This window comes from Peromyscus californicus, unplaced genomic scaffold (genome assembly GCF_007827085.1).
Source record: "Peromyscus californicus insignis strain IS unplaced genomic scaffold, ASM782708v3 Scaffold_14__1_contigs__length_90479793_seg_2, whole genome shotgun sequence".
Classification (NCBI taxonomy): Eukaryota; Metazoa; Chordata; class Mammalia; order Rodentia; family Cricetidae; genus Peromyscus; species Peromyscus californicus.
Window position 1 is genome coordinate 65,184,273 of NW_026294436.1, and position 70,723 is coordinate 65,254,995.

Genomic DNA, 70,723 nt, shown 5'->3' on the forward strand with positions numbered 1-70,723 from the left:
GGTCAGGGCATGGAAGAGTTTATAACTTATGACTACAGCTATACAATTAGCTTAGGTTGTAAATGTTGATTACTTGGGGAAAACCCAAGGCAAGTAAAATTGCTTGTTCTCTTACAGGCAAGTTAAACCAACAGGCTGAGTACACAGTAGGATAGCAGTCTTACGTGATTTGTAAAGTGTATTATTTATTAATTCTGGCTGTGAGGTCCAGCAAAAGTTCCAGTCTCCTAGAAACGTTAAGAGATAGTTTCAGAACATTGTATCACCACATTTTTTGTATTTCTTTAAGGAATGTAGTGTATGTAAGAAATTTAAATTTTATACATATACATATACATATACATATATATATATGAGGGAGTTTTGAGTTTTATACAAATGTACCTACCCAACTAAATGAGCTTAGTAACTCTGATTCAGTTTTTTTCACTTAGCACTGTTTTCGAGACTCATGTATTGATACATGAGCTGTAATTTGTTTGTTCATTTATACTACTATGTTGGGATTCTACTGGGTGAGAACACTGTAATGTATGCATTTATTTTACCTTTTGTGGATATTTATAGTAGTTCCCCTGGGTGCTATTATGAAAATCTACAAACATCTTCATAATCTTCTTGTCTTCCCATTGCTCAGTCACAAGTTTTCCTAGCGCACACCTACAAATGTAATCATACATCAAAGGGAATAACCAACTTTAGATTTATTAGGCAATGGCTGGCCATGCTGTGCCACTATGGAGTTGGCCCTATATGGGGCCACTGCCCTTGCTCATGTATGTTGCAAACCTTTATGGAATTCTTTTTATGCGAACATTGTGCTGAGCATTCATGCTGAAGCATGAATAAGACATGGCCTTTGTCCTCAAAGATTTCACAGGTTAGATGGTTCAGTGGGATCAATGTTCATGCTTCCTCCAAATTTATTTGTTCAATTCTTTTATATTATTGTGCACACACACACACACGTGGATATACACAGAGGTATTGGATCCCCTGGAACTGGAGTTACAGACTGTTAGGAGCCACCTACTCACGTCACTAGGGACTGAACTTGGGGCCTCTGGGAGAGCAACAAGAGCTCTTGACCACTGAGCCGTCTCTCCAGCTCCACTTACTGAGTTCTTAGCTCTGAAGGCGTTTGAGCATGAGGCCTTTGAGAGGTGACTGATGCCCTTACAAAAGAGGTCCCAGGGACTGGAGGGGATGGCTCAGTTAGTGTGCATGTACTGTGCAAGCACAAGGCCCTGAGTTCAGATCCCCGTGTCAAACACAGGGCTCAGCCACATGAGCCTGTAGCCCCATCACTGTTCGGGGCAGAGAAAGCCAGGTGGGGATTGCTGGCTGCCAGCCTAGGTCCAGGCGCAGTGAAAAATGGTGTCTCAAAGGAACAAGGTGGTGAGTGATAAGAGTCGGACACTTGACATCCTCTCTGGACTCTACATACACGCGTGTGCATATACCATGTATATGGGCACACACATACACACATGCAAGTACAATACACACACACCCCACGCTCGCACGCAGAGGCCCTAGAGATTTCCTCATCCCTTCCGCCATGAGAAGTTACAATAAAAAACATTCATTGTTGCCGGGCGGTGGTGGCACATGCCTTTAATCCCAGCACTTGGGAGGCAGAGGCAGGCGGATCTCTGTGAGTTTGAGGCCAGCCTGGTCTCCAAAGCGAGATCCAGGAAAGGCGCAAAGCTACACAGAGAAACCCTGTCTTGAGAAAAAAAAACATTCATTGTGAGGAGCAGATGCCACCTGTCCCAGTACCCTGGTTTTGGACTTCCCAGCTCATAGACTGTGAAAAACAAACTGCTGTTGTTTATAAGCCATCCGGTGGGTCTGTGGGATTTTGTTATAGCAGACAAATGAAAAAGCCAGATACGTGAGGAGATTATCATAACACAGGTTCTAATACATGGTGGAAGAAAACCCACGCACTTTAGACTGGGCTGTGGCAGGTGTCAAGCTCCTGCCTTGGGGTCTTAACTATAGTTAGCCAGTCAGATTTGTTCAAAGGTCCTCATGGGCCAAAATCCCCAAATATTACCCCCTCCTGACCCTGGAGAGGGGGCCTGGTACTCTGGGCACCATATACGGAACAGTCGAGGTGACCAAGCCTGTCTCGAGTGATCCAGCTTCCCAAGTATGAGTAATTTCAGGGCTTGCTGACCACTACATACACCCCATCTTACCCCATCTACCTCCTCACCTAAGGGGTGTAGACTATACCTTTCAGAACACTGACCACAGCTCATGAATGAATCATGTCCTCACAGGGTCGCTGAGGATAGCACAGGCACTCGGCGTTCATCCCAGGCTGCTCTAGCTGTGTGCCTCCCACTCCCACCCCCCACCAGACCTCCACAATCCTTCTCTGTTTTAAAATCCTGGAGATTTCGCTGCATGTAACTGTCTTCCAGGGAACAAGATCTGACTCAATTATTTCTCAATATGTCAAATAAATCATACTGCAATAACATTCAACTGTAATTCAAAAAAAATCAAGTCTTAAAATGTGAAATTACATGTGTTTACTTAATTCTAGTTGAAATTTTCTGCCCTTGGAAATTACATAGAGAGAAGGATGACAGAATTTTGAAGCTATTTTTTTTAAAAGGAAGTGTTATTGAAAAATAAATCACAGCGATTGAAAAGCGCCTGTGTGTGAATACAGTTGAGAAATCTACACCCTGATTAGACTTATGTAACCATTAACAAAGGAACTTGGCTTCATAAACACAAGGGTTCCCAGCTGGGCTGTAATGTAACTTTGGTTTGGTGAAACTATTTCCCTCTTGGATTGGGGCACGGTCTGCATTTTCTTTCCCATCCTCCTGTATGTGTGGCTGTCAAAAAGACAAGAAGGTCTTATTTTTATACGACCCCTGCCAGTGCTGAGCAAATGAGGAGGAAGGTTTTCCAACTAGCTAGGAGGATGTGCGTCTCCCCTAGCTTCGCCATCACGGGAGGGACTGGAGGGGAAGGACTCATGTGACCAGGTAGGTCCCCTCATCCATCAGCCTTCAGATGGGCTGTGGGCCCCGGTTACTTCTTCCTGGGGTGGTTATGCCCACACAACCAAGCTCCACTCTTAACAGAAAATCAGCAGCCAGGACTTCTGCGTAGGCTTGGAAGGGAACATAATTTTCAGAGGCAATTGTGAGTTTCATGATGTTGGCCTTGTGTTTTAAAATAACTAGGTTTATTTGCTCTGTGAGAAATGTGCTCAGTAGATACTGGTCCACGTGGGTAGAGCCCTTGGAACAGGGCTGGGCTCTGCCTGCCCGGGATAAATGGAATTAACTAGCTAACAATGGCACCACACAGTGGTCCCCACTCTTCAGCATGTCTTTGGGGATCTGTCCTGATTTTTCATTCTATGAAAAAAAAAATGTGCACCTTCTTTGTACATAGTTATATATGCATCATTTGTTCATGCAGTAAATTTTCATTGACTATCTATCACATGCCAGGTACTAGGCTAAGGGCTAAGAACACAAGGTAATTCATATATTAAAATATACCTGCATGACTAGCCAGTGAGATGGCTCAGCAAGTTAAGCCAAGTTTGATGATCTTAGTTCAATCCCCAGGACCCACATGACAGAAGGGGTGAACCAACTCCTACAAATTGTCTTCTAACCCCTATGCACACACCATGACATACACACACACACACACACACACACACACACACACACACACACACACAAAATAATAATAATAGAATAATTTTTAGAAAGACAATAAGGCTGTTGGCCTGGGCCATCGCTCAGCAATAAAATTTGTCTAGTACACATGAAGTTCTCGGCCCCGTCCCCAGCACTGCAAGAAAAAACAACAACAACCAACACTTCTTGTCTGACATCAGGAGGACAAAGGAGACGGCAATGTGTGGCGGAGGCTGCTGGGGAACAGCAGGCGTGGCCTCCCACATCACAGGGCCACTCCAATCCAGCAGCCCAAGCTCCGTGGACCATCCTTTTCTTCCTTCATCATAGAGCTTTGTGCCGCTAGTCTCGCCCTTTTAAGAACGCAGACGCCGGGCGGTGGTGGCGCACGCCTTTAATCCCAGCACTCGGGAGGCAGAGCCAGGCGGATCTCTGTGAGTTCGAGGCCAGCCTGGGCTACCAAGTGAGTTCCAGGAAAGGCGCAAAGCTACACAGAGAAACCCTGTCTCGAAAAACCAAAAAAAAAAAAAAAAAAAAAAAAAAGAACGCAGACAACACAAAGCATGGGAAAGAGCATTCAGAAGTAAAGAGCAAACAAGGGAAATAAAAAGACAATAGACATCATTTTAAACCCACAAAACTGGAGGCTGGAGACATGGTTCAGAGGTCAAGGGCTCTTGCTTCTTGTCCAGAGAACCCAGATTTGGTTCCAAGTACCCATACAGAAGCTCACACTATCTATAACTCCAGATTCAGGGGATCTAATGCTCTCTTCCGGCCTCTACAGGAAAGCATATGGTGCACATACATACATGTAGGCAAAGCACTCATACATATAACATAAAAATAAATAAGTCTTTTTAAAACTGTAAAATTTAACTAAATAGCATGGGGAAATTTTTTAATAGCAAAAACGACTACAGGAAATCCACAGAGAAATTTGAAAAGCAAAAAACAAAACAAAAAAAACAAAAAAACAGTGACGTATATAAGATTTTCAGTGTTGCTGGATGCAGTGGTCCACCTGTTGTCCCAGCTACTCATATGGTGAGGCAAAAGAATCATTCAACCAGGAGTTGATGCCAGCATGGGCAACATAGTGAGATTCCGTGGAGAGAGAGAGAGAGAGAGAGAGAGAGAGAGAGAGAGAGAGAGAGAGAGAGAGAAGTATATTAAAAAATAAAAACAGGGGCCTGGAGAGATGAATTAGCAAGTAAGAGCAGAACTGCTCTTACAGAGGACCTAAATTCAGTTCCCAGTACCCACACTGGGCAACTCACAGCCACCTAGAACTCTAATTCCATAGGCTCTGACCCCCTCTTTTAGCCTCTGAGGGCACCTACACATATGTGGTATATAGCCACACAATCACACACACATATACATAAATAAAAATAAATCTAAAAAACTTGGAATTTTTCTTAATAATATTAATAGCTAAGCAGAGTGACATACAGTTATAATCCCAGTACTTGGGAGGTAGGAGGCAGGATTGGGAATTCAAGGACAGTCTTGGCTGCACAGCAAGGTTGAGGTAAGTCTGGAATGCATGAGACTTTATCTCCAAAATACGTGTGTGTATGTGTATACATATGTGTAATTTATAATATATATAATTTAGAAAAAACTTTAAGCTAATTGTCTTGGTTTCCTGCCTCATCACTATGATACGACAATGTGACAGAAGCAAATTATGGAGAAGGGCTTATTTTACTCACTGTTAGTCTATAAGACGAATTTCTAAATGGTCTTATTTATAAATAAAATAAAAAAAAAACCCCAGAGTCAGATATTGGGGTGAATGCTGAAAGATCAAAGAGACAGAACAAGCCACAGCCAACCTCACCTCACCAACTTCTTAGCTGATCCTCTTTCCTTAGACTGGAAGCCTCTGAGTCCTCACCCAAAAGCGTCTCTGCTGAACTGCTGCTAAAAAGCCTAAAAGCTTAAAAGCATCTAGTTCCTGGTCCTCAGCCTCCAGAGTGAGCTACTTCCTGTATATACACACGCTTATATGCCTTTCTGTGCCCTGCAATCTCGCTTCCTCTCTCCACCCAGCTACATCACTTCCTCTTTCTGCCCAGCTCTGTCAATTCCTATCTGTCTGTACAGACCTCCAGACCTTTATGGTTAACTAATGTTGGAATTAAAGGCGTGTGCTACCATGCCTGGCTCTGTTCCCAGTGTGGCCTTGAACTCAACAGAGATTCAGATGGATCTCTGCCTCCCGAATGCTAGGATTAAAGGTGTGTGCTACCATTGCCTGACCTCTATGTTTACTATAGTGGCTGGCTTTTTCCTCTGATCCTCAGATAAGCTTTATTAGGGTACACAGATAAAATGTCACCACCTTAGTCCATCACGGTGGGGAAGTCAAGGCAGTAATGGCTTGCAGCAGCTGTCACATCAAATTCTGCATTTCTGCAGACAGAGCTGATGATGAATAAACCACCACCATCATCCATAACAAATGAACAAATGAAATATTTGCACTGTTCACTGAATATCTCTTTGTAATGGGAAAGTTGCAGCTATTTTGTAGACATTCTGAACACTTCCAAGTAAATGCAATTGTTTGTAAGTTTTAAAAAAACTATTACAAGGGGGAGGTCGTGGAGAGGTAACTCGGTGATTAAAAGCACTGGCTGTTCTTTCAAAGGACCTGGGTTCGATTCCCAGTACCTGCATGGCCGCTCACACTCATCTGTAACTCCAGTTCCAGGAGATACAAAAACTTCTGGCCTCCAAAAGCACATGCACATGCACACACATAAACATTCATACAGGCAGAACCTCCCCTGTAATTCACACATTGTAATTTGTTCTGTGAGACTTTGTTTTTTAAGTCTGGGATCGCCTAGCCTGCCTGGTTTGGAGACATTTGCTGGATAAACGTAGGACTGGATACAAGGCAAGGGGGTGGGGAGTGGGCTACCACCTGGATTAGGTTAGGGAACAGCCATGTGACCTATCTCTCTCTGCCACAGCAGGGTCTCACTGATAACTGGTTAGAAGATCAGAAGCAGCTCACAGAAGGCACCTGGAGCCAATTCATACCTGCTGAATCAGAACGACTCATGGGCAAGCAGGCCACAGCTCACCAACCAGTTTGCTGCCAGGCAGAGAGTTTACCCACACTTTAGGGCAGAGAGGTAAGGGGATCTCTGTGAGTTTGAAGCCAACTTCATCTTCATGGCAAGTCCCAGGCCAGCCAGGGCTATATAATGAGACCCTGCATCACACACATACAATTATTAAAAAAATAAAAAATAAAAAAGACCCAATTATGTTAAAAATCGTAGTGCTACATTAAATAACAAGATCTAACAGCAGCAAGTTTAACGATTACCATAACTTCAACTGGTGATAACCTTAAATATTTTGAGGTCTCTCCGAATGTATGATTTGAAAACATCTGCTGCAATTATTGCCAACAGTCACAGGCACTGTTCATTCTCTTGGAATTTACAGTTGTGCATTTCAGTTTACGAAGAATGAAAAGTTTAGGCTTTGGTTGGTTTTCTGTGCCAGCAGTCTGGAGGCTGCAGACCAGAATGCTCTCACACAGACCTAGAAAAACAAGAGGGAGGGGGTGAAGTGGAAGTAGTTTAGAGAGCAAGGAAGCCTTTCTGGGACAAACCGACAAAAGGGATAGCCCCTGTCGGATTCTTCCGGCCCCGGGCCATTGCTCCTTCCCGGAGGCAGGGAGACAAGCGCGCACAGGCGCAGTCGCGCTGGAACGCAACCCACCCACCCGCCGCCGCCCCCGCCCCGGCCCCCAAGACGCGTGCCGAAGCCCCGCCCCATGAGCAGAGGCCCCGCCCCCACGCGCGGGCCTGGGGGCGGTCCCGCCGCCAGGCATCAGCAATCTATCCCGAGCGGAGGCGGCGCCGCACGCTTGCGGGGAACCGACACGTTAGCTCTCCCGGCGGACCGGCGGCGGCGTCTGGCGGCCGCTGCGGCACGAGCAGAAGGATGGCGGAGGCCTCGGAGAGGCTTTACCGAGTGGAGTACGCTAAGAGCGGGCGCGCCTCTTGCAAGAAATGCAGCGAGAGTATCCCCAAGGACTCACTCCGCATGGCCATCATGGTGCAGGTGCGGCGGGGCCGGGCCGGGGGCGCAGGACGGCGCTGTTAGGGCTCGGGGCCGCCGCGCTCCCGCTGCGGCCCACTGGAACCGGGGGAGAAGGGCGGGAAAGGCCCGCGGCGCTGCTGCCGCGGTCCTTGAGGCCCACCGCGCCGACCCCTTCCGGGTGATTGCGCTGACCCTGCAAGAAAAGCCCGGGAAGTAAGAGCTGCTGGCGGTGCCCCTGGCTTTGTAAAAACAAGGGGCCTCTTCGCTGGGTCCGGATGGTCGCAGAGTTCTTGTTTATTTCACTGCCTTCTCTTGGGGTGGGGGTGGAGGATGTGCTCTCGGTCTTTGAAGCTGCTCTGATTTGGGCCTACCTTGTCCTGGAAGATTGTTTTTTTTCCCCTACATGAATAAAGAGGACTGGCTTGTGAGGGGTTTGGAGTTTGGGGTTTTTTTTTGTTTTTTTTTTTTTTTTAAAGCCTATTTTTGGTTATCCTCAACATCCGTTCACTCTCGGTATTTCTGTTTTAATTATGCAAAGCAGTACCGTTCCTTTACAGTACGTTCGCTTTGGGCCTGATTTCTAGTTGGAAATAACATTTTCTCCAAACTTCCCGAGGTCACCGACTTCTCGGCGCTTTCTGCGGATCTGGGTCTGTTCACCGGCGCTTCCATGATGGTCATGGAAGAGTTGGGATGTGTACTGCGAGGTGGTGGGTTAAAGGGTCCCTAACAGTTCCAGGGGTGTCTGCCTCCTGAGCTTTTCGTTTTCTGATGCCTGTCTTTGCAAGAGTAGTTCTCACGCGCCCTGTTCTACCTCCCCCATACTTTCAGGTTACCCAAGCTCACTGCTAATGGTCAAGGTAATTGATTTCCCTTGCTGTCCAGCTGCTGTAATGTGTTTCAGGAAAGGCCTGATAGCCTTCAAAGGGGTTCGGTCCTTACCGGGGGACGTTCACCCAGTGGGTACCAAAGGACCCCCTTTCTTCTGTTATTTCACATTATGGCAAGAACGAAAGCTAAGAGACCGCCTGGTTCTGCATGCCTGGCACACGGTTCCCATGCATTCTGTATACATTTATTAAGTAGCAGCTAGGTCCCCCAGGCTCTGTGTCAGTGTCTATAATTATCATTGGTGACAAAAATCCCAAGTCCTGCCAGGCACATCTTGGTTGCTTGCATTCATGACTGGACAGGGCACCCACTCTGGGCCCTTTCTGCTTGGTTAAGGGAGTGTGGGGAGAATTGATAAGCCTTACATGTGATGGAACTGGGCGCTAGAAGAGGAGGCACCCAAGATGCCCCAGTCTAGTGTGGGAACTTAAGAGTCTTTATTCACAGAAGTAGGACAGGAAGATGGAGATAGCTAAGAGGGAAGGGCCTAAAATTGGAAGAACAGTCCAGAGCCCTGTTTCCCACTGAGGGCTTTGAACTTTACCCTCTGGGGTGATAAATAGAACTCAAGGCTCTCTGGATTTAAGGGAGAACTGGCATCCACATCCTTGCCAGCTTTTAGATTACTGTAAGCAGAAAAGCGAAGGTGTTGTGGACTTTCATTTTTCGTATCACTTTGTGGTTGGGGATCCCTCAACCTAATTACAGCAGCTATTAGGGGGGTGTTAGTAAAATTTGAAGTAATGGTACTTCCCCCGAAGTAGGTTGGTTGGGTGGTCTGTCCATTGTTTGGTCGGGTTTGAGACAAGGTTTCAAGGCTGATCTTCGAGATCCTCTGGCCTCCATCTCTGGAGTGCTGGGACTTACTTACATACAGGCCTGCCTGCCTTTCAAATGTTTTGTTTGGAGACATGGGCTCACTACGTCTTCCTGCTGGCCTTGAACTCACAGAGATCCTCCTGCCTCTGCCTCCCCCAGTGCTGAGATTAAAGGTGTGTGCCACCACACCCAGCCTTTCAAATAATCAGTTTCCTTCCAGACCTTACATATGTTATTAGGCATTTTAGGGTTTACTGTGTGAACCAGAGAATAGACCTTATTCGAAAGCATGACCCTGCTACCTACCGTTTAGGAAGAGGGGAGGCTGGGGCTGCCATAGATAATTCCACATTCCAGGCCCTCTTCCAGAATGTGAACGAAACTATTATTCAAAGTAAGGGGGACTCTTCCTCAGTTGTAGTTAGGAGTTTAGTTCTGAATTTAATTTTTTTTTCTCCCGAGACAGGGTTTCTCTGTGTAGCTTTGGAGCCTGTCCTGGATCTCGCTCTGTAGACCAGGCTGGCCTCAAACTCACAGAGATCCGCCTGCCTCTGCCTCCCAAGTGTTGGATTAAAGGAATGTGCCACTACCACCCCCACACCCACCGGCTTAATTCTGAATTTAAAGTTGGTCCTGTAGGCTGAGCCTGGGCGGGCCTGCAAAGAGAAACCTTTCTTCTGGTGCTGGAATTTAAATGCCTCCTTCTTTTACATTTGTGTGGGAGAATTGTTCTCTGAGCAGTCACTCTGAGCAGTTTTCAGAGCCCCTGAGGGAGGGAGAAGCCACTTGTCTGGGAAACGGAGGGATGACCCAGGAAGGATTTGAGCATTCTGTGGCGTAGCAAGGCCATCTTCCTGGCTGGCAATGTTCTTGGCTTGCCTTTATAGTTGCAGAGGATTGGGTGAGGCGCTTGCTTGGTCCATGGCTGGTGCTGTGTTCCTGACAGGTCCATGTCCTAGCTTCTGTACCTTGCCTGTTTCCTAGCTCCTAGGTAGAGGCCAGCGCCTTAGGACCTTGGCCCAGGTGTTCTCGGTCCTTGCAGTGGTCAAGAGTTTTTGTTTGTTTTCCTGTGGAGGCCCTCCTATATTAGAGTGAGTGTTGTGGGTTAGCGGAAATACAACGGCCAAGGAAGGCAGAAGCGCCCCGTCCGTCATAGGGTTTCCAGGATCTGAACCCGCTGCCTGGTGTGAGCCGAGCTGGGTCCTCAAATGCCGTTTGTTGTCTGGTTTAGAGGCCATCTTTTGCAGTTCCCCCATCTTTCCTCTGAAGGTTTGAAACTCTCAGTAAGCATCATGCCTGCCCCAGCCATGAAATTGGGGTGGATTCTGACTCCGTGAGTAACATCTCTGAAGGACGCAGGGCCTTGAGGCACCTGAGGAAGTCTGAAGAGCTCTGAGAAGCTTCCAGGAGCTTTGCAGGCTCTGGAACCATTAATTACTGGTGGGTCACCTAGGCAGGACTTGGCCTTAGATTTTTAAATTTTTATTTGCTTATTTAATTTTTATGTGTGTGGGTGTTTTGCCTGCATGTGTATGTGTGTACCATGTGCCTGGTGCCCAAAGAGGCCAGAAGACGACCTCAGATCTCCTGGAACTAAGGTTACATGTGGTGTGAATTACCATGTGGGTGCTAGGAATCGAACCCAGGCCCTCTGAAAAAAGTAGCTTAACCTTGGAGCCATCTCTGCATCCATTGGCCTTACATTTGCATCTGTAAAGGAGGCCACTCATTGGTGTAGTTAATTGGAATGCTTGGCTTGTCATGCTTTTTCCAAATATCACTCTTCTCTACAACGCCATCCTAGAGCGTCAACGTGGTGTGATATTTTTATTTCATTGGCCTTTACCTCTCTCTTCCTTGAAGGCAGTCATCATGGGCCATCTTACTTAGGTCAGAAGGCATTGGTGTCCTGTCCGCCTCCATTCTGTGAGATAGGGTTGCTGTTGGCAGAGGCATGGCTTGTGAAGGAAGAGCACCAGGAAACTGGGGAGCGCCTGTGTCTCCCTCATCACAGGCACTGTCGCCATCTCTAAAACAGGCAGTACCGGGCCCAGAGCATCATGGGGAAGGAAAGCACCTCAAGTGTCACAGTACCTTTACCTCAGGCCCATTGGGTGCCTCTCTGAAGCCAGTGGTCAGCCTAGCCCCAGGCCTGGAGGCCTTCCCCTCAGGCCCTTCTTTGTCCCTCACAGAAGCTGTTCATTGTACTCACATGCAGACCTCGCTGTGCCTGACCCACTTTCTCTGCCTGTTCCTCAGTATTTTTAACTGCAGGGGCACTTAAGAGCCATTTCTGGGCCGCCCAGACCCTTGAGCTCAAGTGCCGCTGCCTGGCTTTTCTAATGGGTGCTGGGGACGCCAGGATACTGAGAAGATGTTCTGTGTTTCTCACGAGGCTGTGCAGCAAGTCAGAAGTGCAGCTCATGCCCTAAAGGAACCTGGGGCCAACATCTCCTCCTGAGACAGTGGGTTTGGGGGTGGCCAGCCATAATTTTTAGCTTTTAGGAAAATACTTAAGAAGTGGAAAGCTGTTTCTCATCCATTTGTAAGTCATTGTGTGACATGAGCAAACACCAGGCAGGCCGCAGGGATGAGAACAGGGCTCCCATGGCTGCCTGGGCTGGGGACAGGGTGGGCATGTGCCTACAGAGATTAACATCTCCCTTCCCTCTCTGCCTTGTGACTTCCAGTCGCCCATGTTCGATGGAAAGGTCCCACACTGGTACCACTTCTCCTGCTTCTGGAAGGTGGGCCACTCCATCCGGCAGCCTGACGTCGAGGTGGACGGCTTCTCTGAGCTGCGATGGGATGACCAGCAGAAGGTCAAGAAGACAGCAGAGGCTGGGGGCGTGGCAGGTGTGTGTGGCAGGGGACAGGAATACAGCCCTGTCTCTGTCTTGCTCGTGTAGGGTTCGAGAGCACACTGCTCGTGCTTCAGCAGCTCCCCATTGGGCCACATGGTCTGTTGCATGAGATTTGGTGTCTGTTTTTCCAGACACTGGAAATGGAGCCTTTAAATTTGTCGTTTTTAATAGGTTTTACATTTTTTATGTGTGTGTGTGTGTGTGTGTGTGTGTGTGTGTGTGTGTGTGTGTGTGTGTGCGCGCACTACAGCATGCACATGGAGGCCAGAGGACAGCTTCGCTATGTTGGGTCTCTCCTTTATTTACATGGGTTCCAGGAATCGAACTCGGGTTGCCAGGCTTGCACGGCATGTGCCCTCACAGCCAAGCCGTCTCAACAGCCTGGCTTTGATTTTTTTGAGCAGTTTTAGGAAACAAGGGAGAAACACAAGAGCAAGGTGCTCCCACGGACCCCTAGGCCCCTCTCCGCTGTCAGTGCATTTATAGCAGTTGATGAAACTTGAGATTAACACATCATTATCTTTTGCTGTTGTGCATTAGATGGGCTTGGATGATGGGTGCCTTACCTCCCACTGTGAGGCAGAATCACTGCCTTCCCAGTCCTGTGCACAGAAGTTACCCAAGGGGAGATTTCTACACCTTTTCTTCCTCATGCTCAGGAAACCTGCTAATTCTTTCCTTAAAAAACGAAAAACAGTTGGGGATTTAGCTCAGTGGTAGAGCGCTTGCCTAGCAAGCACAAGGCCCTGGGATCCTTAGCTCCAAAAAAAAAAAAAAAAAAAAAAAAAAGCTCCTCATCTTCGCCAGGCGGTGGTGGCCCACGCCTTTAATCCCAGCACTCGGGAGGCAGAGGCAGGAGGATCTCTGTGAATTCAAGGCCAGCCTGGTCTACAAAGTGAGTTCCAGGAAAGGTGCAAAGCTACACAGAGAAACCCTGTCTGGGGGGGGGGGGGGGCCTCACAGTCAGCAGTCCTCCTCCCTGGCTTCCCGGGTGCGGGATGACAAGTGTGCACTCACACCGGCATCTATTCTGATTTCTAGCCTCGTAGGTTAGGTGTGCCTGGTTTAGTTTCAGAGAGGAAAGGAAGTAAATGTACTTTCTTCTGCTGCTTCATTCAGTGACGTGTGCTTGGGTCTTTCCTGTTACTGAGCTGTACTCCTTGTTTGAATGCCATACTTTCCTTACCCAGTTCTCTGTTGGGGGCTCTGGGTTGTTGACTGTTTACTCCAGCAGACTTTCTAATATTGACAAGGTTTGAGTGTCCCTTCATCCACAAATCTAAAGTGCTCCAACACTCGAAAATTTGAGCAGCAGCACACCACCGCAGGTGGGAAATTCCGCCCCTGATCCATGACAGTTGGAGTCAGAATTGTAGACAGGCTAGAAATAGTGTGTGCACTTACTTCCCCTCAGGCTGTATGTATGGTGTCTCTGTGAAACAGATGGATTTCATGTGTGGACCTGCAGCCATCCTGTCTCTAGGATGCTTTGTGTATCTGTAGTTATTCCAAAAAAATCTGAATTCCAGAACAGATGCCAAGCCTTTTAGATGGAGAGACTCAGCCTGTAGCTTGTTATGGTTTCTTTTTTCTTTCTTTTTTCTCTTTTTACTTTATTTTTTATTTTATTTTATGTATATGAATGCTTTGCCTGTGTGTATGTATGCCCACCACGTGTGTGCCTGGTTCCCGGGGAAGTCAGAAAAGAACTTTGGATCCCCTGGAGCTAGAGTGTCTGGACAGTTATCAACCACCATGTGTGGATCCTGGGAATTGAACCTGGATCATCTACAAGAGCAACAAATAGTCTGAGCCGTCCGTCTCCCCAGCCCGCTTCTCATGATTTCAATGTCTACTGTGTTCCTGAACAGCTTAATTCTATGTGCAGGTCTCTGGCCAAACACAAGTATTGTGACCCTGCTGTCTCCCAGTCTGTGGCTCACCTTTCCATTTAATTATAATTTTTATTACATTTATTTATCTATTTATTTAATCTGCATTCCGTCACGTGGTGTTACCGCTTCCATCTTGCGCCTCCTGTTTCCTCTCCGTGTCTTGGCATCTCCTGCCTGCCTGGATTCCTCCTCCTCTTCCTTCCTTTCCTCCGGAATCAGCTTTTTATTACACCAGCCACAGCAATAGAGCTTCACACAGTGTACAGATGTCCCACAACCCATGGTGTGTGTGGGCTTAAGTTTTCTTGTGTTAGCTCTAAGGAAGACAGTGTGGGGTTTCCTGTTGTTACAGGGAAAGGCTCTGTATCGGCTGCTTCTCTGTTGCTGTGTGACCAGAGCAACTGAGAGAGGGAAGTGTTTATTCGGGCTTACGGTTCCAGAGGGCTGAGAGTCCATTCTGACAAGGTTGGGCTCTGTGAAATAGTTTATGTATTAAAATTAAATTGTACTCTCTGAAGTATTTTACGTATTTAAATAGCTGCGTGCTTTAATTCTTGCTCTATTTTTTGTTTCTAACATGTGGAAATGGCTTTCATATTTGCATATTGGCCCGATTTCCTATAAATTTTCCAAGTATACTTATTAGTAGCTTTTCTGTAGATTCCTGAGGCTATCCTGTGAATATTACCATCTTCTGACTTATTTGTTGTGTTCACATGTGGGCCAAAGGGTCACATGTGGAGGCCAGAAGACAATTTGTGGGAGTCGGTGTTGTCCTTCCAGCATGAGTCATGGGATACAATGAAAGTTGTCAGGTGTTTGCCCTCAGACGTCTCACCACCTGTTTATTCTTTAGATGGGGGTCTCTTTAGCCCTGGGTGTCCTGGAACTCCTTACATAGACCAGGCGTCCCCTGCCTCCTGAATAAAAGGCATGTGCCACCCCACCCAGCATGAATCTAGGGGCATAGAGATGGCTCAGTGGTTAAGAGCACTGGGAACTCTTCTAGAAGACCTGAGTTTGATTCCCAGAACCTATACGGTGCTCACAGTGTCCATAGCTCTAGTTCCAGAGGATCCAACACCCTCTTCTACAGGCACCAGCTAATGCACCTGGTACACAGATGCACAAGCAAAATCCCCATACACGTAAAGTAAAATAAACTTTAAATCCCGTTTTTGTCTCCCCCAAGCCCTTCGCCATGTGTTCAGTTCTTATATAGGCTTGTGTTTGATCTGTAGTTAAATGTCCTTTTCAGTTCAACACTTAACTTTGAGTCATAAAAGCACATAGCAATGAGAAGTCTGAGTTGGAAATTATAACACAAAGTAACCACAGTTGTTGGCCAGTAGAGATGACCTAGACTGATAGTGCTCACTCAAAACAGTGTCCTTGTGGGAGGAGGAAGACAGACGGGGGCCTCTGGGGGCGGCATTGTGAGGCCGCAGAGTTGAGCAGTGACCTGTGTTTGGTTCTTCAGGCAAAGGCCAGGATGGAAGCGGCGGCAAGGCGGAGAAGACACTGGGTGACTTTGCAGCCGAGTATGCCAAGTCCAACAGGAGTACATGCAAGGGCTGTATGGAGAAGATAGAGAAGGTAGCCCTTGGGGTCCGGCGTCTGCACTTCTGGGGTTCTCCCCTTAGGTGGGGGGTCATTGGCCATCTCGAGAGAAAAGATCATGCAGCCTTTACGTTCTGGCTCAGCACCCATGGGTAGAACTAAGCGGCGACCCTTGCAGAAATGACAATGTTTCTTCTGCTGGGCAGGCCCAGTCCTGTGCTCCTGGGTAGGGGCCCCGGAAGAAAGGTCTTCTTGGAAAGCAGCAGCATAGGTCTCTGCAAAGTCAGCAGGCATGAGGGAGGTCCTGTGTGGTGGGTTTGAGGTGAGGAGGGCTGTGTGGGCCTCCAGCACTCCTGTTTCATCAGAGAAACTTCACAGACCAGCCTCCCTGCCACCAGTTCTTGTCCCTGAAGGCTGGCAGCCGGTCAGGTGGAGTGGCTGGCTGGCTGGTTGTCCTGAGAATGGGATAGAAGGTGTGCCTGTGCTCGCCAGCATTGTCGTCTTTGGTGCCGTGATTCATTTGCACTCGTTGAGGGTTTTCTGTCCTTGGAGTATTGAGAGGTATGAGATAGTTTACCACAGTATCTGTGCGGTAAAAGTGCCAGAGATAGTCTACCTAAAGAGAGAGAGGGGTCTGTGTTGGCTCAAGGTTTCAGATGTTTGGGTCATGGTTCTATGGCCCGGTTTGGGGCCCGTGGTGGCATCACACATGGCAGGAGCATGTGGCAAGGGAGGCCTGTTCAACTAGTGGGTGCAAAAGAGAAAGACCAGGGGCTGGAGAGATGGCTCAGCGGTTAAGAGCACTGGCTGTTCTTCCAGAGGTCCTGAGTTCAATTCCCAGCAACCACATGGTGGCTCACAACCATCTGTAATGAGATCTGGTGCCCTCTTCTGGCCTGCAGGCATACACGAAGGCAGAACATTGTATACATAATTAATAAAAAAAAAGACCAACATCTCAATATCAAGGGCAACCCAAAACTAACCTTCTAGTCGGCTTTTCACCGCCTCCCAAGAGCATCACAAGGGCCTTTGGGAATAGTTCAAGAGCCAAATGTAGCAGACACAAAACTGAGGAAAATGTAATTGCTAAATGTCCTCACCTTTCACCATTAAAAATTGGTGGCAAAAAGTATGGTGCTCTTGCTTCCAAGGGAGCACCAGCCTGCTCTGTGCTCTTATTGCTCTGCCCCAGATGGAGTTTTCTGCATTGTCAGGAGCCCTGTCCACTCTTAGGTGGGAAACTCCTAGGAATGTCAGTCGTAGGAACTGTATGCACCTGGCAGCCTGGCAGGACCCAGCTCTTGCTTATCACTGCAGCTTAACCGGACCCTTAAGTATAGCAACCGCAGAGTCCATGGGAGGGTGAGGATGGCTGAAAAGTCCCGTTGGGAGAAGTTGCCACACTGAAGCCGTCACAGAATAGTGCAGGGCCACTGCTGACCAGCACACAATGTCAGCATCTTAACTCACCCCTGGGGGAAGTATTAGTACTTGTTAACTTGTCTAAGCAGGTGGATAGGTAGTCATCTAAACTGTAAGTGCAAGGTGCCCTTTTAATGCAGTAGGTAGCATGTCAGCCTCATAGAATGTGAGTGCAGGGCCTTTGGGTACCCCACAACCCTTGATGGCATAAGAGCCAAATATTTTCAAGCTACCTGTGCCTTGGTTTGAACTCAAGGCTGTATGCTTGCTGTTCCCTATCCTGCCTAGTCATTCCTTAGATACCACATGGTTTTCCCTACAGGGCCAGGTACGCCTGTCCAAGAAGATGCTGGACCCAGAGAAGCCGCAGCTGGGCATGATCGACCGCTGGTACCATCCAACTTGCTTTGTCAAGAACCGGGAGGAGCTGGGCTTCCGGCCTGAGTATAGTGCCAGCCAGCTCAAGGGCTTTGGCCTGCTCTCTGCGGAGGACAAAGAAGCCCTGAAGAAGCAGCTCCCCGGGGTCAAGAGTGAAGGGTAGGTGGGCTGTGAGTACAGAGCCTGTGGGGTCCATTCCTCTGCTGATGATCAGAAAGCCAGGAGCTGTGGGCCTGTAGTAGCAGGGGACAAAGAGACTGGAACATCTGCTATCTCAGCACCCCCTCTTCACCCAGCAGCTCACCAGGCACTCTGAACCTCTCCCAGCTCCTTTCCTCAGGCCTGTGGAAGCATAGAGTAGACTATGCCACTTTCTCATACAGCCTTCAGATAGTTAAAGACCACCTACGGGACCAGCCAGGTAGTTCCCTTGCATGAGTGACTAGCCAGTTTACCACCCTGTGAAGGTCCTCCTTTGTGTCTTTCACATCACTGCAGTCATGCAGCAGAGATGTTTCTGTGTCTGGATCTCTGGGAGAATCATGGCCATTCATAAATGGATGGACAGTGGGAAGGTCCTGGAATCAGAACTGATGGGCCCACGCATGGAATTAGCATCTAGGTGGCTTGTTAATGAGCATGCCGAGGGTCATAGAGCTGTGTACTGTGCTCATGAACAGTAGCTACACCACTGTCATCACCAAGAAGCTTGCACAATTCCAGATCCTAACACAAGCTTGTCGAGCAGCACCAGTGACTCTGGAACGGGAAACTAGCAAGTCAGGCCAGTGGTTAGGATGTCCTTGACTCTTAGAGCACAGGGTGTGGGATTCTCTGGCTACCATTATGCCTGGAGAACTGGAGTGTGTTGAGCATGGTTAGTGTGCCTGGTCCTCCCCTCAGCCCTGCGCCTAAGTGAGCTGTTGCATCTGTGTTCACCTTAGTCCTGCATGGTGCCTGGTGCTCCTCCCCCAGCACACGGCTTTGGAAGGTACCAGGGTGAACTCGGGCTGCTTGGTGGCCTGGGGAGCAGCCCTGTGTCTCACTCCAGGCTTGATTCTGTTTGGTTTTTTTAAGACAGGGTTTCTCTGTGTAACAGCCCTGGTTGTCCTGGAACTCGCTCTGTAGACCAGGCTGGCCTCGAACTCACAGAGATCCTACCTGCCTCTGCCTCCCAAGTGCTGGGATTAAAGGCGTGCGCCACCACCGCCCGGCTAGGCTGTTCTTGAAGCTGTGTTTGGCTTTTCCACAATTCCCCGTCACTTTGTGTGTAAGCGACATGTGGGGTTTAACATCAGGTGTGACCTGAGCTCTAGTTCTGAACACTAAGGTGAGCTCCAGGCCCCTCATTGGCAGAAGATGTTCTAAAAGTCCTAGCAGCTCCTACCGCCTGGTGGAGGGGGCACCTTACATAGCTCCCTAAGAGCGGAGTGAGAAAGAAGGCAGATCGAGGAGGCAGCTAATGGGGATGTCAGCCTGGTCGCACTGGGAGTTGATCTGGAGGTCTGGTTCCTATTAAGTCCTGTATCTCTTTCAGAAAGAGAAGAGGTGACGAGGTGGATGGAGCAGATGAGGTGGCCAAAAAGAAATCTAAAAAAGGAAAGGACAAGGACAGTAAGCTGGAAAAGGCCCTCAAGGTGAGTCCTGAGCAGTGTCTCCTTCCTGTCCCTTCTCGTGCAGGAGGACATCGGCTGTCCCTGCTTACCAAGACCAGTATGAATTCTCAAGTGTATGGCTGCTGTTGAGCCACGAAGCTTTTCTCCCAACTTGTTCTCCTCCCCCCTCACAGAAGTCATTTTCATTTGGGTGATGGGACACATTAGACTCAGGTGCCAGGCCTGCAGCCAGGACCAAGCAGTGTGGAATGTTCCATGTCTCCCCAGACTTGCTGGGTGACACTAAGTGATGCTCCAGTCCAACCCAGGCATCAACTGACCAGCCTACACCCGCAGGCTTGCTCCTAAGTACTGGGGACTGGGAGTTAAGTCCACAGATGCCAGCCAGCAGTTCTTAGGGTTCTTAGTAGACACCTTGGGGGCGTAAGGAGAAAGTTTTCCCAGTTTTTAAAATGAAGGTCTCCTTTAGCAAAGGACTGGAAAGCATGTAGCTACCATCCCAGCACTCAGGAGGTAGAGACAGGTGGATCTCTGTGAGATTGAGGCTAGCCTGGTCTACAGAGTAAGTTCCAGGACAGCCAGGGCTACACAGAGAAACCCTGTCTCGAAAAACAATACAAAGCAACAAAAAAAGGAGTCTCCCGCCGGGCTGTGGTGGCGCACGCCTTTAATCCCAGCACTCGGGAGGCAGAGCCAGGCGGATCGCTGTGAGTTCGAGGCCAGCCTGGGCTACCAAGTGAGTCCCAGGAAAGGCGCAAAGCTACACAGAGAAACCCTGTCTCGAAAAACCAAAAAAAAAAAAAAAAGAGTCTCCCCCATTAAATCAATGGTCGTCAGCCAGAGGGGCTCATCACCGCCGCCTGTGCTGTGTCGGAGCAGAACAGCAGTCGTTACCCTGAGAGTGCTGGTTGGGCAGAGAACAGTCCGTCTCTTCTTGGGAACATGACTTCTCAGGGCCATCTGTTGGAATTGGTGATTTTCAGCTTTTGTGAGTGGCTCAGTAATGAGAAGTAATACGTAATCTGGTTCTGACCACTGGTAGAGCCCTCTGCTTGAGTGGCTGTGTTCTTCAGCCTGCTTCCTTTTTCCTTTTTTGGGGAGGTGGGTGTTGGCTGCCTGTGTGTCTACATCACATGTGTCTGCTACCTGCAGAGGCCAGAAGAGGGTACTGGATTCCTTGGAACTAGAGCTAGAGAAGGTGGTAAGCCGCCACATGGAATTAAACCCGGGTCCTCTGCAAGAGCAGCTAGTGCTCCTTTTTTTGGTTTTTGTTTTTGTTTTGTTTGTTGTTGTTTTTGGTTGTTTTTTTGTTTTGTTTTTCGAGACAGGGTTTCTCTGTGTAGCTTTGCACCTCTCCTGGAACTCACTCTGTAGACCAGGCTAGCCTCGAACTCACAGCAATCCTCCTGGCTCTGCCTCCCAAGTGCTGGGATTAAAGGCGTGCGCCACCACCGCCCGGCTGCAGCTAGTGCTCTTACCTGAGTCGTCTCTCTAGCCATCCCCACATTTGATTTTCCTTTTTGCTTTCATGTCTTTGCGTCCTCTTCAGTGGGTGTGCTGATGCTCTCTCCCCAGTGTTACCAGAAGCTTGAATTACCCTCCTAGCTGCTCCTACCCCAGTCTGCTTCCGTAGATCTCTATCCTTCCTCAGCTGTAAAAGAGAAGTGGGTCTGCCATTTCCCTGAAACCTGTGTTCATAGGCTGCTGCTTCTGGTGTCCCAGTGTGTGCTCCTCTGCAGGGAACAATGAAAAGGACATCATTGAGAGCCTCGCACTGGAACTGGGGAGCCGGGAGGGAGCGTGGGGGTAGCCTCAGTCAGAGGAGTTGGACACCTTCCTTGGCATTGATAGCACGGTTTAGTAGGACCGGCATTCTCCTTTCCATCTGAGGAGGTGCGGCCTGCTGTGCACTACCCAGCTTGCCTGCTGCCCCAGGGAAGGCGGAGGCTCGTCGTGGCCTACCTCCTTGCCAGGTAGTGGTGAGAATAAATAAGGTGGGACTTAGAAGCACCAGCAAAGAGTGGGCACTGAGTAGATGTTGAAATCGAGACTTAAAGTTCCAATTCCAGAAGAGATCACATATATTCCTGCTTGAGCTTGAGTGTGTAGGAGACTCTGAGGAATCTAAATGGGTTTGGGAAAGATGACTGGGCCCTAAGTCCTACCCAGAACTTGTGGTCGCTTTCCTGTGTCTCTTGAACAGGTTTCTGAGGGTTGACACCAGGACCCGGTGCCGTTAAGGAGTCAGTCTTCTAGTTTCCTGAGACAGGGTTTCTCTGTGTAGCCCTGGCTGTCCTGGAGCTCACTCTGTAGACCAGGCTGGTCTCAAGCTCAGAGATCCGCCTGCCTCTGCCTCTCGAGTGCTGGGATTAAAGGCACGTGCCACCCATCTGCAACAGGCATTCAGTCTTACAAGTGGTCTCCTCTACACTTTCCAGAATGTTTTCTAAGAGCATTGCGTGGGTTTATTTTGATGAGTTAGTCTGAGGGTTAAACCCTGGCTGAGACTGGAGTTGGTCAGGCTGGGTTTGGAGGAACAGCCCAGCTCCATCAAGGGTGTGTAGTGGAAGGTTGAGGGATGGGGCCTGCTACCCTGGTGATTGTGCTTAGCCGGTAAAGACAGTTTCCACCTAGTCTAGTAACCTGAGTTGGGGTTTGTAAGTTTTTGTGTCTGCGTGTTTTACCTACCTGCATTGTGTACTACATGCTTGCCTGGCGCCCAAGGAGATAGTTATGAGACACCATGTGGGTTATGGGAACCAAACCAATTCCTTTGTAAAAGCAGTAAATGCTCTTAACCACTGAGCCATCTCTCCAGCTCTCTCTAGCCCCGTTTGATTTTTTGGTTTTTTGAGACAGAATTTCTCTGTGTAGCTTTGCACCTTTCCTGGAACTCCCTCTGCAGCCCAGGCTGGCCTTGAACTCACAGAGATCCGCCTGCCTCTGCCTCCCGAGTGCTGGGATTAAAGGCGTGCACCACCACCGCCCAGCGATTTTTTTTTTTTTTTTTTTTTTTTTTTAAGATTTATATATTATATATATATAGTATTCTGTCTGCATGTATGCCTGCAAGCCAGAAGAGGGCATCAGATCTTATTCTAGATGGTTGTGAACCACCATCTGAGTGCTGGGAATTGAACTCAGGACCTCTGGAAGAGCAGCCAGTGCTCTTAACCTCTAAGCCATCCCTCCAACCCAATTTTTATTACTTTTATATGAATTGCTGTGCATGTGTACATGGCATGCATATGGAGGATAGGGACAACTTGCAGGATTCAGTTCTCTACAGCAGCCACTCTACTGTGGGTTCCAGGGATCACTCGGGTGGCCTTACCCACTGAGCCATTTTGTTAATCAAGGTAGCCCTTGATTAACTCAGTCCAGCAAAGGCCGAGGCAGGAAAATTACCATGAGTTTGAGGCCAGCCTGGGCTACATAGTGATTTCAGGCAAGCCTGGGTTCCTAAATGAGATCCTTTCTTACCCTAGTCTCTCCCTAAAAGTTACCACTTGAACTTTTAAAGTGTACAGCCCAGACCTTTCATTAACCCAAAGAAGGCCCATACCCCCTGCCTCAGTGGCAACCAGCCACACCTCCAGATGCCCTGTTGCCAGCCCCAAGACCACGGCAGCATCCACAAGCCCCTTACTTGACCCCCAGTCCTCTGAGTTTGATCTATAAAAGCTACATTATAGGGTCTAGGTGTGGTAACACACACCTTTAATTCCAACACCTGAGAGGCAGAGACAAGTGGATCTCTGTGAGTTCGAGGCCAGCCTGGTCACAGAGCAAGTTCCAGGACAGCCAGGGCTACATAATAATAGATCTTTTGTCAAAAAAAATTTAAATTATGGAAGGAGAGAACCAACTCTCAGAAGTTATTCTCTGACCTACATACATGCGCTGTAGAACATTGAGCATGCTCACATTAATAAATGAATGTAGTTTTTTAAAATTTAAGATAAGAAAACAGTATTAAGATTTAAAAAAAAAAAAAAAACAAAAACAAAAACAAAGAACTGATCTCAGTTGTGGGGTCTCGTCCTCAGGCCCAGAATGACCTGATCTGGAACATCAAAGATGAGCTGAAGAAGGCATGTTCCACCAACGACCTGAAGGAGTTGCTTATCTTCAACCAGCAGCAAGTACCATCTGGAGAGTCCGCGGTGAGCTGCCTGTGTTTTGTGGGGGGAGGAGGGGACATAGAAGGCCCTTCAAGATGTTACAGCTCCGGGGTAGTGTTGTATGGTCATGAGCACCGTCTCCTTCAGTCGGGAGGCTTCCCCGGCTGTACCATACATTGCCACGTTTGGCCTGGTTCAGAACGTGATGAGTTCCCAAGGTGAGCAGGTACTTTTGCCTGTGTGTTCATATCCCACTGGCCTGAGGACCTCTGCTGCCTGCTGCCATGTGTCCCAGGCTTGCTAAGCCCACCCTACACTTGCGTGGGCCACTCCTGTGTGGTAGAGGGGCTGCTGTGGGCCTCCCTCGGCGAGGTGGGGCTGCTGCAGGATCCTTCACTAGTGCAAGGCCTGGCTGTATTGTAAGCTGGCACGTGAGCTATGTATGGTAGAGCCCGGAGACAGCCTTTTTCTGGGAACAGGGCCTGTTTGAGAGTTCCTCCATCTGCATTATTGGTAACATTCCTTCCTGAACCTCTGGTCTCTGACGTGTTTCTTCAGATCTTGGACCGTGTTGCTGATGGCATGGCATTTGGGGCCCTCCTGCCGTGCAAAGAGTGTTCCGGCCAACTGGTCTTTAAGAGTGATGCTTACTACTGTACTGGGGATGTCACTGCCTGGACCAAGTGCATGGTCAAGACTCAGACTCCCAGCCGAAAGGAATGGGTAACTCCAAAGGTAAGGGTTGGGGGGCATCCTAGGATGTGTTGGCAGGAAAACATGACTCGCTCCACCCTTTAGTGGGGACAATTGTAAGGTGACAATGAGCAGGATCGGCCATTAGATGCAGAGTGTGCATTTACATCTTTTGCAGGGAGTGTGCAAAATCCAGTCTGGTGATGCTTGCTGTCCAAGCATTGTGGAGTTCATACTATGTTACTCCCCTAGGTGCTTATCTCAGACTGAAAGGCAGCCCCTTAGGGTCCTTCAGAACCCTCATGGCCCTTCCTGTCTGAGTCTGCTTCCAGGGTTCCCACGGGCTACTGGGTGTCACCAGCCACCTGTGCCCAGGCAGCTCTGCTGTTGGGCTCTCGGCACACTTGTCCAGGTACTGCCTGCACATCTTCCTGCATACCCGTCCGCCCCATCCCACCCCTGGCATTTGTGTGCTGTGCTCATCCAGACAGGAGTGCTTCCTTGAGGGTGAAAGCCCTCTATGGAACCTTTCTGTGCCACATGCCATTGATGAGTGTGCATCCAAAGGCGTCTGGCATCTCACTTGCCATTCACTGAACGTGGGCACAACTAGGTTCCTTTCTGAAGACAGAGGCTTGGGAGCACAGAGACTGTGCTCTTCAGAGCAGCTTGTATGTGATGTCATTAAGTGACCACCCTCCCCTAGTGCAAGGCCTGCTACTGTAAGTCACTTGGGAGACTGAAAGAACTGTGCCAGCTGAATAATTCCTGGTGAATGCAAGAGGGCTCACTTTATGCCTTCCTCCCTAACAAGCAGGGGGACTTAACTGGGTCTGTAGATGTGATTCTAAACAGTCTTATTAAATAAGAAACATAGAGTGGCCGGGCGGTGGTGGCGCACGCCTTTAATCCCAGTACTCGGGAGGCAGAGCCAGGCGGATCTCTGTGAGTTCAAGGCCAGCCTGGTCTCCAAAGTGAGTTCCAGGAAAGGCGCAAAGCTACACAGAGAAACCCTGTCTCGAAAAACCGAAAAAAAAAAAAAAAAAAAAAGAAAGAAACATAGAGCCAAATGCAGAGTTAAAAGCCCAAGAGGTCAGAGCACTAGTGAAGAGCCTTTAGCTTACCACTCACTGCCGTCCTTCCCCTGAGAGAGACCCTCTCCTGTGTGACCTGTCTTTTTATTGCCTTTCTGTTCTGCCTTCTCATTGGCTCTAAACCCAACCACATGACTTCCTCATCACTGCCTGTCTATACAGACCTCCAGGTCTCTGCAGTTGGTACTGGGATTAAAGGTGTGTGTCTCCATGCTGCCTGTGTCCTTGAACACACAGAGACTTTGCCTGCCATGTGATCGGATTAAGGGCGTGTGCTACCATTGCCACGGACTTCTGCTAAATGGCTTGCTATTAGCTCTGACCCCCAGGCAACTTTATTTATTAACATACAAATAAAATCACATTTCAGCATGAATAAAATATCACCATATGGGTCTCCTTTGGAAAACTTCTAAATCTGTCACTGAGGGTGTGAGGTGTTTGTTTTTGATCCCTCACAGTCTCCACACTATCGGTACCCTGCACCAGAGTGGTGCATCCCTTCAAACCAGTGAGCATACACCAACACACCATCACCCACAGTCCATAGTTTACATTAGGGCCCACTCTTGGTGTGGTACAGCCTGTGGGGTTTGATAAATTTAGACTGAAATGTACCCATTAGTAGAAAGTGTCATTTAGAACATGTATTGCCCCAAGACTCGGTGTGCCATTTGTCTTCTCCCAGCCTCTGGAAACAACTGGTCTTTTTATCAACTCCATGTTTTTCCTTTTCTGGAACTCCTTGTAGATGCTCTACAGCCTCTAGTGTTAGCTCCCCTCGCTGGGGAACGTGCAGTCCCGGTTCCCTGTAGCTGGGTAATTAGTTGTCTCTACACAGCCTTGGCTGTCCTGGGACTCACTGTGTAGACCACACTGGCTTCAAACTCACAGAAGTCTGCCTGCCTGTGCCTCCCAAGAGCTGGGATTAAAGGCGTGCGCTGTCACATTGCCACACCACCCACCCCTCTGCCTAGGTGTGTCAGTCTTAGGAACTCTCAGCCGTGAGCTAGGTACCTGTGGACACTAGAGAGGAGGGACTGAGGACAGGGGGATTCCAAGGATGTCCTAGGTCTAGTGATTCTTCTCTCACTAAGCTGTCCTGCTGTTTTTTTATTCTGTCTGAAAATATTACTTTAGTTTGGGAGGGGCATGTGTACCGTGGTGCACATGTAGAGGTCAGGGGATAACTTGTGGGAGTTTCTGCCACCATGTGGGTTCTGGGAGTCGAACTCAGAGCCTTGGCTTGGCAGTACGCACTGGGCCGTCTCGCTGGCCCTTGTTTTGTTTTTCCAAAGGGTAAGGTTTTTCTCTTAGGGCCCTTATAGTAACTGGTCTATCACAGATACAGGAAGTCAGGCTGTAAATAGTAACAAGAACAAGCTTTCTTCCTGGAACTTCCCACTTCCCTATTTATTGTAGAGATTTTAAAAAGATAATTTAATTTGCACAGGACAAATCCCTCTTGGTCTATTGCAAGTTTATTTCAAGGGACATTGGATGTCTTTAAAACTAAACTTGACTTTGTTTAGGAATTCCGAGAAATATCCTACCTCAAGAAATTAAAGGTCAAAAAACAAGATCGGATATTCCCTCCAGAGACCAGTGCCCCAGCGCCGCTGGCACCTCCGCTCTCCGTCACCTCAGCACCTCCAGCTGTGAACTCCTCTGCCCCAGCAGGTATGACGCTGGGGAGGATTGGGGGCTGGCTTTGACCTAGGAGCCATGCCACGCAAGGAGTAGTAAAAGTGAGTATTCTGTGGTCTGTTTGCCATGTGGACAAAGTTCCTTGAGACATGTTCAAAATGCACTACACAGTGTACTGCAAAGCACACCCTCAGTCTCCAGGCCCATTGTCCTCCTGCACCCCCAGCCATCCAGATCCTGGGAGATCTGTCATGACTAGCCATGTCCTCGGCCGTCACAAGCAGTAAGATCTGTGTTTTGGTGGCAAGGAGAAAGGCTGTGTGCTCCTTCAGGCATGTGAACACTCCTGAACCATAAAGGTGGAGGCCGTGGTGGGACGGACGGGTAGTGGACAAGGTTCTGCTTCTGAAGGCTAGCCCAGCTGCACCGTTCCCCCGGTGGTGAACAGTGGTTACCCTAAGTCCTCTCTGCTGCTTGAAGCCTGGGGTCTCCATGTGCACATGGGGTCAGTTAGGGTCTGCTTCCTGGTCCTCCCTTGACAGGTCCGTCCTCTGCTGTCTCTCGGGTGCAGTTCACACCCAAATCAGTGATGTTGTTCTCTTCAGAGACTTTAGTGAAATCCATTTGACGTCATCAGCGTCCACCCCCTAGAGAGGACAGGCTAGATCTCCCCCAGCTGTGGCCTGTGGCCTGGCTGTGACCAGTGCTGCATTCTTGCCTTGTCTCCCAGACGGCCCCATCCACGCCAGGCTGACTGGGTACTGGGCAGCTTGCTCTACTTGGCCTGCAACAGCCGGGCTCAGTGTGGTCACACTGGTGGATGCCTTCAGCTTTACCACCAAGAAGTCTGGTCTGCACTTTGTTACTCAGGAGTTGGGTCTCGTCACCTACCCTCTTCCCGGCGTCCTCTTCCCATCTCCAGGTGCAGTCTGACCTGGTAGCCAGCCTGGACCACCCTGTTGGTGGCTCATTCCTACCCAGTTTCTCGGTGGTGGACCTCATGGGTTCTCCCGCTGGCTGTTAGCTTCTGTCTTCATGAGACTTTCCCAAAGAGAAAAGAGTGACGGACCGCCATGGCCGGCCACGCGCGGAGCCTGCTGTTTGTTTTGTCCTTCCTGGCCTGACGCTTCTATCCCCTGTCCCAGATAAACCTCTGTCTAACATGAAGATCCTGACCCTGGGGAAACTCTCCCAGAGCAAAGACGAGGCAAAGGCCACGATCGAGAAGCTCGGGGGCAAGTTGACGGGATCGGCCAACAAGGCCTCCTTGTGTATCAGCACCAAAAGTGAGTTTAACAGGCTTGTGCCTCTTGCAAGTGTGGAGAGGGGTCAGTGTGTGACAGGGCTGAGGTTCAGACTCACCACCATTGCTTGAGGGTAAACTAGTGTTTGTCATGTCGTCCGTGTTCATAGTGGCTTACATTCCCAGCACAGACCACGAGCTTACCAGGGTTCAGGGCTCCATGGGATGTCACGGGATGTCCCTGTGTTGGCTGCCAGAACACAGGCTGACACCACACTGAGGGTTTGGAGAAGGTGGGTTCCCTGGCATTCCGGTGCCGCTGGAACATGACTGTGTGATGGACAGCTCGGGCTGTGTGACAGTTTGGAGGGGGGGAAAGAAGTGTTGGTGCTGAGGCCGTGAGCACTCGGGGGCTGGAGTAGCCGCAAGTCCAGGCTTACTTGTCAGCTTACGGGCTGTTCGGCTTCTCTTTCTTTTCTGGTTTTAAACAGAGGAGGTGGAAAAGATGAGTAAGAAAATGGAAGAAGTGAGAGCTGCCAGCGTTCGAGTTGTGTGTGAGGACTTCCTCCAGGACGTGTCTGCCTCCACTAAGAGCCTCCCAGAGCTGCTCTCCGCCCACAGCTTGTCCCCTTGGGGGGCTGAGGTGAAGGCAGAGCCTGTTGAAGCGGCGGCCCCCAAGGGGAAGTCAGCTGCACCCTCGAAGAAGAGCAAGGGCCCTGTTAAGGAGGAAGGTGAGGCCCAGCTGCGCTATCTGTGACCTCACCTCTGTGCTTCTGTGGCCCGGAAGCTCTCTGAGCGGTATCCTCAGTTCAGTGTTAGTGGGCACAGGGCAGCATCCTCAGTTCAGTGTTAGTGGGCACAGATCAGCATCCTCAGTTCAGTGTTAGTGGGCACAGGGCAGCAGGCCCTGTGATACGTGCCCCTGGAAACTTCTGCCTTTGTTGTCTCAGTTAGATCTTTATGTTCCTCTGTCCCCTCCCAAGGTGTCAGCAAGTCTGAAAAAAGGATGAAGTTAACTCTGAAGGGAGGAGCAGCTGTTGATCCTGACTCGGGTAAGTGATGAGGAGCCAGCCACAGGCCCTGGGTGACTCGGAGATGTCTGCAGTTCAGAGTAGCCAGAGGGGAGCAGGCATCCTTTGCCTGCCGGCCAATCCTGACCTAATCCCATGTGGGTCAGTGGGGGAGCCTCTAAAGGCAGTGGTGTAACACGCAGCTAACCAGGGACTCGTAGGCCCACAGACCCTGTGTTACACCCTAACCCTTGAAGGGAATGAACTCTAAGAGGTTTGCCTCTGGGGCAGGTCTGGAACACTCTGCACACGTCCTGGAGAAAGGCGGGAAGGTGTTCAGTGCCACGCTTGGCCTGGTGGACATTGTGAAGGGGACCAACTCCTATTACAAGCTGCAACTTCTGGAGGATGACAAGGAGAGCAGGTGAGCGGGGACAGATTCCCTCCAGGTTAGTGTGTGCTGCCCACCGTGGGAAGTCAAGTTGCTCAGGGCCTGGAGGAGAACTCGACACAAAAAGCCTGATTCATGATTTATTGTTATGCACATATTAAAATTAAAATTTATTCTTTCTGTTCATCTATTTTTTGAATCAGGGTTTCTCTGTGTAGCCCTGGCTGTCCTGGAACTTGCTTTGTAGACCAAACTGGCCTCAAAGTCTTGAGATCCACCAACCTCTGCCTCCCAAGTGCTGGGATTGAAGATGTGTGTGCCACCACCACCTGGCTTTAAATTATTATTTAATGCTATCCCACACTAGCTGGTTACTAGAATGAAGGTGATTATTCTGGTGTGTTAAGTTTTCTTGGTTGTAATGCGCTTGCCTAGTGTGTTCTAGGCCCTGGGTTCCATCTGCAGCATCACTCAGTCAACATATGAGTGGGAGAGAGTGTTGTGTTGTTTTTTTATGTACAGTGGGGTTTTCCTGTGTGTGTGTGTGTGTGTGTGTGTGTGTGTGTGTGTGTGTGTGTGTGTATGTATATATATAGAGAGAGAGATAGATATATAGATAGATATATATATCTGTGAAGATGCCAGATCCCCTGGAACTGGAGTTATAGACAGTTGTGAATTGTGAAGTCCCACGTGGGTGCTGGGGATTGAACCTTTGGAAGACCAGCCAGTGCTCTTATCTGCTGAGCCATCTCCAGCCCCAAGAGTGCTTTTAAAACTGCCCCTTAGGAGGGCAGTGGTGGCACACGCACTCGGGAGACACAGGCAGGTGGATCTCTGAGTTTGAGGCCAGCCTGGTCTACAAAGTGAGTTCTGTGACAGCCAGGGCGACACAGGGGAAAAGAAACCAACTGTCCCTTACTGAGGAGACCCTGGACAGAACAGAAGCTCATCCTGGGTCTCTGCCTCGGTCCTGCCCTCTTACAGGTACTGGATCTTCCGGTCCTGGGGCCGAGTAGGCACAGTCATTGGCAGCAACAAACTTGAGCAGATGCCATCTAAAGAGGATGCTGTTGAGCACTTCCTGAAATTGTATGAAGAGAAGACTGGAAATGCCTGGCACTCTACAAACTTCACAAAGTATCCCAAGAAGTTCTACCCTCTGGAGATTGACTACGGCCAGGTAATCTTACCGAGTTCTTCTAGCGTCTGTTCCTAGTACAGAAGAGCCCCTAACTCCACGGTGTTGCTCCGATGGTGTCACTGGTGATAAGAGTTAATGATAGCAGTGTGACAGATTCTTCTCCCCACATAGAAGAAAGCTCTGGCTCATTCCATGAGGCCAGTGTTACCCAAGAAGAAAACTGTTGAATACCATCCCTGTAATGCAAAATCCTCAACTAGCAAATCACACAGTTATGTGAGAATGTACACCAAGCTTGAGTGCAACAAAAACCCAGAGTGTGAGGTTGGTTGACATTTCAGTGCGCCCTGTGAATGAAGAGCAGAAGTCACATGACCATCTCAGTAGCTAAAAGAAAAAAATTTTCTTTAGCTCTGTGCCCTAAAGCATCAAATGAGACCTAGATAAGAACAGGGTGGGGGGAGCTCAAGCTGGGTTTGAACTCACCCTCCCACTTAGCCTCCTGGGTGCCAGGATTACAGGTTTGTGCAGTAGAGACTCAGACATGGAGGAAGAGAAGTTTCTGAAGTTGCTCTGGGGCCTCTTCATTGTAATGCTTAGCTTCTGGAAGACTTTACTGGAATCCCTGTGTCAACTGTAGGCATGAAATGATCCAGCGTCAGGAAAATTGGACAACTTACGTATCCTGCCTGGGGATAGATTTAGTCCCAGTGTTATCCATATCTACTCTGAAACTCTTCCTGTGTGGTACCAGACAGAGTTCAGTTTCCTCTGAGGTGATATTTTTGTGACTGGATGTTACGTTTGGTTGAGTCAGGGACCTGCTGTTTAGCAAATCAAACTGGCAGTCACCTGGCTTCAGCACCGGAAATGCTGGGATTGCGGCACATGCACCATGCTCGGTAACACGTCGTTCTTAAGGCCACATAGACTCTTGCAGTGTTAGTACTCTTGTCAGGGGCTTGTACATGTTAGTTTTATAAAAGAAAAGAGATTTACAAATGGGTGCAGATTGTGATTCCAAGCCTTCGGGGTCTAGCATGCCACAGGGGAGAAATTCTTTCTGTTGTAGAGTGGTGTGTGTGTGTGAGCTCTGCATTAAAAACAGAATTTAGAGGAGGCTGGAGGGATGGCTCAGTGGTTAACAGCACAGGCTGCTCTTCCAGAGGACCAGGTTCAATTCCCAGACACCACATGGCAGCTCACAACTGTCTGGAACTCTAGTTCTAGGTGACTGACACCCTCACACAGACATACATGAAGGCAAAACACCAATGCACACAAAATAAAAACGAAATATTTTTAAAAAATAGAATTTAGAGGCCAGTGTGGTAGCTCACGAGACCTTTGATTCCAGTGTGCAGAGAGCAGAGTAGGTGGATCTCTATGAGCTTGAAGTTACTCTGGTCTTCATCATCAAATGTTCCAGGACAGCCAGGGTTACCTAGTGAGACCCTGGGGGGTTTTTGTTCGTTTGCTTTTTTTTTTTTTTTTTTTTTTTTTTTTTTGGTTTTTTGGTTTTTTGGTTTTTTGGTTTTTCGAGACAGGGTTTCTCTGTGTAGCTTTGCGCTTTTCCTGGAACTCACTTGGTAGCACAGGCTGGCCTCGAACTCACAGAGATCCTCCTGGCTCTGCCTCCCGAGTGCTGGGATTAAAGGCGTGCGCCACCATTGCCCAGCTGTTCGTTTGCTTTTTAAATAGAATTTAGCTCTTACATAGTGCTGAGGCTGAAACCTTGAGACCTTGGACTTTAGGTGGACAGGCTTGGTCTGGCTTCGTAGTTCCCTCCACTGAATTAAGTATCTTCAGTATTTCAGAATTTTTGAGACAGACACAGACAGTAAACTACCCAGGATTAGCCACAGTAAAGTTGTGGCGTATGTCTGCATCTGGCTGCTTTCACCTTTGGTGTCATTTTCCTACCGTAATGGTGGAATCCTGCCTTACATACCATGTGGTACACACCCATCTCCTCCCTCGTGGCCCAGGATCACCACACACTATAGGTCCAGACACCACTTCCCATGGGAGCACAATGTGAGACAGATAAGTAGTTTAGCATTTTAAAAGCAGAAACCATGAAGCTAACCTTAATAATTTAGCCCAGCATTATGCAAAATGGTCTCACTATAATGTGATTGACACCAACAGAACCATGAGCATTTCCTGTTTGTACTATGACATGTGGTGTGTTGCTCACATAGCACTTGGCTTAATTTAGAGTGGCACATTTCAAAACCTCAGTGGCTTGTCTTATAGCCAGCAGCTGCCGTAGTAAACTAACTATGCCTGAAGGTACTGTTTCCTTTTGGAACATTGGGGGTTGTATTGCTTGCTTAGTTTTGTAGTCGGTTTTTGTTTGGGGTTTGTATTTGTTTTTCAGGTTGGTTTCATTAGTTTTTCATTGGACTCAGGTAATGAGGCTTGGCGCGCGATGGGCACTTTACTAACCCTCTTGAGTGTTGATTTTAACATTCAGCTAATGCATCTTTTAATTTTTGACAGGGTCTTGCTGACCTGAATTCACTATGTAGAGCAGGCTAGCCTTAAGCTCACAGGCAGAGATCTGCCTGCCTCGAGTACTAGGATTAAAGACGTGTACCATCTTGCGCAATTAAAACATCATTTCTTCAGACTGTTTAGAACTCCATCTTGGGCTGAGCTAGAAATTGTAACTGATCAAAACAAAGCAACTCCCTCCCCCTGGCTAGACATTGAGATCTTTTCGGGGACCTGCTGTGGTGATTCAGGTAGGCATACAGATGTTTGAGTGCCTCTCAGAGGGTCACCTCCAAGAGGTGGAGTCCCTGGTCATAAATAATGTGCTTAGTACGTCTTTTTAAAACCCGTAGACAGTTTGCACTCCGGTGAGGTCATCCCCGCGGCGTAGAAAAGCACCTCTGGAGTTCTGTGTGCGGCGGAGTAGGTCCTTTGGGAAACGACAGCAGCACCTGGGAGCCCTGGTGGCGCATTGACTGCAGCTTAGCCAGGGAGAATCCAGGCCCACGACCCAGCTCATTGCCATCACAGATACCGTCCTATACACAGCATCACATGACAGGGGCCAGCACAGCTCCTGCCTGCTCGGGGCTTAGGGAGGAAAGCCAGAGGTGGTGACCACAGAGCGCTTGGTCTGACCTAGCCCACTTCTCCAGGAGGCAGGAGTAAAATCTCAGGTGCTCCTAGTTCATTAGGCAGTGCCGTCTCAGAGAACGGAGGAGGGAGGCCGAGGAGGGACAGCAGTTGCTAAGAGGTGCCACATCTCTGTCAAGCTGGCTGACAGAAAATGAGACTGAGGAGAGAGATTGTAAGGAAAACCATGTAGAAAGGGTCCTGCAGCTGGCCCTGGGTAGCAGGAACAGGGAAAGGGAAGACTTGGTCTGCCAGCAGGTTCCTGCCAATTGATCCGACCTTTATTTTCATAGCAGCCATCCCTTCTAAGGTAGGCATGGATGTGCATGGGCAGCTTCTTCTACAGGGTACTAGCATACCCAGAGAGGGGCAGAAATAGGAATCTGAAGCAGTCTGGGGCTTGGGAATGCATGGGAATTATTTTGCCGGTGCAGAACTCCTCCTGGCCACCATTGTCTGGAGAGTTTTGGTGAACATTTGGCTTTTGCTCGCAAGTATCCTGCATCCTAGTTACCCATAGGTAAACCCTGATGACACTGCCCTTTGTCCTCTTCCGGGTTCCCTGCCATCCTGAAGGATGAAGAGGCGGTAAAGAAGCTGACGGTAAAGCCTGGCACTAAGTCGAAGCTCCCAAAGCCAGTGCAGGAGCTCGTGGGAATGATCTTCGACGTGGAGAGCATGAAGAAAGCCTTGGTGGAGTACGAGGTGGGTGCCGCAGCTGCGTCTGCTCATCTGCTGAGCGTGGTGGTGGGTGCTGAGCCTGGCGAGTTCTCCGCTATTGTTTTTCCTCTCTTAAAAAGAAGGGGAAAGTGGTGCGCATCCTCATCCCTGCTCCTGCTTGCCAAGCATCTCTGTGCTGTGGAACATGAGTGTACCGCAGAGGGCTGGCCCTGGGCCTCGGGCCTCCTGTGCCTTTCCCAATTTGTTTCAGTATTAGGGTGAGTAGATCTGGTTCTTTGGGGCTCAAACATACCAGCTAGCTGATGTCAGTGGAAGTCCAAGACTTCGTTCACTTGTAGAAAAAGAAAACTGGACTGGAGAGAGATTGCTTAGTAGATAAGAGCACTTGCTGCTCTACCAGAGGACCTGGGGTCAGTTTCCAGCACCTACATGGCGGCCCACAACCCTCTGTAACTCCAGTTCAAGGGAATCTGGACCTGTCTTTTGGCCTCCACAGGCACTAGGTACCCAAGTGGTACACAGGCATGCATGTAAACAAAACAGTCATAGATAGAAAATAATTTTTAAAAATTTTAAACTATAAGAAAAATGTGACCACCACTGACTTGACCCATGCTCCGGTCAATCGGTCAAACTCAATCAACTCTTTCTTAAAAGTTGGAGTTAGACATAGCTGTGCTAGGGTGCTTGCCTCACATGCATGAGGCAGAAAGAGAAAGGAGAGGCTGGAGGTGAGATAAGGGCGGTTGAGACTGTAGTGCTCCCGGTTGGGCCTACATGGCAAGGACCACGGGCTAAGTCAGGCATCTCACCTCCAGTCTCCCCAGCAGTTGAGGCAGGAGGAGACCTCTGTGCTTGGCCAGCCGTGAGTCCAGAGGCTGTGGGCTGCATGCAGATCAAGTAGCTCTGGTGGGTGTGTCCAGTACCACGGTCTCACAGCGAAGAGTGTAGGATCTCGTGGCACACGGGTGTCTCACCTCAAGCACTTAGTGAACAGCACAGGCCAGTTCACTCAGGAGGGAGTAGGTGTCCCTTGAAACAGTTAATCTGGTTTTTGAGTGGGGAACTGTCTGCTTTTCATCACTTTAACAAAATGACCATGCCTCGGCCTTCTCAGCTCAAGACCCTGATTAACAGTGGTTAGTCGTACTGTTGTTGAGAACAAATGTGTAGCCTTTTGGGGTGGCTGATTTGTAAAGGAAGTGTTGAATCAGGTATGTGTTCTTGAAAAATAATGCTTACCACTTGGAAATTGGAGGCTCTTGTTTCTGAACTGGATGGCAGCAAGGCTGCCCTGCCTTCCTCTGGAGTCCTGGGCAGTGCAGCCTGCACTGGGAGGCTTCATCCATCACGCTGGTCCTGTGGGATTGGTAGGAATTACATTGCCTCGTCCTTCAGAACTGCTGAGCTGTACGCATTGGGCTACTGTTACACGGCGTACAGGGTGGGGTAACTTCTGTGCAGGTGGTCCGCTGATCTCTGAGGGGACTGTGTCCTGTCACCGCTCTACAGAATGCCCAGCCTTTACTTCCCCTGTCTCCCCAGATTGACCTTCAGAAGATGCCCTTGGGGAAGCTGAGCAGAAGGCAGATCCAGGCTGCCTACTCCATCCTCAGTGAGGTCCAGCAGGTAAACAAGCACCTCAGGTTTCCAGCCAGGCCAGCTTCTCTTGTAGTGAGAGGCAGTCGCCACATCTACTGTGTGGTAGTGGTGACAGCAGTGACAGTGGTTTGTGTGGATTTGGTTGTTGGTTGGTTGGTTTGTTTTCCATCAGCTCAGTAAATGTTACAGTCCCAGTGACTGGCCAAAGATTGTTAACAAAATATACAAGTAATAATGCTTTTAGTTTAGTGTATGCAATGAACTCCTCAGAAATCTGGTGGAGAATTTTATTTAGTGTGTTCGCAGCCCAAGGGCTTTCTAGTGACATCCTCCAGAGACCAGAAGGCTCTGCTTGTATTTGAGGGTGGGGTGCAGCCTCTTGTGAGAAGAAAAGGAAGCATCCAGCAAAGTAGACTTCCTGCTGCTGAACACTAAGCCTGGAGTGAGCTATAGAATCCAGGTGCCGTCCCTACCTCCACCGACACTGTTTGGGCTTCCCAGTTCAAGCTCTTTTTAACTCCCACTCCCCAACATTATGAAGTTTTCTTTTGTTTCTTTGAGACAGGGTCTCTCCATGTGACCCTTGATGGCCTGAAACTGTGTAGACCTGGCTGGCCTCGAACTCAGATCCACCTGCCTTTGAGTGCTGAGATTAGAGACGTGTGCCACCATGCCCAGCTCAACAGTTTTCAAACATAAAAACCAAAGGAATTTTACAGCAGTAGCCATGAGCCCAGCACATAGAGTTTGCAAAGGAACTTTGTGTGACGTGTATGGTAACGTAGTTCTTGGTGTGGTTAAGCTGTGCTGTTATGTTCCAGGACCACGGTCCTGCCTTGCTCATCCAGTGAGAAGGAGCTGTGATAATCATTTCCCTGCTTGTGCACACAGCAGTCGATTCAGTCCTGTGTTCCTCCTGTCCCCTTCCAGGCAGTGTCCCAAGGCAGCAGTGACTCCCAGATCCTGGATCTCTCTAATCGCTTCTACACCCTGATCCCCCATGACTTCGGAATGAAGAAGCCCCCACTCCTGAACAACGCAGACAGTGTGCAGGTAGTGGCCCTGCGCTGGCCAGGGCTGGTCTTCCTCCTGGGCATGTCCTCCTTACTGTGCTCTTTCAGAGCGGGATCTACGGTTTCTTCCCTTTGCTTTACCAAGTAAGTCCAGGAAATTGTCACTCGCCAAGAAGACCTTTTCTCTGTCCCCACATAAAGGCCCCCACGAGTCCCTGACTGAGATCAGTATGTGACATCTGCCCCTCACTTCCCCAGGCATCAGAGCCTCATCAGCATGTCAGGAAATGCCTGTGACTGTCAAGTGTTGAGTGAGGTGGTGGCAGGCTCTGGCCAACCAAGAGATTCCTCCCCCGCCCCCACTGTGTGGGAGGTCATCTACATACTGACTTCTGTCCAGGCTTGATAGTTTGTCTCCTTCCCTGTGGACTTAACTCCCAGGTCTTTATTTTGTCCCCAGGCCAAGGTGGAGATGCTGGACAACCTCCTGGACATCGAGGTGGCCTACAGTCTTCTCAGGGGTGGGTCTGATGACAGCAGTAAGGACCCCATTGATGTCAACTACGAGAAGCTCAAAACCGACATTAAGGTGAGAGGCCTGCCCCTTCCCAGGTGGTAATCAGTAATTACCCTTTCCAGGTAATCACCCAAGAGCAGTGGTCTCCAACCTGCATTGGCACTCGGGCCATCTCAACTGCTCCTTAAATGTGCAGCCAGGCCTTGAACCTGCCCTCCCACAAATCCAGATGGCGATGATGGTCCTTGAGACCCCCTGCAAGGGGTCTTCTGAGCTAGCTAGTGCCTCAGATTGGTGTGGAGACTGGATTTTGAGGGTCCTGCCAAAAGTTCCTTTTCTTCTATTTTGGGTACAAGCAGTCCATTGAACTCAGGTGTGTTAAAGGCCCAAGCATGTGGGAATTGCCCTGCCTGGACTCTGTTCCTCTGCTCCCAGCCTGACGTGCCTACTTCTGCCTGTGACAGGATTAGAGTATGCAAGAGTCTAATGAGCCAGCACCTGTTTCTGCCAGGCAGCGTGGACCCATCGGTCCAAGTAGTACTGAGGCTTGGAGCCTGGACCAGGTATTTCCAGATTCTTGGCCTCTTAGTCAAAGGATAAAAAGGCTCACAGGATTACAAAAGTAGTGTAGGTTGGGTGATCCTCTATTTTGATTGACAGACTTGATATGTATGCCTTTTGCCTCCTGTGCATGTTCTTCCCATAATGCCTCTGGTTTTAATAATGGGGTACCCAGTTTTATATAGGCATAAAATGGTAGAGAGAAGATTTGTCCTAGTCAGGGTTACTTACTATTGCTGTGATGAAACACCATGACGAAAACAACTTGGGAAAGAAAAGGGGGTGCTTGCACTTGCACATCAGAGTTCATCATCAAAGGAAGTCAGGACAGGAACCTGGAGGCCGTGGAGGGGTGCTGCTGACTGGCTTGCTCTAATTAAGAAAATGCCTAACAGGCTTGCCTACAGCCCAATCTAATGAAGGCATTTTCTCAAGTGAGGCTCCCTCCAGTGTCTCTAGCTTGTGTCAAGTTGACATAAAACTAGCTAGCACAAGATTTCTGCAGAAGTTCACTTAAAGGTTGTTGTGTTTGTACCTAAGACCAACTGAAGCATGATCAGCCTTCCTGCTCATACCCAGACATAGCTAGAATATAACTGAATAGAATCTATCTAAATTTGGTGGTTATTAAGAGGAGAAACTCACTCCGTTGTTGGGAGGTTGGTGTGCCGGCTCCGTGCAGATGGAGGAGTGCTGAGTTTGAGGCGTGTTAAACGGGAGGAGAGTATGCACAGAATGAAAGTAAGGGTCTCAGGCTAACAACGCAGCATTAGAGGAAGGGTGCCTGCATAGCCCAGACCAAGTGGAGTCCGAGGGAGCTCAACTGTTCCCTATGCCTCCCGCCTCACAAGCAGGATTCGTGCCAAGTGTACATTCAATGGAAAGCTATAGTATAGGTTCTTGGTAAAGAAGCAGCAAAGACAACTAGAATTCCTAGGTTTTCCAAACTTAGAGTAAGAAAACATAAAGACCATCCATAGCCTCCTGCATAAGCTCAGTTTGTTTAGTGTGAATTCCATTGATGTCACATAATTGGACGTTTGCTGAGCCAACACATGGAAGAGAGAGACTATTCTCAGAGCCCTGCAGTGGGGCTGAGGGACAGTGCAGTGAGACTCTATCCTCAGAGCCCTGCAATGGGGCTGAGGGACAGTGCAGTCATAGAGCACTTGCTGGGCGTGTGCAAGGCCCTTTTGTTCATCCTGAGGACTGGGGGAGGGACAAGGAAATTGAATGATGTCACCTTGTGTTCCACAGTGAGCTGAGTTCCTGGTCCAGAGTAATTTCCTTGTTCCACCTCACTAATCTTACGCTCTAGTGTGTAGACAAGAACTCTTCTCTAGCAGTCCAAGTGGATGAAGGAGTGATGTTTGGGCACATGGAACCCTGGCCTAGGCCGTAGGTGTCACTCTTGGGTAGCATGGACTGTTCTGGCATCCTCTAGTCTTGTATATCGATATTCTTCACAGGGCTCTCTGGGGGTCTCCCTGCTCTGATTCCAGATGCCTATTTTCCAGGTGGTTGACAGAGATTCTGAGGAAGCTGAGGTCATCAGGAAGTATGTTAAGAACACTCATGCGACCACACACAATGCCTATGACCTGGAAGTGATAGATGTAAGAATCCTTCTCACCCCCTTTCTGTCCTGCCAGGTCTCCCTGTGCCCTACTTTCCTGGGCCTGGCTCAGAAAGAGTGGGCTGTTTTGCTCTGCTTTGCGTTTTTGGTTTTGATTTTGGGTTTTGGTTTTTTTGTTGTTTTTGTTTGTTTGTTTGTTTTGTTTTTTTGAGATAGGGTTGTCTGTCTGTCCTGGCTGTCCTGAAGCTCACTATTAGACCAGGCTGGCTTCAAATTTATAGAGATCCACCAGCCTCTGCCTGTGCCTCCTGAGTTCTGGGAGTAAAGGTGTTTGCCGCCACAGCCATCCCTACTTTGTTTTAAGTACGCAGAGGTGACTTGTTTGTTGAGCTAGAGAATTAGTGGTATTGTACGGTTAGCTTTGCCCTTTAACGGTGTATTAAAGTGCCCCAGATTTGGTTTTTAGGATAAGAAAATATGGTTACCAGAAGCTCATGATAAAGTTCCTCAGGCCAGATGTAGTACACATCTCTAATCCCATCACTTGGGAGTCTGAGGCAGGAGACTCAAAGGGCCAGGGCCAACCTGGTCTGCATAGTCAGTTCCAGGTAAGCCTGGGCTACATAGACTAGTCTCAAAGCCAAAGTTCCTTAGGTGCATATCTGCTGCATATTAGCACCAGTGTTTTAATGGCTCGTCCCTGTTGAGTGGAGCCTTGGGACGTGTGCATTGGCTCATCCCATCCTAGCCTGTGGATAATGCCACAAAGCTGAAGTTTTCTAGTCTTGGGACAGGTGGTCAGTATCAGTCCATTCATCTCTTCGGTTAACCTGAGTAACAGTATTTCTGCTTCCCTTTTGCTGTCTGCCCAGATCTTTAAGATAGAGCGAGAGGGAGAGAGCCAGCGCTACAAGCCCTTCAAGCAGCTTCACAATCGGAGGTTGCTGTGGCACGGGTCCAGGACCACCAACTTCGCTGGCATCTTGTCACAGGGTCTGCGGATAGCCCCACCTGAAGCACCTGTGGTAGGTGGCTGACCTCGGGTATGGGGACTTAGGAAGTACTTGTTCTTGCAGTAATATCCTCCTTAAAGAGCGCTGGGTGCTTTGAGGAGAGCCTGTAATCCTGCAGCCTGCCCCATCAGGAGTACAGCTGTGGGGAGAACCTGTAACCCTGCAGCTGCCCCGTTAGTACAGCTGTGGGGAGAACCTCTAACCCTGCAGCTGCCCCGTCAGTACAGCTGTGGGGAGAGCCTCTAACCCTGCAGTCTGCCTCGTCAGTACAGCTGTGGGGAGAGCTTCTAACCCTGCAGCTGCCCCGTCAGGAGTACAGCTGTGGGGAGAGCCTCTAACCCTGCAGCTGCCCCGTTAGTACAGCTGTGAGGAGAACCTCTAACCCTGCAGCTGTCCCGTCAGGAGTACAGCTGTGGGGAGAGCCTCTAACCCTGCAGCTGCCCCGTTAGTACAGCTGTGAGGAGAACCTCTAACCCTGCAGCTGCCCTGTCAGGAGTACAGCTGTGAGGAGAGCCTCTAACCCTGCAGCTGCCCCGTCAGGAGTACAGCTGTGGGGAGAACCTCTAACCCTGCAGCTGTCCGTCAGGAGTACAGCTGTGAGGAGAGCCTCTAACCCTGCAGCTGTCCCGTCAGTACAGCTGTGGGGAGAGCCTCTAACCCTGCAGCTGTCCTGTCAGTACAGCTGTGAGGAGAACCTCTAACCCTGCAGCTGTCCGTCAGGAGTACAGCTGTGAGGAGAGCCTCTAACCCTGCAGCTGTCCTGTCAGTACAGCTGTGAGGAGAGCCTCTAACCCTGCAGCTGTCCTGTCAGTACAGCTGTGGGGAGAGCCTCTAACCCTGCAGCTGCCCCGTCAGGAGTACAGCTGTGAGGAGAGCCTCTAACCCTGCAGCTGCCCCGTCAGGAGTACAGCTGTGAGGAGAGCCTCTAACCCTGCAGCTGCCCCGTCAGTACAGCTGTGGGGAGAGCCTCTAACCCTGCAGCTGCCCCGTCAGGAGTACAGCTGTGAGGAGAGCCTCTAACCCTGCAGCTGCCCCGTCAGGAGTGCAACTGTACATGTTTGAGACAGCTTCTGGAACAGAAGTGTCTAGACCAGGATGCTCTGAAGACTGATTGGACTTGTTGACATGCAAAGAACAGGCTTTGGAGCCCAGGCATGCAGCTCTGTGAGCTCCTGTATTTCCACCAATAAACAGGACAAGGAATAGATACGTCACCTGCTGGGTTGTAGAAGGGAGCAGCTGGACAGGCCTTCTGGGATGGCCATCTCAGCCCCTCACCTGCTCTTCCAAAGCCTCCCACTTCACTTACCCAGGGATTAGGAGTAGCCAGTGCTTGCTGGATGTATACGTGTGTCTGGCCTAGTCTAAGTAGTGATTATTAACTCATTAAATCTTCACATTACCCTCATGAGACTTCTTAGATAGGAGAAAATGGCGTCCTAAGCTGTTATGTGACTTCCCACAGTGGCTCGTGTAGGTCCTCACTGGACTACCTCACTGACTTACTCTGGGAAGGTTTTCAGCTGTCCCTCTTCCAACTCTCCAGACAGGCTACATGTTTGGAAAAGGGATCTACTTTGCCGACATGGTATCCAAAAGTGCGAACTACTGCCACACATCTCAGGGAGACCCGATTGGCTTAATCCTGTTGGGAGAAGTTGCCCTTGGAAACATGTGAGTACCCTGGCCAGGGTCGGTAGAGTGGACCAGAAGGAGAGTCTCCTTGGCTGGTCGACAACCATGGAAATCTCCCACCAGTTAGTGGACTTGGAAGTCAGGGTTCTTGACTTGTAAGAACAGTAGACAGGGGATGGAGGGGGATCCAGAGGTGCTATGAAAACCCAGGGGAAGGAGTGCAGGAGGCCAGGGACCAGCAGCATGAGTCCTACAGAACAGGGAAGCAGGGAGGCCATTCTTCAAAGAGAAGATGGAATTCCTCCAGCTTCATCCAGGCAACCTCCTGATCCTGTGAGCTGTGACCAGAAGAGAAGATGGTGAACTGGTCATAGGGTAGACTAGACAGGAAGCCTCAAACAACTGGCCACAGCTCCAAACAGGCCCTTTCTTTGGAAATAACCCCTAGCAGCGGCAGTTGTTGCAGGTGCTCTACTTAACACTCTGGGTTCTGAAGAGTCCAGGAGCTGGGGAGGGAGGTTCCAGTTAAGGGCAGAGTTCTGTGGGCATGTAGTCGACCTGATGGTGAGGATGCTGGTGAATGTTGGTTTGGGAGCCCGTGACCAGGGGCTGGTCTGAGACTGTCCTCTTTCGAACAGGTACGAACTCAAGCATGCCTCACATATCAGCAAGTTACCCAAGGGCAAGCACAGTGTCAAAGGTACTGTCCCTCAGGCATGACGTGCAGACGGTGGGGGGTGGGGGGGACCTTTCCTCCAAGGCTGGACTCTTGGAGCGGGCTGCTGGAGGCTCATTTAAAACCAAAACTGTTTCGTTCCTGTGGCTGCAGCTAGTACCATAAATGCCATAGGAACTCTGGGATACCAGGAACCAAACCAGAGAGGGCCCTGGTGGCTTGACATATTGAGCAGTTGTGTCAGGCCAGGAGGGACCTCTGGTGCACCTGGAACTGTTGAGTGGGTAGCACATGATGACCACGGCCTTGGGGTGTTCGCCAGTTACTACTCTGTCTGGGCCTCTATGACTTTACTGGTTTAGACTGGTGCCTTGGAACATTTATAGCTTCCATGTTTGTGTCCGAAGGATGTTTAAAGTGAACGCACACATCTTGCATAAATAGATGTCATGTAGCCAGGACATTTTCACACGCCCCATTACACATCCCCATCACGCCTAGCACTTGACCATTCTACTTTACAGGTTTGGGCAAAACCACCCCCGACCCTTCGGCCAGCATCACCCTGGAGGGTGTAGAGGTTCCCCTGGGGACAGGGGTCCCATCAGGTGTTAACGACACCTGCCTACTGTATAACGAGTATCCTTTCATGGCTGTGCTGTGTGTTCTGGAACTGTACCAGCAGCTGTGTGTGCTCGCACCGCCCAGGGCAGCTTATATGGGGATGGTGACAACTTGTTCCCCTGGATGGTCTCCTGTGTGCACTTGAGGTCTGACTCGGTGCTGTATGGGTGAACCTGGCTCTGGGCACCAGCCTTCCCCACTTTGAGGGGATTCAGTGTGAAGAGGGTCACAGGATTCAATGGTTGGCTCCTTGACCACGGCTCTCCCCAGGTACATTGTCTACGACATTGCTCAGGTGCATCTGAAATACCTGCTGAAACTGAAGTTCAATTTTAAGACGTCCCTGTGGTAAAGTGTGAGGGGTGTGCTGCACCCAGCACTCAGCACCCAGAGCCCGGCGGGTAAAGTCCCCCCGGCGCCTCTGCACCACAGACACCACAAAACCTCAGCCACACCGATGCCTAAGGGTGGCACCCTCATGAATCTCCTTAGGATTTAGAGACGGGTTAAAGGGCTGCAGGTTCAAGTCCCTTGTCCATGCTGACTCGGTGGGAGGGTTGTTGGGGTTTTAGCCTTCCAGGCACAGCCCTGATAGACACAGCTGACAGTAGAGGAGAAGCTGGGGAGAGGTTTTTGTTTTGTTTGCCTAGACTAGTCCTGAGGAAAAACACAAGCCACGTCACAGTCACAATGTCTGCCTTACTGGTTTCCCCAGGGAAGGAAAAATGTGCTTCCTCCTTTTTTTCAAAGGTTTGTCTTTGGTTTTGATTTTGGCAAAATGTTAAGCATTTATTTTAAGCTAAAAATAAAAGCTAATTTCATACTATATGGATTTTCTTTTATGTTGAACCTCCTGTCCCCTTCTTAGCCTTCTGGGCTTTTTTGTTGTTTTGCTTTGGTTTTCAGTCACAGATGTGGGGTAACCAGAAAAGAAGGGGCTCCCTGAAGCACTCCAGTGGGGAAACTGAGTCTGTAATGTGGTCGGTTCAAAGTTGCATTTGGGATTCTTGCTTCATCCATGAGCAATTTTGTCTTCCAAAATTAAAGCGCCTGTAATCAGTACAGCCACCCAAAGGGCTAATAGTTCTCAATTAAAATGCAAATGGCTATCTGTCCTGTGTTGTGTGGCTCCTCTCCTGATAGGGATACGGTTATCTTCACGGTGAGAGATCTACAGAGGCCCTGAACCCTAAGAGTGTCATACCCATAGGGAAGGATCCCTTCAGATTACTAATACTTGGCAAGGCAGTATGACTCACTATACCGTCCCAAAGCCGCAGGGCGTCCATCCTAGAGCTTTCTGGAATTTGAAAGTCATAGTTGAATGTTACATTCAACTCTGAAAGTCAGAACCTCTTGACCTTTTACAGAGGATCTAGGACTGGCAGGCCAAAGGCAGGAGGCCCAGGCCCAATATCATAGCCACCAGAGGCTGAGAGGACTCCCAACATCCTCTAAACTCAAGGACTTCAAACTTGGAGTTGTTTTGTTGGTGGTGGTTTTATTTTTGGTGAGAAAAATAAAAGGCAGAATTTACTCAAGACAGGATGGAAAAAAAAACAACAAAATTTTCTGACTTGAGCAGTTAGTGTCCTTTGTGATCTCCAGTTGTGTCCTGGAGAGCCCAGGTGCATGGCTGCAGTTAGACTGAGGGGCGTGAGGAAGTGTCAGGTTTCTGGTGAGAACATGGATATTGGTTGCATAGCAGTGAGGTTCTTGCCTTTGCTGTATCTAACTTGAACATCTCCAGTTCACCCAGTCACTCCGTAAAGCTCATCAGCTACCAGTCACCTTTAACGGCAGAGAAAAGCACTTACCCCCCAGTGCCTGATTAGACACAGTATTTTTAGTTTGGGGATAGTGCTTAATGGATTCTCTGTAATCAAGACTGATTTCTAAGCCCAGATTCCCATTTCTGTTTTATTTCAGGAACACACATGTCACGTTGCAGTGTTCACCTGCCACTGTTCTCCATGTTTAAGAAATTCAAGTCTGGGCCGGGCGGTGGTGGCGCACCTTTAATTCCAGCACTCAGAGGCAGAGGCAGGCAGATCTCTTCAGTTCCAGGACATCAGGGCTACACAGAGAAACCCTGTCTTGGGGGAATGGGGCAAGGGGAAGAAATGCAAGTTTTACCCTGAGAATAACAACTGTCTTAGGGTTTCTACCACTGTGAGGTGACATCGTGACCATAACAACTCTTTATTTTATTTTTGACACCGTGACCATAGCAACTCTTTGTTTTATTTTTTGCTTCTTTGCTTGTTTTTTCAAGACAGGGTTTCTCTGTGTACCCCTGGCTGTCTTGGAACTCGCTCTTAGACCAGCTCTGCCTCCCCAGTGCTGGATTAAAGGCGTATGCCGCCACAGCTGCTTTTACAAAATTTTATAAAATTTAATAATTGGGGCTGGTTTACAGGTTGAGGGGTTTATTCTGTTACTAGCATGGTGGCGGGCAGGCACACATGGTACTGGAGAGGTAGCTGAGAGTTCTGCATCCTGATCATCAGGCAGCAGGAAGGGACAATGAGCCACTAGACCTGGCTAGAACTCCTGAAACCTCAAAGCCCACCCCCAGTGACACACTTCCTCCAACAAAGCCATACCTCCTAATAGTGCCACTCCCAGTGAGCCTATGGGGCCATGTTAGACTCCCACAGCAACCAAAGATGAGATCAGCCAATCTATAAATTAAAAATCAGGGCTTAGGCACAGCTCAGTTGTAGGGCACATGCTTGTGTGTCCACAGAACCAACAACAACCTTGCTCCAAAACTGAGTGCTCCACAAAAGAGGCGCACTCTGCCTCCCTGGTGAGCTGCCCCTGCCTGTGTCTGGATGAGCAGCCCTTGCACAGTATCCGTTCAGCACCATCCTTTAGCTGTTTCAGACCACACTGTTGCAGTGCAGCACATGCCTGTGTTCAGAGGGCCTGAGAGGCACTGTACATTCCTCCAATGTGTTGGCCAGCAGGGTTCTGTTGTCTACCTATACTTGGGTGTTGCCCTCTTGGGGAGGTGAGAACAACTCTAACATCCCACAGCACACTTCAGAGCTGCTGTAGAGTGGTCTGCCTGGAACTTGATTTTGGTGTAAACATTATGACCTGGATTTTAGGAATGAGGTTAGGACAGCTGAGGTACAGGGGTGGCACGGGCCCCGATGTGTGCATGGGTACACTGGAGGTAACGTGGTGGCACATGCCTGTACTCCTAGCACTTGGAAGTGTCAAGGCCAGGCTGGGCTACATGAGTTGGTCTCAGTTTTTCTTTAAAAATAAAATAAGCTAGTCACATTGAGCTTTTGTGGGGTGACTTCCTGGCCTACCAAAGCTGGCTCTCCTCTATTAGAGTGTGCACATTAGCAGTGACTTTATTGGCGGTTAGCTGGTGCCTGTAATTCCAGCACTGTGGACACAGGCAGTGGGCTCTGTTTCTCAGGGCCAACCTGGACTAAATTAGGAGACACTTGTCTCATGAGAAAGCTGAGTTGGGGCTGGGGTGATGGCTTCATGGGGAAAGTGCTTGCTTCACTGTAGAGGACCAGCCCCAACACGTATTTACCCCGGGAACTCCTGAGGAATGAAGGATAAGAGACTTAAGTTAGAAATAGAGAGGAGAGAAACGGAGAAAACACAGGATAGACTCGGGAGGGCCTGGATCCTTATCCACCGGCCCAGGACTTTATTCCAAAGGTCTGTTTATAACAATGCCAAGGGGCGGAGCAAAAGACCTCCCCCTTGCTAGATACAGTCACCTGGTGACCACCCAGGCCCGTGGTCCAATCAACCTCTTATGCAGTCCTGCTGGGTACAGCCACTAGGAAACCTAGTTAGTGGGCTGCAGCACCGCACATGTATGTCAACCTGAATTGGGATCCTCGTACTCACACAACCCTGATAGGGCTGCAGGCACCCGTAATCCCGGCACTGGGGTTTGGAGATGAGGGATGGTAAACTAGGTTCAGTAAAAGACCCTGTCCAAAAAAATAAGATGGGACAGGGGACACCCAAAGTTGACCTCTGGTCCTGACAGGTGTGCACAGGCACACCTGCATATACCACACAAAGGCTTTAATGTGTTATTGGAGAAGGGATAAGAAGAGGACACATGGTGGTGAATACAAGGTAGATTACATGTGTAGAAGTCACCATGAAATCCACTACTTTGTGCAATGAATAGGTGCTAACACCCCCAAACGGTGATTTTATTGGGCTGGGGGTGTGGCTCAGTGATCAACACTTGCCTAGCATGTACAAGGGTTCTATTGCCAGCACCATTTAAAGGGGTAGAGGGCAGAACTGAAGCTACAGCTCAGTAGAAACATTTGCTCTCGCAGAGGATCCAGGTTTGGATCAGCACCTGCATAGTGGTTCACAACCGTTTAGATTTCCAGTTCCAGGGGATCCAACACCCTTTTCTGACTTCTGCTGGCACCAGGCACACGTGTCCACATACCTGCATGCCGGCAAAAAGTACTCATACAGATAAAAAGTTTAAAAATCAAGTATGAACTGGACCATGAGAAAGTGTAAGTACCGGCTGAGGCTTTAGACCAATTGCAGAGGTAAGGCTGGGACACCCACTTGGGGGCGTCGACTGTGGTTCTTAGTCAAAAAGCAAACTACCTGAGGAGGCGTCCTGGTGACCAGTGACTATTAAGTATATATATAAATAAAGAACTCTGCAGGATCCTGCTCCTCTCTGGTGGCAGAAATGGAGATGGGGGTCCGCAGGAAGCCTTCAACTCCACAGCTCATCTGAGCCAGAGTCTCCAACATAAATGTGACACTCTTCTAAGTCAGCCAGATCTGGCATCCATCTGAGTTATCTTGAGAATATGAACACTGATCCCTGTGAAGTACTCAGCTCCTCATCTATGACAAGGACTAAACACTTAAGACCATTACTGCTGAGGCCCAGAGAATGGTATTGCCAGTGTCTGAATGCAAACAGGAAGCTCCAGGTAAGAAAGAAACTAGAAAATAGGACCTGGATCTAGCTGCACATTTCCAGTCTCCATGAACCCCACCATGACCCTGGCTTTCCTTCCAGAATTGCTGGCTGTTCTGTCTCCCCTCTTGACCACGAAGCAGCAGGCCTCTGGCTCTTTCCCTGAGAGGCCCAGCCCCGCTTCCAGGCAGGCTCTCTGGGGCTTAGAATAGCCCAGCTGCTGTTTCAGCAGATGGCCAGGCTAATTTTAGCCATGTGCTGCTACTCACCCAGGGACCGGGCTGGGCTGTCTAGATTTGAATAAGCCAGCATGCAACTTTGGTTTACAGCCAGTAATAGAGCTTTGAGTTGTGATCTGTCTGCCTAGCAGTTGATAGGAATTTCAGAAACATAATTTTTCAGGATTTTGTTCTGAACTAAGAATCAAGCTATGAAGCCAGCAGATGGTCAAATCAGTAGAGTGCTAATGGATGGTAAGCAGTGGTGACCACCTGGTGCCGCCTTCCTGGTGGTATCAGCATCCCAAGGACACCTAGTGCTCATTGCTCTCCTGATGAAAATGAAAAAGGAGCCAGCCATCTTCTCTTCCTGAACTATCCACTGGGCGGCTTCTGGATGAGCCACATCTTGAAGCTTCGGAAGGACCGCATTCCCATAAGACACTGGAGCTCTCACAGGTGGTGCTTTGTGGCAACCTAACATGGAGTTGGCAGATCCAGACGTTTAGACTCAGTAACAGGCTGGAACTGAAGAGTTAGTTGAGAACTTGTATTTCCTGCTTTTTTTTTTTTTATTCTTGTCACTATTTATCTTAGGGCTTCTATTGCTGTTAAGAGACATTATAACCATGGCAACTTTTTATTTTGTTGGGGTTTTTTGTTTGTTTGTTTGAGGTTTTTTATTTGTTTGTGTGTTTGTTTTCAAGACAAGGTTTCTCTATGTAACTGCCCTGGTTGTCCTGGAACTATCCCTGTAGACCAGGCTGGCCTCAAACTCAGAGACCTACCTGCCTCTGCCTCCTGAGTGCTGAGATGAAAGGCATATGCCACAATGCTCTGTACCGGCAACTCTTACAAAGGAAAACATTTAATTGTGGCTAACTTACAGTTCAGAGGTTTAGTCCATTATCGTCATAGTGGGAAGCAAGGCAGCATGCAGGCGGACATGGTGCTGGAGAAGGAACTGAGAGTTTTACTTCTTGACCTGCAGGCAACAGGAAGTAGTCTAAGTAACACACTGAGCGAAGCTTGAGCAAAGGAGATCTCCAAGTCTACCCCACCCCCACACCCCACACCCGTGACACACTTCCTCCAACAAGGCCACACCTCCAAATAGTGCACTCCCTTTGGGGGACATTTTCTTTCAAACCACTACACCCCTGTCTTAGTTACCTTTCTCTTTACTGTGACAAAACATACTGATACCAGCAACTGAAGTGGGGCACAGGTAGGGAGTGAGTCAAACTTGGTTCCTCCACAAGAACAAGTACTCTTGTCTTGAACCATCTCGGCAGCCCCAGGAAGGGATTGTTTTAAGGTTCAGTCTGTCAAGGCAGCAGGAGCCTGAAGCAGCTGGTCACATTGCATCTGCAATCAGGAAGAAGAGATCAGTGAGTACCTGTGCTCAGCTCAATTTTTGTACAGTTCAGGATCCTAGCCCAGGGAACGGTGCCATCCACAGTAGTGTTCCCAGCTCAGTTAACTTGTCAGGATAATCCCTAACAGGCATAACCAGAGGTCTGTCTTCTCATTTATTCCAGATCAGTGGTTCTCAGTGTGAGAGTCACAACCCACTGAGGTTGAAAGATCATTTCACAGGGGTCGCCTAAGACCACCAGAAAATAGATGTTTACATTATGATTCATAACAGCAAAATTAGATGAAGCAGCAATGAAAATTTTCTAGTGGGGGGGGGGTCACCACAACATGAGGAACTGTATTAAAGGGTCTCAGCATCAGGAATGTTGAGAACCGCAGGTCTACGTCTATCTCATGAACTGTGGAGGCCCAAATTACTCAGGGTCTGAGAATCTGAGCTTGCTTTACCCAGCAGGGCTGCATAAGGAGATGATTTGACCACGGCGTGATTACCAGGCGTTTGGAAGGGTCTACACTTGGCTGTGCAGTGTGCTTTGATCTAGCAAGGGGGAGGTCTTTTGTCCCCGCCCCTTGGCATTGTTTAAAAAAAAAGCCCTTTTGAATAAACAGAAGAGGCTGTTGGGTATTGACTTGGACTGTTATACAGACTTCAGGGTGGCTAACAAGCCAGGCCCTGATCTTGGGCTGTCAGTTGAACTTTGGGACTGGTATTAGAACTGACTTTTTGAACTTTTGCAAACCTCAGAAATGGGACAGTTTTGATTTCACCTATGTATTCTATCAACTGTGATGACTTATGCATATATGCTTTATTAACTGTTGTCGTTCATGAATTGTTTTGTGTAAAAAATGGAACTGTTTTGTGTAGAAATGGAGAAGTTTGGACTTTTTCTAACCAGGCTCAAGATGAACCTTAAAAAAATTATAAAGAAAAGGGAGAATTAATATTCATGTCTCTTTAAATTCTTTAAAAAGAAATATATTTCTTGTCCCTTGAGTGGATTAATGTTAACTTGTGATAATGTACCTTAGGTTTTGTTAGCAAGAAATGCAAAAAGTTGCCGGGCGGTGGTGGCGCACTCGGGAGGCAGAGCCAGGCGGATCTCTGTGAGTTCGAGGCCAGTCTGGGCTACCAAGTGAGTTCCAGGAGAGGCGCAAAGCTACACAGAGAAACCCTGTCTCGAAAAACCAAAAAAAAAAAAAAAAAAAGAAATGCAAAAAGTTCTATTAAGAAATTGCTTTTGGATATTTGTTGAAGTTTATAAAGTGAAAATAGTTCTATTGAGAGTTTGCTTTGGGATATAAGTTTGTAAGAATTGTAATTGTGTATAATAATATTCATGCTAAAATTATGTTAACCTGATGATATTGATGAACCATGGTTTGGTGATACTAAGGGAGTTTTTAGGTTTGATGCGGTTGCATCAGGAGTTTACTGATTTATTTGATGCAGTTGCATCAAGAGTTTATTGATTTAAAAAAGAGCTTGGTGCAGCTGAGGCTGCTATAGACATCTTAGACCCATTCAAAAAGGACATTCCCTCTTGGTCATCCTCTATTCCTTTACTGGGGGGTGTGACAGCCATAGAGATTGCTGTGCTTGTTCCAGCTACTTGCAAGCTGATTCAGAGCTGCAGAGAGTTAAGCTCTGTACTCCCACTTGAGATTTATATTATTAAGAAGGGGGAATTTGTGGAGGCCCAAATTACTCAGGGTCCGAGAATCTGAGCTTGCTTTACCCAGCAGGGCTGCATAAGGGGGTGATTTGACCACGGGCATGGTTACCAAGTATTTGGAAGGGTCTATACTTGGCTGTGCAGTATGCTTTGATCTTGCAAGGAGGAGGTCTTTTGTCCCACCCCTTGGCATTGTTATAAAAAGCCCTTTTGAATAAATGGAGGAGGCTGTTGGGTATTGACCCAGGTCCTTCTAAAGCTATCCCGTGTTTCTTTCTTCTCATCGGCTAGATCTCCCTTTCTGTCTAATACTGTCTTATCCCTCTTTCCTCCTCCTAAGAACCCTAAAAAATGGGGAAAAGGTAGGAGCTGGAATCCCACAGTCCCCCATAATCAAGTTGACAACTGAGATTAGCTATCACACCCCCGATCCATAACTTTTCCTGGGAAGGGTGTGAACAAACAACTATTCATCACAGATAGGGTATCATCAATAGACCAAAGAAACAACTCCACCCACGCCTAGCTTAGTGAACAGTTTAGGTCACTCACAGTAGTATAAGGGATTACTAAGGAGAAAAGGTAGCTGCATCACCAACCCCCACCCCAGCATGGGTGACAACCTATGACAGCTGCATCCCAGAAGCTCTACTCACAGATTGCAGGCTGTTGGCTCTCATAGCAATAAATTGCCACTTATAACCCTGGGGGTGGAAGGGGACTGGTGACTCTGACCACTTTCAAGAATGTCCTAGGTGTCATACGTTTCCTTCATTGCCTGAGTCTTACAGGCCTGCCTTCAGGAAGGAATATTTCAATTCAGAGCAAATAGCTATACAACATCCCCCACCCCCACCCCCACACATACTAAAAGAAGACAGCAATTCACACAGTCCCTTCGCAGAAAAAGCCCATCTTGGTTTGACCTGCTATTGGCATTTCTTTACATTGATTGGTCATGAAGAGAAGCTCAGGACCAGAGAAGACACAGTAAGGTACTTAGGCTTCCTAAAAAGAGTCTGTGAACCTTAGATGGTGCTTATGTGGCCTTCAGAGAGCCAACCTGTTAACTGAGCTACTTTCTGCTGCTATCAGAAAACCCAGCTAACACCTGCTTTGGCAGGACACACAGCATCCCTCTGTCAAGGAGACAATTACAGGACTTGTTAATGATGTTTCTCTGTGTTTCTCCCATCATGGCTGCAGACTCCCAGCACCACCATCCCAAGGCAGGTAGCATCTCCCCATGCTATCTACTAATCCACACACACCTCCTCGTCCCCTTGACTAAGGTTGGGACCACACGCTGTGCTCCACCGATAGAGAGTGCCTAGCATTTCCAGCCTGATTAGAGGAGGTGGCTGTCTCAGCAAAAAGCCAGAAGTGAAGAGTGGCAGTCTGTGCCATGCTCTGGGGAGAATGCAGAAGTTGAGCAATGCAAGCTCTTCCCATGGGATCCTTAGTGCTCATCCCGACCCTTGGTGTCCATGATCTCAAGGACTTGATGACCACAGCTGCAGATCATTGCTAAGCCTCCCTTAGCCGCTCCACTCTTCTGTGACTTTGTGGAGAAAGATGTAAACCAGTACTGAAATAGAAGCTGTTGCCCAGAATAGTTTAAATGGCAGCTCTTAGTGCTAATCTCACAGGCTCGGTCACGCCTCGGTGACTGCAGAGGTCACGTTGGGCACACAGGACAGCCAAGCTTCTGCCTTCCTCTTCCTCTTGTGTTTCCACTGTGAATTTGTGTCTTTGTCCAAAGGTCGGTTCTAACCTTGCTTCTCTGGGGATAAATGATTTGTCTGAGCTGTTACAGGACTTCATTGATCCTGACAGTGACCCCATGGCTTCTTCACGTGAGCAGCCACAGTGGCACTCAGGACGTGAGGACCTGCCACAACTGGTAGCGACTGTCGGTGACGTGATTTCCCCAAAGACAACAGCCAGGGTCATCTCTCAACATGTCTGGTTTGTGGCAATACTAAGGAAATACATAAAATATCTCAACCAAAGAGACAGAGATCTGACAACATGTCCTGTCTGCATTGTATTAAACAAGCACACATCTCACACCAGACTTTAGAATTAGCAATTTAACTTTTGTCCTACCACCAGAAGGAAACTACAAGCCTTTAATTCTTCCCCTTGGTTCCCCATGGTGACCCTTCTAAGACTCAACTCAAGCCCAGTGTCACCTCCTCAACAATTAAATGTTCATTCCAGAGAGCATATCTATTTAATGGCTGTTGTGGTGGGGGTGAGCAGGATTTGGTTGGTTGGTTGGTTGGTTGGTTGGTTGGTTGGTTAGTTGGTTGGTTGGTTGGTTGGATGGTTGGTTGGTTGGATGGTTGGTTAGTTGGTTGGTTGGTTAGTTGGTTGGTTGGTTGGTTGGATGGTTGGTTGGTTGGTTGGTTGGTTTGAGAAAGGGTCTAATACAGTGGTTCTCAACCTTCCTAATGCTGCTACTGTTTAATACAGTTCATGTTGTGGTGATCCCCACACCATAAAATTATTTCATTGCTACTTCAGAACTGTAATTTTGCTATTGTTATGAATTGTGATGCCAATGTCTGATGTGCAGGATAGCTGATATGTGACCCTTGTAGGAGGTTGTGACCCACAGGTTGAGAACCTCGAGTCTAATGTATCCCAGGATGACCCCAAACTCATTGTGCCGCTAATGATGACCCAAGGCTCTTGCTCCTCCTGCCTGTACCTCCCAAGTGCTGGGATTTCAGGCCCATTTGTGCCATGCTGGGAATCACACCCATGGCCTCGTGCGTGTTTGGCAACCACTCACAGCTACATCTTCAGCACTCTGATTTGGCATTGCCACCTCTCCCTTCACAGGCTAGATGCCAGAGTCACTGGCTTACCCAGGGTCCTACCCTTCCCCACTCTTGGAAAAGAGACAGTTTCCTTCTTTATTTCTCGGCCTCTCTTCCCATCAGTATTCAGCTTTCCATCACTGTGACAAATTCCTGTGGCATAAAACCAAAATATTTTGCCTCACAGTTTTAAGAGTCTCAGCCCCAAATTGAGTGGCCTGTTTTTCTGAGCCTCTGGTGAGGGCCATCACGGTCACAGCATGTGGCACACTGCTTACTACATGGGCCCCAGAAAGCAAGAAAACGACAATGGGAAGAGCAAGAGAAGAGGCCCACAGCTCCACGAAGGGGACATCTTGCCATGACCTAAGGAACTCCCACTGTGCCACCACGCCTGGTGGAACCCACCCCTTAAGGATCCGCAAGCTAGCTGGGCAGTGGTGGCGCACGCCTTTAATCCCAGCACTCGGGAGGCAGAGCCAGGCGGATCTCTGTGAGTTCGAGGCCAGCCTGTGCTACAGAGTGAGTTCCAGGACAGGCTCCAAAGCTACACAGAGAAAACCTGTTTCGGAAAACAAAAAACAACAACAACAAAAAAAACAACCAAAAAAAGAATCTACAAGTTCATTCCCAGCATCACCAGCTGGTGAGTGGTGGGTCTTTTATCTGTGAGCCTTTGGAGACATGATCCATGCTCACACCATAGCACTAAGGCTGGAGAGCAGGCTCAATGGTTAGGAGCACTGGCTGCTCTCCAGAAGACCTGGGTTTGATTCCCAGCACTGACTTGTCAGTTCTCAACTGTCTTAGTTAGGTTTTCTATTGCTTCGATGAAACACCATGACCACAAAGAGCAAGTTGGGGAGGGAAGGGTTTATTAGGCTTACACTTCAGCATTTCTGTTCGCCACTGAAGGAGTCAGGACAGGAACTCAAAACAGGGCAGGATCCTGGAGGCAGGAGCTGATGCAGAGGCCATGTAGGAGAGCTGCTGACTGGCTTGCTTACTGGTTCATGGCTTGCTCAACCTGCTTTTTCTTTTTTTTTTTCTTTTTTCTTTTTTTTTTTTTGTGTGTGTGTGCTTGTCCTGGAACTCTCTAGACCAGGCTGGCCTCAAACTCACAGAGATCCGCCTGCCTCTGCCTCCCGAGTGCTGGGATTAAAGGCACGTGCCACCACCGCCCGGCTCAGCCTGCTTTCTTATAGAATGGTACCACTCACAATGGGCTGGGCCCTCCCACAGTGATGACTAAATGAGAAAATGCCTTAGAGCTGCATCTCATGGCGGCATTTCCTCAGGTGAGGCTCATTCCTCTGATGACTCTAGATTGTGTCAAGTTGACACACAAAACCAGCCAGTACAACAACCATCTGTAACTCTAGTTCCACAAGACCCAGTTCCCTTCTGTCGTCAGCAGGTACCAGACACGCATGTGGTTCATAGACATACATGCAGGCAAAACACTCATATCCATAAAATAGCAAATATTTGTAAAGGATTAAGGAAAAACAGGAGAATGAGGTGTGTGGACAGCAAAGGGTGAACAAACACAGAGGACTCTGTGTGGGGATAACGGCTAGGTCAGGCCACAGAGGGACCGCAAGCCCCAACGGGAAGATGAAAAGGTCCAGGTCTCTCAGTGATCCCAGTTGGAAGGTTGCTGGAGTGTGTTACAGTTTGAGGCCCAAGGAGGCCCTGGGAGGCCAGCTGGAAGCAGTTCTTCCTGGAGTGAGTATGGAGTGAGCAGGTCTCAGAAGCTGTGGGGCCCAGAGAACAGAAGACAGTCAATCCCTGAGTGAGAACAAATTCCACCTGCAGCCAGAGCTTGGAGCCCTGTGCTGGGCCCTCACTCGACCCCTCTCTACTCTCCTGTGGCTTGCTCACAGCTCACAGAGGTCCATAGGAGTGCTGTGGTTCTCGTGAGTGTGCCCAGAGGGGGCACACTCACTACTGTGCACTTTGAGATGACATACCCTTTAAGGGTAAGGTAAAGCCTTGTGGCACTTTGAATAAGAATGACCCCCATAGGCTCATTAGATTTAAATACTTGGTTACCAGGGAGTGGCACTATTTGAAAGGATTAGGGGGTGTGGCTTTGTTGGGAGGAAGGATGCCACTAGGGGTGGGCTTTGAGGTTTCAAAAACTCTATTCCAAGCCCAGAGTCTCTGTCAGGCAGTGGTGACACACATGTTTAATCCCAGCACTTGAGAGGCAGAGATAAGTGGATCTCTGGGTTTGAGGCCAGCCTGGTCTACAGAGCAAGTTCCAGGACAGCCATAGCTACACAGAGAAACCTTGTCTCACAAACCTTAATAAATAAATAAAAGAACAAACAAGCCAAGCCCAGACTCCTTCTCTTCCTGCTGCCTGTGGACCTGGCTGTAAAACTCTCAGCTCCTCCTCCAGCACCATGGCTGCCTGCATGTTGACATTTTCCCTGCTATGATGACAATGGACTAAACCTCTAAACTGTAAGCAAGCCCTAATGAAATGCTTTCCTTTATAAGAGTTGCCATGGTCATGGTGTCTCTTCACAGCACTAGAACACAGGCCAAGACAAGCCTAGATAAGAGAATTTAAACCACTGGAGACATGTCCTAGAAAGGCTATTGGGCCTTTTGCTTCTATTCCCCGACAAACCCCAGCTTTCTCTCCATTTTGCCACCATGAGGTGAGCAGCTCCATGGCCACATTCTCCCACGGTAATACCCAGTTTTATCATGGTCCCAAGAACAATGAGGCCAATGGACTGAAACCAACAGCCAAAATAAACCTTTCTCTCTTTTTTTTTAGCATTTATTTTATTTTTGTGTCTGTGTCTGTGTGGGGGCATATGCATACGTTTACGTGGGTGCCTGCAGAATCTAGAAGAGGGCACTGGATCCACTGGAGCTGAAGTTAAAGGCAGTTATGAGCTGTCTGATGTGGCTTCTGGGAATTGAACCCAGGTCCTCTGGAAGAGCCATAAGTGCCCTTAACTGCTGAGCCATCTCTCCAGCCTTGAAATTTCCTGATTATACTCCATTTCAGATATCTTGGTAATGGAAGGCTGGCTAGCACATGTCTCTTGTCCTGGCCATCTCTGGGAGTTCCCAACACCAGCGCGGCTCTGCTCTAACTTCTCCTTACAAAACATGTTGACTACCATGCCTTTGCTTCAGCCCCTGGATCACCAGCTGATGCGTTACAGTCATACTCTACAAGAAGGGCAGGATGGGCTCCGGGTCTAGCCTCCCTGTGAAATGCCTCCTCCTTCTACCCCTTTTAAAGTCCCCCTCTTGGACAGCAGCTCCAAACATCATGGACTATTTCCTGTTTCTGTCTATTATATTTTGAAGTTGCCACCAAAACTTCAAATTTAACATCTTGTGTCCCATTCATTTTATTTTCACACTAACCTCAAGAAAGATATTATGATCCATAGTCAGCCTATGGGAAACTGAGGCACAGTGACATGAATGACTTGCCAAAGGTTATACAGCTAACAGATGACTGTCTAGACTCTAGAGGTAGCTATCATTGCATGACCCCACACAAACCCTGCTGAGGTCATGGACCAAATGACAAGCCCCTCCACCTAACCCAAGGCCAGTAACCAATATGCCAATACTTTGCACAAAGGAAAAACAATTTCACCTCCAAGGGATCTTTTGGGGTGATAGAAATGTGAACCTCGATTCTGGTATCAAATGAATTGAATTAAATGTTTTAGATAGATGCAGCTTATTGAACAAATTATACTTTGATTAAGTTAATTGGGAGTTGGGGTAGGGATACAATCCAAGACCTCACACATGCTGAACACTTTCTACCAAGCTACATCTTGGCCTCAGTAAAGTGGTCTGGAGATAGTAGCTGAGCAAGGCTCTTCACATGCTAGGAAGGTGCTCTACCCCTGAGCTACACCCCAGCTCCGAATGAAGTTAATTTTAAATGCCAATCAAAGCAGGAAGGAAGGAAGGAAAGAAGGAAGAGAAAGAAAAGAAAGAAAGAAAGAAAGAAAGAAAGAAAGAAAGAAAGAAAGAAAGAAAGAAAGAAAAGAAAAAGAAAAAAGAAAGAAAGAAAGAAAGAAAGAAAGAAAGAAAGAAAGAAAGAAAGAAAGAAAGAAAGAAAGAAAACTTGCCTCTCAGTGATAAAAAGCCAGAGCTACAATGTCCTGGAGACTGAGTTGGATTCTGTAAAGTGAGTTAACAGAAGTCAGTCGTTACAAGAAAGGAACCCAGCAGGTTTCCAGGGAAGCCAAGAGAAGACTCTACATGCCCTACTCCCTTCCAGGAAGAACAGGACAGATATTTTATCGCCTGCCTTTTAGTTTGTTTACTTTTTCAAAATTACATTTGTTTGTGTGTGTATGTGATGGGCACACATGCCATGGCGCACAAGTGGAGGTCAGAGGTAACTTGCTGGAGTCCAGTCTCTCCTTCCACCGTGTGAGTGGAGGATCAGACTCAGGTCAGGACAGGCAGCAAGCACTTCACCTGCTGAGCTATCCCACGGACCCCAGCACTTGCCTTTCTGCTTCCCACAGAATCTGGCCTTTCCTGTTTCTTGTCTTTGGATTCCCAACGTATCTACAAGTTGGTCGCAGGGTGGTCTGATAACCAATCAAGAGCCCGTCACAGCACGTGCAGCCTGAGGACCCACATCATGCTCTCCATCTGAAATCCTGTCCCATTTTTGCTGGGTAGGAAGATGGATGTGCTGCTGGCCCTTTGGGGACCCTGTGTATAGGAGGGCTCACTTGACAAGCTCACCTTCCACCCCTACTCACTGGCTCCAGGGCCTCTCTAGGAAAGGGACAGTGATGGATGGAATATTTGATGACTGTCTGAGATCAGACACAGCCTCTGCAGATAGGCGACTGTCTAGAGAAAAGCAATGGAGTACTCACAGACAAGCCTGAAGCAAACACTTGATTCTGCTCTGTGAATCCAGGCAAGTAGGACAGCCCCAGATGCCTCTGCCAAGCAAGCTCAGGGCTGGCACAAACTAAGAAGATTGCAGTGACTCGCCTTACTCCTTGCTGTAATTTGGGTCCAGAGTGGTCCCCAAAGGCCCATATGCCAAAGATGTGAGGTCTAGTCCCATTGGTGGTGCCATGGGGGGTGGGGGTGGAGCCTTAAGGAACTTGGACCTACTGAAAGGAAGTATGTCACTGCAGGCACCCTTGAAAGCAGATCATGGGTCCTTGACATGCCTTGTGCGCTCTCATGCCCTCTCTCTCTCTCTCTCTCTCTCTCTCTCTCTCTCTCTCTCTCTCCTCTCTCTCTCTCTCTCTCTCTCTCTCTCTCTCTCTCTCTCTCTCTCTCTCTCTGTGTGTTAGTTTGAATGAGAATAACCCCCATAGGCTCATATGTTTGAATGATTGGTCCTCAGTTGGTAGAACTGTTTGGGAAGATTTCAGAGGTATGGCCTTGTTGGAAGAGGTGTGTCATTGGTAGTGGTGGGCTGTTGTGAAATATTATTTTAACGAGGCAAAGATCTGTTAGATTTGTTTCTGCTGCATTTGTTTAATTATGTAAAGGTGTGTTGCATCTGTTTCACACGTTGCCTGCCTAAGGCACCTGATTGGTCTAATAAAGAACTGAATGGCCAATAGCTGGGCAGAGAAAGGATGGGCAGGGCCGGCAGGCAGAGAGAATAAAGAGGAGGAGAAAGCCAGGGTCGGGAGAAGAAAGGAGGAGGAGGAGGAGGAGAGAGTGAGGGAGATGCCCGGGGCCTGAAGCCAGGCAGCCGTCAGCCAACCAGACACAGAGACAGCAAGAAAGTAAGAAAAGGTAAAAAGCCCAAGGCAAGAGGTACACAAAGAGAAACAGGTTAATTTAAGTTAAAAGAGCTAGCCAGAAATGTGCCTAAGCTAGGCCGAGCATTCAAAACTAATAAGTCTCCGTGTCATGATTTGGGAGCTGGTTGGTGGCCTAAAAGAAAAAACCTGGTACAGTGGGCTCTCAGGTTTAAAAATCCCCCATTTCCAGTTATCTTGCTCCTTCTCTGCCTCATGCTTGTGAATCAGATGTGAGCTCTCGGCTACTGCTTCAGTCCCATACCTGCCTGCTGCCACGGCCGCCACCACGATCACTAACCCCCTGAAACGGTAAGCCAAGCCCCCAGTCAGTGCTCTCTTCTCTAAGTTATGTGAAGAGACACCACCTCGGTTATGGTGTTTCTTCACAGCAGCAGGAAAGTAACTAAGGCCCTCACACTCTCCTTCCTGGCTGCCATGAAGTGAACCAGTGTCTGCTACATCCCCCAAGCACAGCTTCTCTGTCAGGGCTGAAAGCCTGAGGTATCTGGGAAGAGGGAACCCCAGTTGACAAAAATGCTTCCTTTAGATTGGCCTGTGGGGGTCTGTGGAGCATTTTCCTGGTTAACGATTGATGGAGGAGGGCCCAGGCCACTGTGGGTGGTGTAAAGAAGCAGGCCGGGTGAGCCATGGAGAGCAAGCCAATAGGCAGCATTGTTCTCTGGTTCTGCTCCAGTTCCTGCCTCCAGGCTCTGCGAGTTCCTGCCTTGGCTTCCTTCAAGATGAAGTAAACCCTTTCTTCCTCCAGCTGATTTTGGTCAACGTTTTGTCAAAGCAACAGAAAGCAAACTAGGACCTTGCCTGTCGTTACTTTTACAGCAGCTGTGAGGATAAAGAAAGAAAGAAAGTAATAAAGAGAGAGAGAAAGAAAGAAAGAGAGAAAGAAAGAAAGAAAGAAGGAAAGAGAGAAAGAAGAAAGAAAGAAAGAAAGAGAAAGAAAGAAAGAGAAAGAAAGAAAGAAAGGAAAGAAAGAAAGAAAGGAAAGAAAGAAAGAAAGGAAAGAAAGAAAGGAAAGAAAGAGAAAGAAAGAAAGAAGGAAAGAAAGAAAGAGAGAAAGAAAGAAAGAAGAGAAAGAAAGAAAGAGAAAGAAAGAAAGAAAGAAAGAAAGGAAAGAAAGAAAGGAAAGAAAGAAAGAAAGAAAGAAAGAAAGAGAAAGAAAGAAAGAAAGAGAAAGAAAGAAAGAAAGAAAGAAAGAAAGAAAGAAGGAAAGAAAGAAAGAAAGAAGGAAAGAAAGAAAGAAAGAAGGAAAGAAAGAAAGAAAGAAGGAAAGAAAGAAAGAAAGAAGGAAAGAAAGAAAGAAAGAAAGAAGGAAAGAAAGAAAGAAAGAAGGAAAGAGAGAAAGAAGGAAAGAGAGAAAGAAGGAAAGAGAGAAAGAGAGAGAGAAAGAAAGAAAGAAAGAAAGAAAGAAAGAAAGAAAGAAAGAAAGAAGGAAAGAGAGAAAGAAGGAAGGAAGGAAAGAAAGAAAGAAAGAAAGAGAAAGAAAAGAAAAGAAAAGAAAGATGTCGCCACAGTAGTGCCTGGCAGGAAGCCTAACAGTGAGTCAAGTCAAACTCTCTTCCTCTTCCTCCCTCTCCTCCTCCCCCTCCCCCTCTTCCTCCTCCTCTTCTTCCTCCCTCTCCTCCCCCTCCTCCTCCTCTTCTTCCTCCCTCTCCTCTTCCTCCTCCTCTTCTTCCTCCCTCTCCTCTTCCTCCTCCTCCTCTTCTTCTTCCTCTCTCTCCTCTTCCTCCTCTGCCCTCCTCCCCCACCTCCTCCTTTTTCTTCTTCATTTTCTTTTTTTTCTGAGACAGGGCTTCTCTGTATCAGCCCTGGCTGTCCTGGAACTCACTCTGTAGATCAGGCTGGCCTCGAAATCAGAGATCCACCTGCCTCTGCCTCTCAAGTGCTGGGATTGAAGGCATGTGCCACCATGCCCAGCTCAAACATTTCTTTTTCAGTTGACTGTCTCAGGTATTTTGTTACAATAACAACAAAACCCTGTTTAATATTCTCCCTTGTAGTTTGAAGTTCAGGGATCCTGTATGGCTGGGAAAGTGAACAGGAACCAGACTGCAGGGACATGCATAATGGCTTTTCCAATTGTGAAGCCTTGGACATCTTGCTGGACCTCTCTGTGTTTCATAGTCTCCATCTGTAAAATGGGAACAACAAATGGTACCTGATTCGTAAGCAGTTCTGAATACTTAAGAGATAGAGTTTATCTTGGCGGGTTTTTTCTTATTTAATAGACGTGAAGTACTTAGACGAGTTACTAACTTATTCTACCACAATGGCAAGGGTTTGTGCCTTGGAAAGTCCGACCAGCGGCACTAAGATGTCCTCTGCCCCTCCCCCAAACATTCAGCTTGTGCTGCTGTCCTGGCTAGCCTGACAAGCTCTCCCCTGAGCTGCCTCAAACTGGTTTAACCTTTAAGCTTTTATATTTATTTATTTTGAAGCACTGGGAATTGAATCTAGAGTCTCACACATGAGTATTTTACTGCTGAGCTACACACCCAACCCCTTTTAAAGATTTATTTTTATTTCATATGTATGAGAGTGATTTGCTTATGTGTGTATATATTCCCCATGCATGCAGTGCCCAAGGAGGCCAGAAGAGGGCATCAGATGCCTTGGAATTGGAGTTATTGACAGTTGCGAGCCACCATGTAGGTGCTGAGGACAGCCCACGAAGGCCAGCCCATGAAGGACAGCCCACGAAGGACAGCCACTAAGGGGCCATTCTCCTGCCCCAACTCCCAGGTCACTTGGTTGCTGCTGTTTCACATTCATTCCAAGACAGACTCTCACTAAGTGCACAGGCTGGCCTCGAAGTAACCTTTTGGCTCAGGTTGCCCTACCCTTTCAAACACTGCACTTAACAGTTAACAAACACTGTTACATAAACTGACCTGATTAAAATTGAAGGTTTAGAATCAGTTCAATAGAGCATATTCTAAGAAAGTCTGGCGCTGAGGAAGAGGCTTGGTGGTTAAAAGTATGTACTGTTCCTCAAAGGATGCATTTGAGTTCAGTTTCCAGCATCCACATCAGGCAGCTCACAACTGCCTGTAACTCCAGCTCCTGGGGGATCTCACTCCTCTGGTCTCTGAGGGTACCTGCACTCATGTGCACATATCTACACACACTTAAAACTAATCAAAGTAAATCATAAAAAAAAAAACACCTGGAGCTAGGTAGGATGATACACATGTATAACCTTAGCACATAGAAGGCTGAGGCAAGGGGATTGCTATGAGGTCCGGGGCAGCCTGTCTGAAAAACAAATAACTAAATAGGTAGGTAGGTAGGTAGGTAGATAGATAGATAGATAGATAGATAGATAGATAGATAAATCTGGAACCAGCAAGATGGCTCAGGTGCTTGTCCACAAGTCTGGCAAGATGAGTTCAATCCCCAGGACCCACATGGTAGAGAGAGAATGAGCTCCAGAGAGTTGTTCTCAAATCTCTACATGCCTATCACACACACACACACACACACACACACACACACACACACACACACACACACACAGTGACTAGGTAGCTAGATAGAAATTTTTTAAATTCTTGGGCTGGAAAGATTGATCAGTAGTTAAGAGCATGTACTGTTTTTTTTCCAAAGGACCTGAGTTTGGTTTCTAGCACCCACACTGGGCATCTCCAAACTGCCTAGAACTCCAGCTCCAGGAGGTGTGACACCATCTTCTAGACTCCATCTGTACTCACAGGTGCACAGACACTCCACCCCTGTGCCACATATATACAGAGTTAAAAAGAAAGCAAATCTTTGTTTTGTTTTGTTTTGTTTTAAAAAAGAGTCTATATTGGTATTGGGGATGTGGCTCAGTGCCAAGTGCTTTTCTAGTACGTGTGACACCCTGGTTTTTAATCCCAGTACAAAAAAAACAAAACAAAACAAAAACAAAAAAGCCACCTCATCCATAATTCCAGCATTGGGGAGGCTGAGGTAGAAAGATGATCTATTCAAAACCAATCTAGGCTACATAATGGAAAAAAATCTGTATTATATAGCACAATAAAAATCTGTGAGGAAAAAATTAAATACAAATGCACAAAAAGGAGGCCCGAAAATGTATGGCTGCAATCTCATCTCTAGGTTAACTGAACAGGGATTATTCTTTTTGTTTGTTTTTGAGACACGGTCTTACCATGTAGCCCTGGCTATCCTGGAACTACCTATGTAGCCCAGGCTGGCCTCGAGCTCACAGAAATCGACTTGCCTCTGCCTCCCGAGTGCTGGGATTAAAGGCGTGCACCACCACTATGCCTGGCCAAGAACATTATTGTTTAGTTGCTGGGATGGGAGCCACAGCCTTGGACTTGAAGGGCACATGCTCCCTCTCTGAGCTCCCCTCCCCCCACCCCACCCCCATCTTCTGAGTAATTCTCATTCTTTGGGTTTTCGTATTTTTCTACAATAAGCCCAAATAAGTGGGTGATGAAACAATAAATCTCTGTAGTACAACTGAGAGAAGTTTCCTGTCACACTCCCTGTGCTGGCACTACAGAAAAGCATTGGTCTTGGGTTCCTTCATTGCTTCCTTAGTCTTGCCTGGTTACGCCCAGGAATAGGTATGTGTTGGGGAAAGGCTCCTCAGTCAGGTCTGGGCTGAGGTGGGCAAGCCTGGTGGGCCCCAATCATCCCCAGGAAGTTCAGAGGCTCTACCCAGAGACGTAGAACTCTTTGCCTGCGAGAATCCTGTTGGCCTCAGTTTCTAAGGACATTGTGTGTGCCTTGCTCCTGATCTGGATAAAGGGATACTCACTCTCCTGCCTGAATCACTTGCAGAAGACAGTATCATTCCCGACTGGGAAGCTGTGTTTTATAGGGCGAAGTCCAGTTGGCCAGAGGTGGACTGCTAGGGCCGGGAACGGTGAGTCCTGTGGCTGATTAGCGATAAGGGTGGAGGAATCGTGACGGGGTGAAGAAGAGGCTGCTGTGGCTTCTGGAATGCACGAGCTTGCCGTGTTTGCTCCGACTTTGCTGCCTGCTCTCTGTGACAATTAGCAGGAAAACCTAGTGATTTGCTTTTCACAGCAGAAAGAAAGAGAGAAAGGGGGTCGGGGGAGCTGGACCTATTCCTCCGTCTTCCAGAGGCAGCGGAGAAGGGGGGCCAGGCTCAGAAGCCTCTGCAGGACACAGAGGACTCAGCCTGAGCAGGGGAGCGTCCAGGAGAGTGCCCTTAGCACTACCTACGCGTAATACAAATCTTTCATCTTATATGAGCCCTGAGATGGTTCCCTTACGGCCCAAATCTTCCCTGGAGGCTGTTAAACCCTGTTCACCTACCCTGGCCTGGCGCATGGCCCTGCCATCCTAGCCCTGGCCTTTTTCCAGAAGAAAACTGCATGATGCCAGTAGGGTAAAAGGTCTGAACCCACTTCCGGGTTTGAAAACCTACCGGAAACCCACCAATCCCTGAGCTCGAAATACCACCAATCCCTGTGCTTGGCTTGAAATCTCACCAATCTTCACCTTGGAAAACTCCTCCCCACAAGAAACTCTACATAAGCCTGTCATGGGCTTAGTTCCGTGCTGCTTCTCACCCAAGCAGGGGTAGCCACCCTCTTATCTTGCCCAAATAAATCTCTCTGTTCTGCAGTGTGACTGTGGTATGTGGTATTCCTTGGCTCTCTAATGCCAGGATACCTTTCCTCTCAGAGCTGTAACACTTACAGTGCCTGCGCTGCATTTCAGGATTGGGGTGGAGAGGGGGCTCACAATTCTCCACAGCGCCTTCCCGCCACAGGCACGGGCATCACCCGTTCTGAGACATTGTCAGGAGGGAGGTCCTTAGGAAAGACCGACTGGTAGACCACCCAGTAAATTCATACCTTGGAGAACAGCATTGACCCAGCCTAGAGGTCACTTGCCAGCCCCTTCTGCTTCCTAAGGTGATGAAAGGGCTGGTGAACTGGAGAGGAAACCTTGCTGGAATATGGCAAGCCCCTGGGTCCTGCCTTTAGAAGTCCTTGGCTCCATTGGTGTTTTTCCTCACAGGCTCAGCTGGGTCCTTGGAACATTGGGAAGTCAGATAAGCAAAGGCATTCTTTACCCCTTCCATTTGACCTGGCAGAGCCCTGGGTTGGAAGCCATTTCACATGAGGAAGCCTTCCCTGCGTTTCCTTGTCTCTGTAGCTCAGGCTGGCCGCCAATCACAGTTCTTCTGATTCTGCCTCCTGAATGCTGTGATTGAAGTCATAGACCACCATGCCTGACCTCTCACTGTTTGTTTTCCTGGAGCTGTGCACCACACCCAGGCCTTGTTCTCACTAGGCAAGCTTTATATCTCTGAACTAAATCCTTCACCCTTCTTTATTTTTTTAAGTTTTGATTTGGTTTGGTTTTTTGAGACAGGGTTTCTATGTAACAACACTGGTGTCCTGGAACTGGCTCTGTGGACTATGTAGACCAGGCTGTCCTCTAACTCACAGAGATCCTCCTGCCTCTGCCTTCTGAGGGCTAGGATTAAAGGTGTGGGTCACCACAACCTACTTTGTTTTGCATATGTTTCTGCATGGGTATCACATGCATGCAGGAGTACAAGAAGACCAGAAGAGAGCGTCAGATCCTCTGGAACTGGAGTTGCAGGTGTTTGCAGCACCTCCATGTAGGTGCTGGGAACTGAACCCAGATCTTCTGCAAGAGCAGTAGTACTCTTAAGCATTGAGTCAGGTCTTTCAGCTCCTAGTTTCTCTTTTTTTATTTTATTTTTATTTATTTTTAATATGCATTGGTGTTTTGCCATTATGTCCAGTCCCCTGAAACTGGAGTTACAGACAGTTGTGAGCTGCCATGTGGCTGCTGGGAATTGAACCCAAGTCCTCTGGAAGAGTAGTCAGTGCTCTTAACCATTGAGCCATCTCTCCAGCCTTGTTTTTGTTTTGTTTTGAGACAGGATCTCACTATGTAGTTGTGGCTGTCCTGGATCAGGCTGGCCTCAAACTCACAGAGATCCACCTGCCTCTGCTGGAATTAAAGGATGTACCATTATACACTGCCTGGACCCTCTCTTTTGTTTTATTTTATTTAGATTTATTTATGTGTATGAATGTCTGCCTGTGTGTGTGTATGTGTGTGTGTGTGTGTGTGTGTGTGTGTGTATGTGTATGTGCGCCCCATGTCAAGTGAAGGTCAGAAAAGGCCATCAAGCCGGGTGGTGGTGGCGCACACCTTTAATCCCAGCACTCGGGAGGCAGAGGCAGGTGAACCTCTGAGAATTTGAGGCCAGCCTGGTCTACAGAGTGAGTTCCAGGACAGCCAGGGCTACATAGAGAAATCCTGTCTCAGGAAAAAAACAAAAAAAAAACAAAAACAAAAACAAAAAAAACTTGGGCCCAGTGTCACTGACAAACAAAACCCAGCTTCTCCTCTTTTTTCTTTCTTTCTCTTTGGCTCTTGGCAAGGTCTTGTGTGGTCCAGGCCAGCTGCAAACGTGTTGTGTAGCTGAAAATGACCTTCAACCCCCGATCCTCTGGCTCCACCTCCCAAGTTTGGGGTTTACAGGTGCGCTCCACCACACCCTGGTTTTCATTGCTAGGGACTGAACCTAGGGACTCATGCATGCTAGGCAGGAGCCCTGCTCACTGAGTTAGATCCCTGGCCCCAGTGTACTTTCCTTTGCCCCCACCCCCACCCCCACGCATCTGTTTCCACAAGTACTAAGGAAAACGTCACTGTTCCTGCTATTCAGAGCATCTGACAATCAGCTCGGTCAGGCCCCAGCTTACCCACTGTTGCTCCCGCTCACCCTCTCTCCCCAAATTCTCAGAGGCCACGAACGTGCTTGAAAACAGTTCTACCTAGTGGTGTTATTGGGAGGTACTGGGCCCTTTAGGGGGATCCAAAGCCCAATTCTACTGCACAGACATACATGCAGACAATAAACTCAAACACATAAAAGATTTTTTTTTTCCCAAGACAGGGTTTCTCTGTGTAGCCCTGGCTGTCCTGAACTCACTCTGTAGACCAGGGTGGCCTCAAACTCAGAGATCTGCCTACTTCTCTCTCCCTAGTGCTGAGATTAAACCATACCTGGTTTCAAACACATAATTTAAAAAAAAAAAAAGTTTGGGAGTCTCTGGGGACAGAGAGATGGCTCAGTGGTTAAGAGCACTGGCTGCTCTTCCAGAGGACCTGGGTTCAATTCCCAGCAATCACATGGCAGCTCACAACTGCCTGTAACTCCAGTTCCGGGGGATCTGACACCCTCACACAGACATACATACAGGCAAAACACCAATGCACATAAAATAAATAAGTTATATTTTTAGAAAGGATGAAGAAAAGGAGGAGAAGCAGAAGAGAAGAAGTTCTGGTAGTGGGACCTCCTGAAAGGCTCTTAGACCACCGAGGGACACGCCCAGAGAGGATCTGGGACCCTGGTCTTTCTGCTCTGGTTTGAGTTGTGAACAGTGTGCTCTGATACTTTCCCATTATGCCATTGCCGCCCTCAGTAGGAACCCAAACTAACAGAACCATCTGATCTTGGATTTGAACCTCTGAACTATGAGCCCAGTGATGATCTCTTTACTTTCTAAGTAGACTTTGTCAGGTATTTTGTTATAGTAACAGAAAGCCAACACACTGAGGCTAAAGAAATGTTTAAGATTTCCTTCATGGAGGTAGAGGAGTTCCACCCATCCTTGTGGACCAGTTCCTTGAAAGGCTCTTCCGTCCCTGCTAAAGTCCAGCATCCTTTCATTGTTTCTGGAAACAGGCCCAGCTGTATTCCTTCTAAAGCTAGCCCTTGTAGGTCATAACTACTTGCCAGAAATCAAAATAAATAAATGCAAAAGGAGGGCCACAGAGTGTGGAACCGTCATCTTTAGCAGAACTTCGTGAAGCGGAATGAACGAAACACGGAATGGCTGTTAAGTCTGTCCCATAGGAGACCCGTGTGGGTGCCCATTGACTAGAGAGCATCGCTGCTCTTGTTTGCTGAGGATGTGTGTGCTAGCCGCACTGTGAGAAGAGGGTAAAGAAAGTTCTTTAACTACTATGAAGAAGTGTATATTTACAGTTTTCTTGAATTGTATTTGTGTGTATGTGTGTGTACACTCATGTGCCACAGCACGTAGAAATTGTCCTCTATTAGGTGGGTCTCTGGGATCAAGCAGATCATCAGGCTTGATGGGCAGCAGGAGCTTTTACCCACCAAGTCATCTCACTGGCCAAAACAAATTGTATAATTTCTTAAAATATATGTTTAGAAACAACCTTATAGATTATCACTATGCTGAATGCCAATATAGGAGTGTGTGTATGTAATTTGCTCATTTGGTTCGAACATAACTACCAAAATAAAACTATTTGTTTTTTGTTTTCTGAAAAGTGATATAAAAATGTAGTTTTCACAGTTAGGTTTCTATTTCTGTGATAAAACTCCATGACCAAAAGCAACTTGGGGAGGAAAGGGTTTATTTGCCTTACATATCCCAGTCACAGTCCGCTGAAGGAAGTAATTCGGGAACTGAAGCGGAGCCATGGAGGAACTCTGCTTGCTGGCTGGCTCCCATGGGCTTCCGCAGCCTGGTTTATGCATGTATGCCATGCAGGACCACCTGCCCATGGGTGGCACTACCTACAGGAGGCTGGGTCCTTGCATCAGTCGTTAACCAACGAAAGGCCCTACAGGCTTGCCTATAGGCCAATCCGACAGGCGTTTTCTCAGTTAATGTTCCCTCTTCCCAGATGTCTTGGTTGTGTCAAGGTGACCAAAACCAACCAGGACAGTAATCTAGTGATATAACTTGTCTGGGAGTGTTACCCCTACAACGGGTTTTAAACATCCAAAAATAGTTGTGCATTTCTTTGTCATTCTTTTGTCCTTTGTTCAGTGTATGACATCCTGACAGGCACAATTCTGTCTATTTTTAAATTCTTCCAGCTTCTGTGTCCACTTAATGAGTTTGTGCATTGCAAAATAATGTCCAGCCAAGGGCTAAAATCTGGTCTGCCCCTCCCAAGTCATGCCCTGGTCTGGCTGCAGTGTGGGCTTTTCCTGTTTTATTTCAACTATGAAGCTCCGTTTTTCCCTCTTGTTCCCATCTGGACACTGTGGAACCCCACACATTTTTTTTTTCAAGGCAACATTTCTCTGCGTAGTCTTGACTATCCTGGAACTTGCTCTGGAGCCCAGATCTCAAACTCAGAGATCTGCCTACCTCTGCCTCCCGAGTGCTGGGATTGAAGGTGTGCACCACAGAATAATGTTCTAATTTTACCTCTGTTGCTGTGATAAAATATCCTGACATGCCCACAGGGCAACTTGATCTAG

The 70,723-nt window shown here is 48.3% G+C and overlaps 1 protein-coding gene across 1 annotated transcript; it reads left to right on the forward strand.

Moving 5' to 3' along the window:
- Window positions 1-7,549: 7,549 nt before the first annotated feature.
- Window positions 7,550-44,410, forward strand: Parp1 (poly(ADP-ribose) polymerase 1). Its single transcript, XM_052737802.1, has 23 exons — window positions 7,550-7,781; window positions 12,161-12,326; window positions 15,710-15,825; window positions 17,537-17,751; window positions 19,130-19,229; window positions 23,258-23,374; window positions 23,891-24,067; window positions 26,652-26,799; window positions 27,912-28,052; window positions 28,501-28,740; window positions 28,993-29,061; window positions 29,311-29,443; window positions 30,398-30,593; window positions 34,263-34,391; window positions 35,913-35,996; window positions 36,900-37,022; window positions 37,443-37,571; window positions 39,578-39,676; window positions 40,509-40,661; window positions 42,196-42,323; window positions 42,923-42,984; window positions 43,485-43,599; window positions 43,855-44,410. The coding sequence occupies exons 1-23, from the start codon at window positions 7,662-7,664 to the stop codon at window positions 43,934-43,936; spliced, it is 3,042 nt and encodes a 1,013-aa protein (XP_052593762.1). The 5' UTR covers window positions 7,550-7,661; the 3' UTR covers window positions 43,937-44,410.
- The last annotated feature ends 26,313 nt before the right edge of the window (window positions 44,411-70,723 follow it).

Bases quoted from the DNA above. Each gene is read 5' to 3' on its own strand.
- Parp1 (XM_052737802.1), top strand. From the start codon at position 7,662: ATGGCGGAGGCCTCGGAGAGGCTTTACCGAGTGGAGTACGCTAAGAGC. The intron at 29,062-29,310 runs GTAAGTGATGAG...CCTCTGGGGCAG, and splicing joins AGCTGTTGATCCTGACTCGG to GTCTGGAACACTCTGCACAC. The intron at 35,997-36,899 runs GTAAACAAGCAC...GTCCCCTTCCAG, and splicing joins TCCTCAGTGAGGTCCAGCAG to GCAGTGTCCCAAGGCAGCAG.